Genomic DNA, 72089 nt, shown 5'->3' on the forward strand with positions numbered 1-72089 from the left:
CAGGTGAAACGAAATTCTCTGAATTCCCAAAAATCTCAGTTTCTTCACAACTGTTTAGAATAGACATATACACAAACCTTTCGCACTGCAGATCCATGGCTGATCAGTGTCAAGAAGTTAGATGGATCAGTGACCTGACTTTGTAGAAGGCCATTTTCTATGATCCTGTGTAAGTCAAAGCCAATTGCAAAAGGTATCTTTCCCCTACCTGCAGAGCAGAAACCAAAAGGAACCATGCCCAGTTTGAAACAGTCAGAAACAATTGGGTAGGTAAAGCTGATCAGGGATATCTGACTTCCAATCTTCATCTCCATTCAACCATAAGGTTCACTGGGTGGACTTGGGCAAACCTTAATCTCTCTGCTTAGGGTGTTTCCAGACTGCCACTATTTTCTGGTGGGATTCAGTCACATATGGACATATCTTAAAGATATGGTGCATGGCTCCAGACAGCATCGTAAAAAGCAGAGACATTGCCTTGCCAACAAAGGTCCGTATAGTTAAAGCTATGGTTTTCCCAGTAGTGATGTACAGAAGTGAGAGCTGGACCATAAAGGCTGATCACCGAAGAATTGATGCATTTGAATTATGGTGCTGGAGGAGACTCTTGAGAGTCCCATGGACTGCAAGAAGATCAAACGCATCCATTCTTAAGGAAATCAGCCCTGAATGCTCACTGGAAGGACAGATCGTGAAGCTGAGGCTCCAATACTTTGGCCACCTCATGAGAAGAGAAGACTCCTTGGAAAAGACCCTGATGCTGGGAAAGATGGAGGGCACAAGGAGAAGGGGACGACAGAGCACGAGATGGTTGGACAGTGTTCTCGAAGCTACCAGCATGAGTTTGACCAAACTGTGGGAGACAGTGGAAGACAGGAGTGCCTGGCGTGCTCTGGTCCATGGGGTCATGAAGAGTCGGACAGGAGTAAACGACTAAACAACAACAACAACAAATGGGCAGATTTGGGTGTCATGATGATAATGGCTTAGGAGGTCTTGCATAATAAATCTGATAAGGAAAGTGATGGGGATATGCACCAGAAGTGTGGAAAAAACACTTGCTTTGATGCAATGTCACTTGGCCTCCCCTCAAACAAAGCAGGATGAATGCTCATTGAGCAGGTTGTCTCTGGAAGTGACCTAAAGCAACCTTGCAGTATTTGCCAATGCCATAAAATGGGATAATCCCAATTCCCCCACCCTGAACTCCTTAGAGAATGGGTTGGAAATAAATGTGACAGATACAGGAATGGAGATTGGGTCTGGCATTCAGAGTGTGTTACCAAAATAGCTACATTTGATCCCTTTGCACGTGCTCTTAAAGATATGGTGCACAGCTCCAGACACACCCAAAGCACCCTACAGACTTTGGTTCATAAAATGAATGTGCAAATGCACCCGCAGTTACTCCTCCTTTGCAGACTTCCACCATACTCATATACATAACTCTCACCTGATCTTAAAAGGCTCGGTGCCAAGCAAGAAGGTATCTCCCTCCATCTTTTGGCTTGTTATCCTGGACACCTCGCTAAGTACACAAAACAGAAAGCAAGCTGGGAAAGCACGCAGAGCATTGGCATGTAGATGTCGACACCCAGCAACAATATGCCTATAAAACATATTGCCTGGTGCTTTTGTGGCAGCAACCACCAGCCTGGCACAGAGTCAAAGCATATGGTTTGGGTTGAAGCAAAGCCTTGTGTTCTGTTCCGTTGCAGGCCATCAACTGCTGGGGACAAGACTGTGCCGTTTTTAAAGCCCTTCGTTCTACCTTAATAGCTGGTAGAGTTTCAGTTCATTTGGTTTTCAACTCATTGCTAGGACTACCAGACAACAGCAAAACATGGACACGGGGGGGGTGTGTTAAGACAATAAAGGTGTTTTTTGGCTCCATGAAAGCACAGGGTACGCAGAATCATGGCCTCCAAGCATAAAGCCTCACTTTGTTCATTGCTTTCCACTTGTATAAGGGAAGGCAAGCCTGACGTGTTTGGTATGAAACGGAGGCTTGATGTGCTTCTGCTTTAGAAAAAAGCATTACTCCTCAGCATGCTCCTTGAGCACAGAAGGAGCCGGCCCAAGACATTTTGCTGCCTGAGGCAAAGGGCAAGATGGTGCCAGCCTTCATGTTCAGAAGACGAAGGGACCGAGAGCTGACTCAAGCTTCAAGGCTGGCAAGAGGATAGCAGTATTCACCAGCACACCTGAGGGATACTGGGTAGTTTAGGGGGTGCAGGGCAATCTACCTGGCACACCCAATTCTGCCCTCCAGCAGAGAGGAACAGTCAAGGTGTTGCTGCTGCTGCCACCCCTCAGCAAATGAAGCCTGAGGCAGCTGCCTCCCTCTGTCCAACGGTCACGTCAGCCCTGACCAGAAATGCATTACCTTCCTCACTCTTGACTACACCAGGTCTTTCTGCCAGACGTGGTATTGAGGCACGGAGTTCAACTTTCAATTTTTTAAAGCAATCATCTTGCTTTATTTACCTAGTCATCTCTCTAAACACCACGCTTCCTGTAAGGTGCTTCCTGTGGCATAAATAGCTTTCCCCTTTATCCTGTGAGGTACAGTAGGCTGAAAGATAGTAGTGACCCTTAAATATCACCCAATATCTCAGATGTGTGTTTGTGTGTGCTTTATATATATATATTTGCTTCTTCAGGTTTGCTCCCTGCCCTGGTTATGTGTCCAAAGGCTGGGTTTTTCCTCATATATGAGGTACCACATTGCCTTAGAACTGATATAAATGAAAACTTAAAAATAGAACTTCACTGAAGATCCTGCAACCATAATATTTAATAAGTACACAAGGTAGAGAGACCAAATATGTCTAGGTCCATTTAAAATTGAACAAGTTACAATATGCAGAATACGAAACCACCAATATCATTTTAAACCTTTGGCTGGATATTTTTGTGGTTTAGTTCCCACCCCACACCAAACCACATGTATACTCTGATTACTGCTTTAGCAGCGCCCTCTAGTGCCCTGCTATGACCTGCTATAGTTTACACAAGGGTTTTAATGTTAACAGCAGCAGGTGTGCACCTTAAGGGCTTGGAGCGTTTCATTATTAAGGTGGTTTTGAAAGCTGAACCTAAATTGGTGAAGGTAAATGCCTAGGGGGGTGAGGAATATGTAGACTCAATCCTTGCAATTGCTAGAACAAAGCTGAGGCTGGTTCTTTTTAAATTTTAATGTTAAAACTTTTAATTCTTTTAAATAAAACTAACCAGTTTTGTTTGTTTGTTTGTTTCTTAAGTCTAAAGATTGCTATCATATTCTGCCTAACTCCTTTGTAAGTGCACAGGAACAACATTGCTGTAATTTAGATCAGACTTCCCAGCTCAGTGCTTGGCAAGTTTACTTGGAAGCAATGTCCTTTATGTTCAATGGAGATTATTTCCAGTCAGTGTGCATAGGATCACATCCGATATGGAAGTAATGGAATCTATTGGTAGGTCACTACGTAATCTGAAGTATTTCTGATTCCCAACCACTTAACAATGGCAACAAATACCATTCCATACACCCTGCCCAAAGAAAATAGTGTTGCACTCCAGCCCATTCTCTGAGCAGTGCGAGATTCCAGGGGTTCCAGGCACTTTCCCAGGATTTATGTTTCCTTTTGGAAATGAGGCACAGCAGAGACTGTGGTGTCTTTATGATCTATGATTTATTTAGACATGCAGTGGTACCTCGGGTTAAGTACTTAATTTGTTCCGGAGGTCCGTTCTTAACCTGAAACTGTTCTTAACCTGAAGCACCACTTTAGCTAATGGGGCCTCCTGTTGCTGCTGTGCCACCGGAGCACGATTTCTGTTCTTATCCTGAAGCAAAGTTCTTAACCTGAAGCACTATTTCTGGGTTAGCGGAGTCTGTAACCTGAAGTGGATGTAACCCGAGGTACCACTGTATATACAACCTGAGCCTGAGATGGAGGGGCTCGCAGCATTAACACCCCACTTGTTTCTCCCGTAGCCACAGACTTGGATTCAAGCAGAAATCAGTTCTGACTCTCTCTTTACCTTCACAGCCTGCAGCTTCTTCCTCTAGGTCACATCACAGCAAACTCTGCTCTCCAACTCAGGCTTTGTCCTTCTAGCTATCTAAGATCTGGAGGAGGGGCACCACCCCTTTGGCATCTGACACAGAGCCCCCTTCCTTTTGTTCTCTTAATGACCCATCATGCAGGCAGTAACATCAGGAAGCTTGCCTGGCTTGAATAGCTTGCTAGGATTAAATTCATAAGAATATATTGCTGCAATAAAGACACCTTGGGGAAAAGGTATTGAAGGACTGTGAATTCCATTTAGTTCTAGCACTCAGACAAACTCTTGGGCTCAGAATTCTTTAATTTTAGATGTATCTCTTTTGCAGTTTGCTCCAGTTGGAGGATCCTGGGAGTTCTTTTTGTTGTTGTTTAGTCATTTAGTCATGTCCGACTCTTCGTGACCCCATGGACCAGAGCACGCCAGGCACTCCTATCTTCCACTGCCTCCCACAGTTTGGTCAAACTGGGAGTTCTAATACTGTATAAAAACAACATGAATCCCTCAAGCCTCCCCTCCTTTTGGCTCTAACTGTGTGTGTACTCTACTGACCAAAGCCTGGCTGCAGGCAGGGTTTTTCCAAAAGTAGTTTTGAAAGTAGAGTTTTCAAAAGAGTAACTATATTTAGCTTCTAGGCGTCATGAATCCCAGAATATGCATCTCCAAAGAGCACCAAATTTCATTAAGAAGCAATAAATCTTTAAATGACTTTTCTTTTGTTATGTCGATGCCCAACAGTTTCTCTAAATTCTTTTACTTCTGCTTCCACTGTTTGTGTATCTGAACTTGCCAAATATAGGTTTATTTTTCTCAAGGGGCTTCATGGTCCACTAAGTTCACCTTTTAAAGTCACCCAGGTAGGATTTATGAGCATAACTACATTTTGCAGGGAGGGGAAAGTGCTGTCACACTGGATCAACAAGGCCTAGGGACAACCTGTGGGTAACCTGTGGCCCTCCAAAAGTGGTCGGACTCCAATTCCCATCAGCCCCTGCCAGCATGGCCAAAGGTTGTTGGACCACAACAAAATCTGAATGGCCCACCCTCAAAACTACAGGAAGCAAGAGCTTTATAACAGAGGGAAAGAGCAGGGACATTGCTAGGGAAGGACCAACACTACCCAAAAATAAAATAAAATTACAGACCAAGTAATACAACGGAAACTTTGTGTGATGCATTTCGTGAGCAGTGTTATGGTAATGTATTTACCTTATCCCTAACTCAAATAGTAATAACGTAATTCTCTTTTCTTCTTCTTCCAGGTGTGAAAGAGTGTCATTCAATGACTGTTTACTCAGAAAACAACATTACCACATCCCAAGACATACAAAGCCAGGGATGAGGGAACAGCAATGCTCTCTTTCGTAAGTGAAATTTATGTTAAACCATACCACCATAAATTTACCTTGTACAGATTAAGGCAGTGGGTAGGTATAATACCAGTCTTCAAATATCTGGGTGGCTGTCATGGAGAAGATCGAGCAGACTTGTCCTCTGTTATTTGAGAAACTACATCATAGACGTGGATTGCGACTAATGTCACGTGTACACGGTTTCGAAAACGAGCAGTGGGAGCACTCTGGAGCCAGAATAAATGCAATGTGTGCATAGCCTTCGTTGTTGCCCTGCCAGTAAACCTCTAAGTTGCTCTCTGGCACTCTTACATCCTTAAGCCAAAGTACATACTCAGGATCACTTTCCAGAGATTACATAATTTGTGTATTTTTTGCAAAGTGCCTTTGATCCTACCCCCTTTAAAGATGAATTAAGCAACGTAAAGAAAAGAAAACCATCAACCAGATGGGCAGAGTAACATATTTATTTATTTATTGAAATATATATATTTAGTACGTTCTGTAGTACTGGGATACACGTTTTAGAATACTGCCATAAATAGTACTGCTGAAATTATATCATGAGATCACCATCATGTGCTGTAGTGGTAAGAATAGTAGTCAGAATCTTGTGTGTGTGTGTGTGCGCGCGCGTGCACACACACACACACACACACACACACACACACACACACTTTTATGTAAGGCACTGTAATTTGCCAGCAGGAGCAAAGTAGTAGAGTTTTAAAGTCAGCGTGAGCCAAATGGGTTTCCTTAAGGCAGTCAGATTGCAACTCCCATTATTCCCATCTGTTACCCAGGATGGCTGGGGGTCATGGGAGTTATAGTCTGAAGCATCTGGAAATTTCAGGCTTTGTTGGAAGGGTTTTTTGTTTTTTGTATGTATCCAGAACACCTCAGAAAATATTTAGCTGATATTTTGGGTGGTATGCTCCTTGGAGTAGACACACTAAAATTCACAGATCTAACTTGGTCACGTTCATTAATTTCAGTGGGTCTGCTTTTAATAAAACTTAGTTGAATACCACCAGTTATTTGGATCATATTTTTGCTTCTGTCCGAGATCAGCTCATCTTACTGGAGTCCAACCAGGCACAGAGATCAAAGTGCAGGCAAAATTATGGCACAAAGCAAAGGGAGATCCAGTCAGGAGCCAGTGCAAGAATGAACAAAAAAGCAGGGCAAAGATCAGGCACACACTCAGCTGTTTTATGCTAGGAAAGCCAGGCCATTCTCTTTCAGATCACCAACTGGGTGCCAAGATGCACCAGTTGCCCACCTAAGTATACATTTTCTAAGCAGACCTCTGGTTCTTCACCAATTCTGTTTCTTCCTCAGCTTTAGGGAGATAGGAGGTTAGGAGAGGAAGTGGTGGAAACCTGGATCTGCAAAGGGGTGCAGAAACTGATCAAAGCCGCCCTGCCCCGAATGAGGTGTCTGAATGACAAGGTGAGTTGGACTGCTAAACAGGTTATTCAGGTGTGTCAAGGCTGTCAGTTTGGTCCCAGTCTGAATCCTCTGGGTCTTAACATCTTCCTAATATATTGAGCTGCTATAAAGGCTTGAGCATGTGGGTATATATTGTTATCTGTTAATATTACTTGATTTAATTCATAACAAAATAACTTATTTAGTCTGCATCATGTGAAACAGAGCCAGTGAAATGTTGTAAGTACATTCTAGTCTTAAATATTTCATTTATTTTAGTGTTTTCTTCACACACTTTGCGTAAAGTACTTCATGCTGGCAGCTCAAGTCACATTTTACATCCATGTCAAACCTGACCCACTTTGCTGCTATGCATCTCACAGTTAGTTTTGCAATGTGATCTCTTTAGGGGTATAATATTAGATGTGTTAGATGGTGGGGAGTCGCTTGTCAAAGCAATATGCCAAGATTCCACTCAAGGGCTACTGACTGGAAGAGCTGGGGAAGCATCTTCAGCTAAAGAAACTGCAAGCAGTAACAACACATTATACCTCAGTTTATGAACTTAATCCGTTCCGGAAGTCCGTTCTTAAACTGAAACCATTCTTAAACCAAGACTCGCTTTCCCTAATGAGGCCTCCTGCCGCTGGTGCCCTTCCACCATTCGGATTCCGTTCTTAGACCGAGGTGAAATTCGCAAACTGGACACTACTTCTGGATTTGCGGAGTTCGTAAACCGAATAGTTCATAAACAGGGCTGTTCGTAAACCAAGGTACCACTGCATCTGTAAGTTGCTTTGAGTCCCATCAAGGGGAAAGACCAGGTATAAATAAATATCTAATCATAATAATAAATGCAGAACGAAAAACTACTACTTTAGGATAACTTGCATTAACGTAAACTAGTTGTTATACAGCAGTGCTTACAAGGATACATCTCGATCTCTTGCCATAATCTACCTTTCAGGGTTGTTGTGAGCCTCAAATGCTACGCTGAATTCTTCTGGGGTGAGAAGAATACAACTGTAACCTGAGAGCGTAGAAAGAATTATGGATCAGGGTAGCACCATTGCAACACAATTCACAAAATCTTACATTGTTCATTGGGCCTGTCCAGTTTGTGACCTGCAAAGGCAGACACAATCCACCATCCATGTGGTGGGCATTTGACAGCTCTCTGAGTTTTTGCAGTCCCATGGAGGCAGCAAAATCCACCATACATGGCTCATAGGCCGGGTCTAGCTTAATAGGCCTCAAATTTTATAGGCCTGTACTATATGAGAGAGTTGTTGTTAAAATGAACTAAGCAAATAGTAAAAAGGTAAAGGTACCCCTGCCCGTACGGGCCAGTCTTGACAGACTCTAGGGTTGTGCGCTCATCTCACTCTAGAGGCCGGGAGCCAGCGCTGTCCGCAGACACTTCCGGGTCACGTGGCCAGCGTGACGAAGCTACTCTGGTGAGCCAGAGCCGCACGCGGAAACACTGTTTACCTTCCCGCTAGTGAGTGGTCCCTATTTATCTACTTGCACCCGAGGGTGCTTTTGAACTGCTAGGTTGGCAGGCACTGGGACCAAGCAACAGGAGCGCACCCCGCCGCAGGGATTCGAACCACCGACCATACGATCGGCAAGTCCTAGGCGCTGAGGTTTTACCCACAGCGCCACCTGCGTCCCACAAGCAAATAGTAGTTCCCATGAAATACTTATTTAGATGCTGCAAGATGAATAAAGTCCTCCAGAACCGTGAAGGAAGTATGAAGAGATTCCTTCAAATCTTGATGTCTAAGAAATCTTCGAAGAGTATCTAAAGCAGTAAGGGCCTCCTTCTTTGATGGCAAAGGGTGTTTACATCCTGGAAAGTCATCACCTTCATCTTTCTCATAAGTTCCACTTGAAGTGCATTTTTTAGCCTGTGATATTTCAGTATTAGGAGGCATTTCACAATTTATCAAGTCATCATTGAAAGCTACATATTCCTCCAAAGACAAGCCTTTTGGAAACTCAACTCCTGCTGCCGATGCATATACAGCCAAATCAAAATTAATTTCCATTTCTGTGTCCTCATCAATGTTTTCCCCAGTTTGTGATCTAAAACCTTCTTTGCTATGACTTTTAACAACTGTCCCTGGAGATACAGCCCTCCAACATCGGTATAACATGTCAATGGCATCAAGCAAAGTCAGCGTGAATTCCTTGCCACTTTCAACACAGTCTACAAATCTCTTGAGAAGAAGGCACCGGTATTTTACTTTCAGGCTCTTGGTGATATTTTGTTTCACAGCTGTAAATCTGGAGGGTGAGCAAGAAGGGAAGGATACAAGTCTGATAGACTTCAAATTCCTTACCTCTGGGTGAAAAGGGAAAGAGTCCACAAAAAAAATGATGTGACGCTTCTGCATTTGAAATCTCTTGTCAAGTTTGCTCACCCACTGATCAAACAGCTCTGAAGTCATCTGTGCCATAGTAGTTGACTGATATTCCACAGGCAGTGAACTGACACCCTGAAAGCAGCAGGGAGTTTTGTTCTTTCCTATAACAAGCAATGGAAGTTTTTCTGAAGCATCCATATTTACGCCAACCACTACAGTTATTTTTTCTTTGCCTAATTTTCCCAGGGAGCATGTTTCTCCTTTAAATGTAAAAGTAGAACTAGGTAACATCTGATAAAACAATCCTGTCTCCTTCATGTTAAATATATCATTTGGCTGATAAACCTTTAAATAGTAAGACAGAATATTTTGATGCCAAGCAGTTGCTGTATCCTCTGTAGTGGTAGCAGTAGTGGTACGAGTAGTACGAGCAGTAGCTACAACCGGCTGAGATCTGAATGCCAGTCCATACCTTGCTTTAAAACGATCTAGCCAGCCATTGCTGCATTTAAAATCATTATGTCCAAGTTTCTGTGCAAAATCATTAGCTTGGAAGCGTAGCATCGGCCCATTCACTGGTATATTTGAACACTGAGCCATTCTGTACCACTTCACCAGTGCCTCTTCCAGATCTGTATGAAATGCAGTCCTTAACCTTTTTCTTTTAGGGTCAAATTGCCACGATTCAAAGGCTTCTAAAACTTTCTCTTTGTTCTTCATGATGGAGGACAAGGAGTTTTTCTTTATACCGTATCTTTCTGCAATGTCTATCTTCTTCTTGCCACTTTCTATTGCAGCTATTATACTAATTTTGTCCTGGATTGATAAGCTTTTCTTCTTCCTTACTGCAGGCAGAAGTGAGGGAGCATCTGAAGACTCCGCCATGGTACAACCCCCAAACTCCCTCAGAGGCTCAAATGCATCTAGAGACATTCGTTCTGTCACCTCGCTATCCTCAAGTGCTTTAATTAGATTGGCTTTCAAATGAGTACCCTGATCTCATGGTATAAACGTCACTGTGTTAATAAATAAACGTCACAGAGTAGCAATGCCATGGGTATATTCTTGTATATCACAAGCACACAGCTAAGGAATGAGCACAAACAAGCCCTTCTGGTATCTTTGCCCAATAAGAATATTTTCCATAACTTCTCTAGACTGAGTTTCAAACATGTGGACTAATGAACTGAGTACTTTGCAACTAGGAATCTTCTTATCTCACATCAAAATAAAGTGTGAAACGTAACTACAGTTGTACTATATGTAAAACTTGTCAGTACTGCTGCTTTAATTTGAGAGATCTGCTGACAGATGTGTCTATTTGTTGCAGTAGCTGTTTTAACATGGATCTTTGGCGCCCCACTCTATGCCTGGCACAGGGTTAGGGAACCTTATTTCAGCTCAAGGGCTGCTGTCTATTCTGAGCAGTCTTCTGGGGCCACAGGCCAGTGGGGGGTGAAGTCTGAGGCAAAAGTGAGCAGAGCAACTAACCAGAAGGCTAGTTTCTCCATATACTCATGCTTTCCTCTCTCTTCTACAATGTCAGAGTTCAAGGGCACATTCTAGCAGGGCAAAACACTCAAGGAGGGTGTTGAGTAGGCCTGGTGAGGGGTGTGGCCTGTGGAGAGTCCTGGGGGCCAAACAGAGAACCCTGTAGGGCCAAATTTGGCACAAGGTTCACCACTTGTGCTCTAAAAGTAGAATCAAGTCCTATCAAGCATTCCACATGGAGATCTGATGGGAGAATGCACTCAGCTGAACATGCTTTGAAATTTTATTCAGGCCTTTACGCTGAATGCAGAAAAGTCAGGAGTGATCACAGGGAAAGAGCCTGTAATGGGTGAAGTGTGGAGGCTTGGCAGGTGGCTTAGTCTAAATCCTACACTCACTCAGCCATTGTTTCTACCATTGCCATCAATGTAACTTTACTCCCAAAAAAAGGAATACAGCACATTATTCCACTTCCTCTCACATCAATAGAGAGCCCAGGTGACTGCCCCTCCCAACCTATTCCAGCCACAATATAGACTTTGATTCCAACTCACATTCTTCACTGAACTCTATTTAGCCATGATATTCTCCATGCAATCAACAGTACATGAAGAAAGAGCAGAGCCATGTGTGCTAGCCCTGTCATTGCAGCATGTGTGCCAGGCTTGCCCCCACACTGTCTACAAATTAGGTGCGTATCTCCTAAGCAGAGACCACCGAATAGAACTAGTGTATGCAGACTTACTTTTTCTCCACATGTTAATTACATGCAGCCCTGGCACACTAGCTGAGGACCTCACTGCAGCTCAACTCAGCTATGCCACCACTCACTGTCCTCACTGCTACCCCCCTCTCCCCTGGTGGTGTCTTAGCAGCGGGTGGCACTGCTGCTTTTTATTGGAAGCCATGCTTAGGTCCCATCTATGGTGGCTGCCCACCATCTTAATTTACCCAGAACACAATGATCTATGCGATCCAAAGATGGTGGTTACCACAGATGGCAATCAAGGTCAGTCCTATTCTAAAGTGGCACCACTGCCCTTCCGAAGGTTAGATGCCACATTGGCAGCTCAGCAGGGAAGGTGGGTTGGGCTGTTGATTCCATGGTGGTGGCAGAAGAGGGGGTGAGGAACGCAGCTATATTAAGGGTGGTGTGTGTGTGTGTGTGTTATCAGGTGTGGTGGAGGCCCGTCGGCAGCACCTGAAGTCTCGTGTACAGTGGAACCTCGGGTTATGTACCGTCCTCCTTATGAACGCTTCTGGCAACGAGCTCTGCTAACCCGGAAGTAGGTGTTCCGGGTAGCAAACTTTGCCCTGGGGTGTGAGCGGAAGTCGTGCGGCAGTGGGAGGCCCTATTAGCAAAAGCGCACCTCAGGTTAAGAACGGTTTTGGGTTAAGAATAGACCTCCACAACAAATTAAGTTCGTAAACGGAGGTACCACCTCTGGATGCCAACGGGATCTGTTCCGGAGCCCCGTTTGCATCCAGAAGCGAACACAACCCACATCTGCGGGTTGCAATTTGCCGCTTCTTTGCATGCGCATGATGTCATTTTTATCGTCTGCGCATGCGCGGTCGGCGAAACCTGGAAGTAATGCGCTCCGTTACTTCTGGGTCACCACAGCGCGCAACCCGAAAATACTTATCCCAAAGCTACTTCAACCGGAGGTATGACTGTATTTCCGTTTGCCACTTAGCACAATCCCACCTCTCGTAGGAATCGCAGAACTGCAGAGTTGGGAGGGAACCTGAGAGTCATCAATGCCCTGCAATGCAGGAATCTCAACTAAAGCATCCATGACAGACAGCCATCCCACCTCTGCTTAAAAACCTCCAAGGGAGGCCCACCACCTTCCAAAGGAGCCTTTTCCACTGTCAAACAGCTCTTGCCGTCAGAAAGGTCTTCCTGATGTTTAGTTGGAATCTCAACGCCTGAAGGCAACCCTGTTTAGGGAAGTTCCCGGGTGAAACAAGGCTCTTCCTTGTTTTTGCAGCAGGCAATTGAATGCACCTCTGGGAGGGCGGGAAAGGAAAAACTACACACAGCACACCCTTCGCTTTCCGTTCCCACTGGCGAGCTGCAATTCGAAGCGGAGGAGCCTTAAAGAGCACGGCACCCTATTCTACTTCTGCGCATTGGTTGCCCTACACAACCAGAGGAGCTCCTCCTTTTTTCCGCTAGGTCTGCAGCCGCGGCCCGCTTGTCGCAGGCGAGAAGCGAGAGGGGGGGAGACCGGTCGCAAAACGACAGGCCCGGATGCTGTTGCCATGGTGACAGCAACGTGGAAGCGGCCCCTTCGCTGCTGCCACCGCCTAGAGCGGCCCCTTCGGAAGGTTACAGAGCAGCAAGCGGACGCTCTACTTCCGGCCAGGCAGTTCCGGTTGGTGCAGCCGTTCAGGGAGGGAAGCAGGGCGGGGAGGGGGGGTAGGGAGAGAGAGAGAGAGAGAGAGAGGCTGAAGTAACCGGCGCCCGTTTCCTCGCGAGCCCTTTCCGTTTAAGCTGCTCGGCCGTGTTTCCGTGGCTTTTGCGGGGGGAGCAGCTGGAAGCAGCCGAGCTTGAAGGCAAGTGAGGGAGGGAGGAGGAGGAGGAGAAGAAGGGTGTGGTGGGTGGCTGCTGTGGGCGGGGGTGACGAAGAGATGAGCGCCGTGTCCCCCCCCCCAAAAAAACCCCTCCCCTCAGACAGGACCGATGCGGAGCCCTCAGCGCCTCCCTCGCCGAAGCCCTTCTCGTTCCGTCGCCGCCTCTCCCGTTACTCCGCTCCTTCCTCCTCGCCCGCGGCGCCAGGCCGGTGTTCTTGGCCTCCTCCTCCTCCTGCTGCGGCCCCGGAGCTTCAGCCGGGGCCTAGGCCACGTATGAGGGAAGGGCGCGTCCCCCCACATTTCGCTCTTTCCCGGAAGAGACCGTTTCCTATCCTCCGCAGCCTGCCCGGCAGGCAGTGGCTCAACAGGTGTTGCTTTATTTTTATTTTTATTTTTAAAAATGTCACGGCACGGAGGTATAGGACGATGCGGGAAGATTAGTCCTTCGCCTGTTAGGTAACAAATCCGCTTGGGAGGCCTGTCGGGAAGGGGATCCTGGTGCGCACTCAGGGTTCCTGGTCTTTATCTCCTGGAGGGTGGGGCAAAGGGCAGGTGTAAAGCTGATGTGTTTGTGCCCAGGAGGAAGTACTTGTGCTCAACGGAGAAATACAAAGCTGCTCATGGAAAAACGCCCTTTTTGGTTTTCTTCCCTTTCTCACTTTATTTAGCCTTTAAAACACACACACAAAATCTTTAGGTTCCTTGGTGCTCACACCCTTGACTTCCAAAAGTGAAGTTGCTGCTGCTTTGTTTTTGCTCAGGGGTTGTATTCTGGCCATGCACTCTGCGTTCTGCCCTGCTTCCCCAGAATCCATGACTCCCAGCCATTTGGATGAGTTATAGATGAAAGGTTTGGGGCTATGTTCACACAAAGGTGGTTTTCTTCGTTGTGAAATGGAACTCGTAGTTCAGTACTGTCTGGGATTTAAAACTTGAATAGTTATGTCTTCTTATGAAGAAATTTAATATTGGATCAGTTCTTAAAAATTGTTAGGGTGGAAGTGACTTCTCTAAAGTCAGTAGGTGTAGCTGATGGTCAAGCTAGGAAATAGTCATCCATAGGAAACAGCCATGGAATGGTTTTTGCAGGTACATTCAGAATACAGTGAGATGCACAAATGTGGCTGCTGCTTAGTTGAATAATGTACTTGGGTCTCCTCTTGCACTTCTTATACCACAGTATTCATCTTGCAGAGTACACTACTTTGTGTGTATTGTACCAACACTTTCTGGAATTGTGGCTTTTCTGGTTTTATAGATGACTAGAACTTGGAGGATTTGCCCAAGAATGTCCTCCCCCACCTGCCCCATGCATGCTTCTCCTTTCAGTTTTATGTGGAGGTCATAGCTTATTGTTCCTTAAGACAGCTTTATTGTACAGTAGGATATGTTTTCCTGTGTCTTTAGAGGCAAACATTTTAAACACAAGGCTAATCACAAAAGCATGCACCTAATTATGTGTTGTATTTCTGCTTTAACTCCATGATGTTTGCTGTACAGTATATATATATTTGTAAGTTCTTACAGTTTTATGCTTAATAACATGCTACAAGGAGCAGCAGTTGCCACCAGTGTTTTTCTTTAAAATCTTAGGTAACTTTTTGGAAAGCCCCCAAAGCAACACACAATATTAAAATAAGCTTATAAAAAGAAAGAGAAAAGGCAGAAACAACAGAACCAAATAAAGCCTATATTTGAGACCCAGGTGTAACTTTTAAAAATAAATAAAAACTAGGCAGCTAGTGTAAAAAGGAAGTAATGTCATATATATATATATATATATATATATAGTCTACCTTCTGCCATTATGATATTGTTTTATTGAAGGAAATTGTTGGGGGTTTTACAGCATGCATATATTATGGGATCATAATGAATCATAATATGACATAGTTCTGAGATTTCTGGTAAAAGAACTGGAATATTTTTAGATTGCTTAATTGTGATTCCAGGTCCACAAATTGTGATTCGGCTTGGTAGGTAGTGAGACTTTTATTTGTTCCTGTGCCAAGATCAGGGGTCAGCAAACTTTTTCAGCAGGGGACCGGTACACTGTCCTTCAGACCTTGTAGAGGGCCAGGCTATATTTTGAAAAAAATATATATGAATGAATTCCTGTGCCCCACAAATAACCCAGAGATGCATTTTAAATAAAAGCACACATTCTACTCATGTAGAAGCACGCTGATTCCCGGACCGCCCACTGGCCAGATTTAGAAGGCGATTGGGCCTGATCCGGCCCCCGGGCCTTAGTTTGCCTATCCATGCATTAGGTGTTCTCCTTTTACACCCACTGACAGGGAAAGGGGAGTTTTACAGGGAAGTTATGGGAAGAGGAATACAGCAAATCCTAATCCAACCTAAGATAAGATACTCAGGTGCTTCTTTAAGACACTGAACAGATGAGACTTGACTGCTACATTGAGTTTCAGCATAACCTAAATGAAAACTTGGATGTGGCAGGCTGCATGAACTGTTTGATGGGTGGTACAACATGGCCAAGTCACCGCTTCATGTATGCTCACCCGCAAAATCCTGTTTCTGTCTACCTACTCATATTACATCCCACAAGTGGCAGACTTTGGGTTTTCAAATTTCAGAGGTGCCCTGTGCAACGCCAAAATTCAGCACCCCCTTTCCTCTTGCCTTCCATTCTAAGTCATTGTTGTGGTTTCCCCTGTGGCACCTTCTCGGCTTGGCACCCAGCGCAGGTGAACCAATCACACTCCCTTAAATCCGCCTCTGACGACACCAGTTAGATGCAGGCTGGTCCTAACTGTGAAAGAAATGCTTTAAAAAAATGTACTTGCATAGTGGAACTTACTGGAAGCCTTCCCTGCACGTTTAATTTTCTGTTTACCACTACTGTATTTGTGGGTTCTTGGCAGGTTAGAAAGGCATCATGTAAAACCACACTGTTAAACATACTAATTTGCAGTGAACTTTGCTTAACTTCCTCAGTCCTAGGAAGCACAGCGATTAATGGTAACTACTTCCACTTGTTGAAAATTCTCTCCATTTTCTCTATTGTGATTGACACAGTGTCATTCATTATGAAGTGAAAGAGTTTGTTTAATATTAGATTAATATTCAAGTTGATAATGTCCCCTTTACACATAAAATAAAGGTCTTTGACAAGACCTGATTTTTATTGTATTATGTTTTTTAAAAAAGTTCAGTGTATATTTTCTGAATTGATGGAAGAAGAGAGAGAAAGGGGCAGTGGGTTTAAAGAGGGCTAGAATGGTAAGACCATATGGTCAGAGTCTTCAACATCACCAGCAAAGAGTAAGAGCTGAATATGGGGTGAAACAGTGTGGGCTTTCCAGCAGCCTGCATATCTGAAAAGAAAGGGGACTAGTGTTGTTCCTTGAGATTCAAATATTTAACATTTATATGTTTTTTTCAAGTTTCTGAAGTGCTTCAAGTGCATATCTGCTAATTCTATTGTGCCAATATTAACTTCTTTTTTAGCAGGTGAGCTTATATACTTAAAATGGCATTTAAAAGTTGTTAAAGGTTTGAAAAGTTTTAAGTGCTGCCTTTTGGCTATGATAAAGTAGCAAGATGTACATCAGTGTAATGTAATCCATGTGATTCAGTTTCACTATCTTACGTTCAGTGTGTTCTTGTATGCTAGGTAATGTAGCCATGTGATGGAAATACTTTTAATTAGATACAGTATAAATAAAACATTCTAAATTGGTTATAGTGTTGAAATGATGATTCCTGCAGTGGACAGGTCCATTGCTTTTAGTGGGTCTACTCTTGAGTATAGCTAAGGTTGGAATCCTAACCTCACATGCCTGAATGTAAGCCACATTGAATTCAGTGAACTTACTTCAAAAAAGACTTGGCTAGGATTGGAGCCTTAGTTGGATAGTGCCTTTAGACGCTCTAGGTCTCTTGAGTTTAGTTGTAAATAGGCACTGAAGGCATCAGCAGTCAGTCTTCCTGTTCCCCTCTATAACCTTCCTACAGAGTGTTTGCTCAGCATTCAGTTTCGGCAGGGAAATAGGAAAACCTAGGTTTAGGGGAGGGTTTGTAATCAGGAAAAGTGGGAGCATACATATAGTAAATAAGAAAGTATAGTATGCAGCATAGTCTGCTGCAACTCTCAAAAGATTATTCTTGTTTATGGATTTAATCGTTCTGGAACAGGAGCTTTATGTGTGAGGAGGATTGTAAATTGCAGCATAAAGGAAAACTTTTTTCTTTCTTTTCCACCTTCCCGTAACTCTTGTGCTGTATAATGCTAAAAGATTTGGATGGACTATCATCAACAAACCTGATCCATTTGCTGTATATCAGAGTGGTAGAGATGAAGACTATGTATTTTTAAAGGAGATGACCTGATTCATATCTCGTAGGCTTAAATTATGAATTGGAACATAATTTTGCAGTACAGTTCCTGGTTCAAAATGTACCAGCATGTGTTTAGGGTAGAAAGTTTAGGAATATGTACATTGAGATAAAATTCATACTTAAATATGAATATTTGTATGGACTTCTTTTTAAAACCAGATTAATGTTGAGATAGGACTGACCATACTTAAGAGTAAATGCATGTAAAATTGACCCAGGTGACAAGTGGACTGATATATCCATCATTAAAATTCGGGGGCTGGGGGAGGTTTCTGGAGAGGGAAAGAAAAATAGTACTAGTTCTGCTCCTCCTTCACCTGAAACCTCCCTGTATAGTTTGGAGAAGAGCCTTATTTTAACCTCATGACAATCTTCTCTTTGACCTTAATCCCCCTAATTAATCCCAATTATAGAACATTGAGAGCTGTTACAAGCTCACCCAGAACAATTTCCCTTTTTATCTAATAACACTCAACATTCTGTATCTCAGCTGCCTTCGGTATTCTGTAGGTCCTGGAAATTAAGGATTAGGTTCTTCTGGGGGCTTCCCCCCTTACAACTAAAAACATTTCTGCAAACCTAAAAAAGTCCCTTGTTATGAAGAAAGTACTGTCCACTTTTTGGATTTCCCTGTTTCAGTTCCAAACTGATAGTCATGAGGCTATGTAGGTTTGATTGGCGTGTGACCGCTGACGTGTATGCAGATTTTGGCCCCGGAAAGGGAGCAGGGGCAGGGTTAGGGTTAAATGTGCATAAGTTGTAAATTACCTGTATCTAAAATATTGTTGTGGATATCTAATACTGAAAAAGGTTCTCAGGTGCTGGTATACAGCATTGTGACCTTGAGTTTATTGTGTTAGTGTCAGCATTTTGATCTATAAAGGTAAAGGTACCCCTGCCCGTACGGGCCAGTCTTGACAGACTCTAGGGTTGTGCGCCCATCTCACTCAAGAGGCCGGGGGCCAGCGCTGTCCGCAGACACTTCCGGGTCACGTGGCCAGCGTGACATCGCTGCTCGGGCGAGCCAGAGCCGCACACGGAAACGCCGTTTACCTTCCCGCTTGTAAGCGGTCCCTATTTATCTACTTGCACCCGGGGGTGCTTTCGAACTGCTAGGTTGGCAGGCGCTGGGACCGAACAACGGGAGCGCACCCCGCCGCGGGGACTCGAACCGCCGACCTTTCGATCGGCAAGCCCTAGGTGCTGAGGCTTTTACCCACAGCGCCACCCGCGTCCCGATTTTGATCTATAGGTAGAACTAATAGTTATTTGTTTTTAGATTGCTTGGGAAAATTTGTATTTTTTTAATTAGTAGTTCTAGTTTAGCTGAGGGAGCCCTTAACTATTCTCTTGTTGTTCTGTCCCTTGTGTTATGAAAGAGAGTAAAAGTAATTTACATTTCATGATAACATTTGCTAGTGAATGAAAAGTGTACTAATTTGGATACATATAGTCAGAAAGGTTTGTAAATATTTTGAAGGAACTTCCTTAAAGCACATAATTTAGTTACTTGGAAGAACTCAATGCATGCTCAACTTATTTCACTTTCAGGTATGTCAGAAAACAGCAAGAATCCAGAAACTGTTGATGAACTTCACCAGGCTCCAGAAGAACTCCAGTCTGACTCTGAGGTGACTGGGTGATACAAGTGGTTGTAGCTATTTAAAATCAACCAATCCACTAACAGGCTCAGACTGGGGAGAAAATTGAACCAATCTCTTTTAATTGTTCTTGATTATAACAGAATATTATTTGTCAAATTCAAAACATGATTAACTGAAAACAAATTAATTTTTACATTTGATTTTGTATTGCCCCATTAAACACCAAAGTATTCTGTCAGAGCATAGGAACAATAAGGATTTTATAGATAACCTTGCAAGTGTTCTTGTCCCTTAGCTTCATTTTTGTCCCCACAGGTTTTTTGGTGGTTGGGCCCACCTGGTGCTTTTTCAGGAAAGATATACATGACAGACCTCTGTGAACCTATTGATCCACATTCTTGTGTGTTTATAGAGAAATAATTAATAATAAGATAGAATCACAGATGCTAGATGGTTTGATAAGTCATCACTATGCCCTGGTACATAAAATCTCATAATAACCCCCCACTGCTGTTCTTTGGCAAGATCTAGCTGAAAAGCTTTTAATTGGCCAGGTAGAAGACAGGGGAGATAACATACCCATCTCCGGTATTTGCACCCTCATAATATGGATCTTTGGCTACCACTTATTTTGAGATTGAAAACGTTGCCTAGTCTCATCCTGAATTTGAGAGACTATTACAGTTTCAGCTTTTGTTGTAAGGGCACAGCTTCCCCTTTTCGGGTAAGGAGCTTATTTGGTGCTTGAGTAACTTCTTGCAAAGTGTCCTATTAAGATGTGGAACACAAGAAAATGGCTGAATCCTGCTCTTAAGTCTGTCCTTGAACAGCTACAACTGGTGCAAAATGCTCCAGGCCACTTTCAGGTGATTATATCCCGTTGTTGCTAGTCAGTTGTGCTAGTTGTATCTTAGGATAAGGGCAGAGCCTTGTTGGTTGTGTCCCTGGTACTATGGCAAGCTCTGCATAGTGCAGTCCACCAGAGCTTACACCTGCAACTTTTAGAACAGTTGTGGGAAGTTCTGTTTTTCTATAAGGGGCCATACTCCCACTTGGTGCTGATCTCTTGGCAGCTGCATGTCAGTAGTGGGCAGGGACATTCTCTTTCTGGAATGACTCGATCAAGAGAAACACAAACATCAGGCAAAGGTGGCTGCGCCCAACAGAGTCTCTAATGAATTGCTTTTTAACTTGTAAACTGCTTCACATGATGGTTGACTGCGAATGTTGGAGGAAAAGTCTGTACATTGTAAAGAACCCTGTGAGTAGTGGCTACTCAGTGTTGGGAGTAGAGGCTTGGCTTTGTTTTATCCCGAAATGCAGCTTGTCCCCATAGGAAGGAAGTGTCATTCATTTAGGTGGGGAAAATGGACATCACCAGGGCAGTGGCAAAGCATGTCTCTGGTGAGTGCCCAAGGTAAGAAGGGAGAGAAGTCTGCCTGGCTGAATGTGGAGCACAAAAATCTTCCATGCTGCTTTCACTCTAGCAGGGGTCGGGTCCATCAAAGCATGACATTATGCATGGTCAGCCAATGAGCTTCATGACTGAGTGGGGATTCAAATTCTGGATTCCTTGGTCCTAAAGGGACTTGCTAACCACTACACTACATAAGTGTGTTTGGGATTGAAGCCAGTTCCATTGGACTCAGTGGGGCTTACTTTTGAATAGACATGTACTGGCTGTAAATGAAGGATGATGATGATGATGATGATGATGATAAATTTGTATACTGCCCCATACCTGCATGTCTCAGGGCAGTTCACAGGATAAAATCACAATATCAAAATACAAGAAAGCCCCCTTTCCACCCAGTAAAGTGAGATGTGATAGGAAGGGTAGGACACTCATTCCTTCTTCCAGAAGTTCACTCAGCTTCCCTGCTCACTGCTGAGGAAGATAAACCTTTTCCTCTGCATCCACCTCAGAAACTACCAAAGCAGGGGCAGAGCAATCTGTCTTCCTTAAGCTCACCTGGCATCCCTCACAGACAGCACGTGTGTTGCAGACCAGATTAAAAGTATGTGGAGGGGGATGAGGAGACTGCAGGCTACATAGGAATGTGCCATGGGTAAGTTTTTATGTTGAGTCAGACTTCAGTACAGTTTGGTGGTGTCTCCCTTTGGCTTTGAGAAAGCAGGGAACACAACCCTAAATAAGCAAGACTTGTGATATAAAAGTATTTAAAATAATCATAGCTGGTTAAATTTTGACCTGACTGATGTGATTTTGGGCATTTTGTGTCTAGGCTTCTTAAATTTTAGAACATGGTGCTATTGCGCTGAATTGTATAGCTGTAGGCTCAAAGGCTACTCGTGCCTCCAGAGTCATATAATGCATTGTAGATTTTATAGTGTGTACTAAAGTTTTATGAAGTGTCTTTTAATTTGTATTGAGAAACTTTTTATTGGTTTTTTTGTTTTTTGTTTTTGCATAGAGCAACGCTTTTGATTACATCATAACAAAAGTATTACACCTACGGAAAGTGATGCAATAATACCTTATTTCCTAGCATGAACATAGGATTGCATGTTGCTGGCAGGTGGATTTTATTCAGGAGACATACATGTCAGTGTTTGTAAAAAGCAAAAAAAAAGAAGGAAAGGGTTCTGACCTCCCTTTGCTCTTCAGCCTGTTCCTCAGACCCTTGTCGGCACAAAAAGAGTCCACAGGAATATCCTTGCAGAGTTTTATTAAAAGTCTTTGTGCAAAACACACACCAGCACGCACCAACCAACCAACCAACCAACCCAAACACCAGCCACAGCCCAAACTAACATTTCTCACTTATATATATAACTTGGTGCAGATCGCTGAGTCATGCTGACCCAGCTTTATTCGCATTAAAGAAACAGCGGCCATTTTAGCCGTGACACCCCTTCTGTTTCTTAAATGCGAAAATCCCCCACAGAAACAATACATTACAACAATACAACAATACATTATATACATAAACCCAGTTTTGTCATCAATTCATTATGGCATGTTGCTGGCAAAGGCTTGGTAAACAAATCAGCAATATTATCTTGTGACTGACAATACTCCAGTTTGATTACCCCATTCTGTACACAATCTCTCACATTCGCATGACGGATAGCAATATGTTTTGATGCGGATTTCATTATTTCCGAGCCTGCTAATGCAATGCATGATTGGCTATCTTCATACACTTGGATAGGCAAATCTACTTTACAATCTAGATCTTTTAGTATCTGTATAAACCATATGATTTCATTGCATGCTAGCGACAGGCTCCCATATTCTGCCTCACAGGATGAGGTCGCAACAAATCCTTGTTTCTTTGACCTCCATCCAATTATGGAATTGGCAAACATCATGACCATTCCACTTGTAGATTTTCTAGTAGCTACACAGCTTCCCCAGTCCGCATCAACAAATACTTCTAGTTTTTCATCTTGTGTACTAGATATCTTTAAACATACATTTAATGTCCCCTTTAGATATCTGATAAGCCTTTTCAAAGCACACCAATCGGCAGTACTGGGTTTAGATACACGTTGGCTCAGAACATTTGTAGCACATGCAATGTCTGGCCTTGACCACTGGCTTAAATACAACAGGGATCCTATTTTTGAGTGATACAACTCAGGCTGATCAAATTCATCACACAGTGTCTTTGGGAAATCTGGTGTCATGGGAGTCTGAACTGGCTTGCAGTTTTCCATGCCAAACTGCTCTATCAAATGAAGAATTTTCTCTTTCTGGCTCAATAGGAAGCTTCCATCTGCTTCCTGCCTTACTTCTACTCCCAAGTAATTGCTTACAGGCCCTAAGGCTTTAAGCTTAAACCTCTTTTCTAGCTGACTTGTGAGCTTCTGGATCTCATCTGTGGAACTCCCTGCCACAAGCAAATCATCAACAAAGACTAAGAGCATTAGATATTTGTTGCCTGTCCCCTTGGTGTACAGGCATGGATCAGCCACACTCCTTTTAAAACCAAGTTTTACAAGGGCTTCATTTAAACACTGGTTCCAACACCTTCCACTTTGTTTGAGACCGTAAACAGCCTTTCTCAAACGCCAGACTGCACTATTCTCCTTTTCAAACCCAGGGGGTTGTGTCATTAGCACTTCATGGTCTAAATTTGCATGCAGATATGCAGCATCAACATCAAAATGGTGCACTGCTAGTTGTCTTACAGCAGCAATGGAAAGCATTAAACGAAAAGTTTCACTCTTTACCGTAGGAGAAAACACTTCATCATAACTCTCCCCTTTAATCTGAGTGAACCCTCTGGCTACTAATCTGGCTCGAAAACGTGGTTCCCCAGATGCAAGGGTTTTCCTTTTATAAACCCACTTGCATGACACCACTCTGCCACCAGGTGGCGGCATTATGACCTCAAACACTTTGTTACGTTTAAAAGAGTCCATTTCTTCTTTCATAGCTTGTTCCCACAAAGCACGTTCCCCAGGGGGTAAGTCTAAGACTTCATTATAACTTTGTGGTTCCACGCAACTCACATTGCATACTCTCACTCCTCCTAGGGTCAAACGCTGAGGAGGTACACCCTTGTTTGAACGCTGGGAGCGTCTAGGCACAACTACTTCTTCTTCCCCCCTTATCTCTGGCTCTTCTTCCTCTTCCTCTAGAGAAGAAGTATTATCTATTGCCACATCTTTTGGGGAAATCTGTGCCTCCTCCTCATTCTGCTCCTGTGTTGCCAATGGCTGAGAAGAAGCCTCTTCTCTTACTTGCAGGGGCAGTAGGCAATCAGGGTTGGCATGGATCGCAGTCCATCTGTCCTGGTCAGCGAAGTCTGCGCTTCGTGACAGAACCACGCGTCCTGGGCGTAGATTGAAACGCCACCCTTTGCCATAGGACTGGTATCCCACAAACCGCAGTTTCTGCGCTCTAGCGCCCCCTTTCTGACGCTGAGCTTTGGGAATGTTTACATGTGCCCAAGAACCCCAATTATGGAGCATTGTCCACTCTGGTTCTTTCCCAAACAACACACGATATGGAATATCTTTTATAGAACTAGACCAGGTTCTATTAATCAAAAAGTTTGCGGTCAGAAAAGCCTCGCCCCACAGCCTATGGTTGTGGCCCAATCCTGCATCCACTAGCAGGCAGTCCTTTACTGACTGTATCACAGCCCCACGTCTTTCACACAGACCATTTTCAGCAGGGCTATAAGGGTTAGTCAAACGGTGAGTGATCCCCTTACGTCGCAACCATGCCCCAAATTGTTTGTTCAGAAATTCTCCGCCCCTATCTGTTTGCAGCTGCACAACAGGCCGAGCGAAGAGCTTTTCAGCTTGGGCAACCCATTCTCTGAATGTGGGGAAACACTCAGATTTCTGCTTTAACAAAAACAGCCAACTAAAACGTGATTTGTCATCTATTACCAGAAAAGCATATCTGGCGCCCCCTTCAGTCTTCTGTGGAAAAGGGCCTATCACGTCACAATGGACAAGTTCTAAAACCTCTTTAGATACTCTGTCGCTTTTAGAAGCCACAGGCTTCCTCTTAGATTTGGCCATTTTACATACATTGCAATCTAGGAAACAGTTACAGCTATTTACTTTTAGGTTCTTGCACACCTTTTGCATTTCTGAAAGCACACGGAAATTGGCATGACCCAGTTTTCTGTGCAGTTGATGTACACACCCCTTATGAACTGGCAAATTATCCTGAACCACCTGGGCTGCTTTAACAGGCTTGTCCTGCATTACATATAACCCATTTTCCAACTTTGCATGGCCACATACCTGAGTTCCATTCTTTATCAGACAGCCATCCTGCGTGAACTTAACACTATACCCTGCATTAATCAAACAGCTTACAGACAGCAAACAATAGTCCAAACTGCTGACAAACAGAATCTCTGGTAGAGTAGTGTTCAAGCACTGCAGGAAACATGTTCCCTGGCCATCAATCTTGCTTCTACGAACATCAGCAAGATAAATTGAGTCTTTTCCATCAGTTGGCTTCTCCAGGGTCTTAAAGTACTCCCGACTATTGCAGATAACCCTGCTGCTGCCAGAGTCCAGCAACCATGTTCCCCGAGGTATCTTTCTCTCCTCCCGAGAAAATGCAGACACAAACTGAGCAGAACGTGTGTTCTTCTTCCCTGAAGAGAACCCCTTCTGCTTACGTTTCTGCGTCGATTGCTGTCTCTGCTCCACGTCATCTCCTGGAAGTCTTGCCCTGCATTGACGTTGGAGATGCCCGGGTTGGTTGCATCTATAACACCTCCTCACCGCCATGGCCAAGTCCAAACCTTGGCGTTGCTCCATTGGCAGATTCTGCTGCTGGCCTCCTCGGCTGTAACTCCTCCGCTCTTGGAGTTCAGCCTGTTTATCTGACCTTCTTTCTGCTTCTTCAGTCAATCTGCCAACCACATACTCAAGGGTCAGATCTCGGGGACGCATACTCTCCATGCTGTTAATTACGGGCAACCAGCTTTCAGGCAAACTTGAAAGGATAATGTAGGTTTGGTCAGTCTCATCATAATGCTTACCTCTCTGCTGTAGTTGAAGAAACAGAGATTTCAGCGTTTGAAGATGAGTTGCCAAACTCTCACCTTCTTTCATAACAGTCCTGAACAGCCTTCTGGTCAGAGAAATGATAGTTCCAGCAGTTTCTCTGACATGCATTGCCCTTAATAAATTCCAGCACTCAAACGCTGTGCTGGCATTTGCTACATGCAATAACTGAGAGTTGCTCAAACACAGCATAATTTGGGCACGGGCCCTTTCATCCAGCCGTTTTTTCTCAGCAGAGTCCCGTCTCAAAACCTCAGTTTCAACACAGTCCCATAGTCCATCTCTCCTTAACAACTGCTGCATTTTAATTGACCAACTCAGCCAGTTGCTCTCTGAGAGAAGTTCAAAAGGGATGCTTCCCCCAATATTTACAACTTGGGAAGACTGGAAATCTGCCATCTCTGCTGGTGCTTGCTGAGCCCCTTCTGTGGGGCCTCCAGCAATCTCTCCTGACTCTCTCTTTAGAGTCCAACTGGATGGTCCTGGCTGGCACTCACCGGCTTCTAGCTGCTGCCTCTGTTGACCCTCAGGTCCCGCCTGGCTCTGCAACTGGTGTAGCCGCTCTGTGAGTCACCTACTGTGGTCTTCTAGCAGTTCAAACTGTTCCAGTAGCCGACGCTGAGTGCTTTCCTGATCCTCAGATCCTAGCCGCTCCAGCGTCGCTGCAGACAGTTACAGCTTGCCACCAACTGCTCCAACGCACGGCCACTGGCTTCATATGCCACCAGGACTCACCAGCTCCTTGCTGAAATGCTGTTAGTCGTTTTGCACTCTGCACATGCTCAGAAACACTGGGCCCATAACCTGTCAGTGTTTGTAAAAAGCAAAAAAAAGAAGGAAAGGGTTCTGACCTCCCTTTGCTCTTCAGCCTGGTCCTCAGACCCTTGTCGGCACAAAAAGAGTCCACAGGAATATCCTTGCAGAGTTTTATTAAAAGTCTTTGTGCAAAACACACACCAGCACGCACCAACCAACCAACCAACCCAAACACCAGCCACAGCCCAAACTAACATTTCTCACTTATATATATAACTTGGTGCAGACCGCTGAGTCATGCTGACCCAGCTTTATTCGCATTAAAGAAACAGCGGCCATTTTAGCCGTGACAATACATGATCAAAGAGAGAAGTGCATAACTGATAGCCTTCTTTCTACAATCTGTCTACTGGCAGAAAACAGAAAATATTTGTTTATATATTGCATTTATATCCCAACCTTTCTGTGGGCAGGATTCCTGCCTTGCAGGGGGTTGGACTGGATGATCCTTGGGATTCCTTCCAGCTCTACAATTCTGTGATTCTCTAAGGAGCTCAAGGTGGCGTACATGGTTCTCCCTTCTGTCTGTTCTATCATTACAACAATCTTGTGAATTAGATTAGGCTGAGAGACTATTACTTACCCAAGGTCACGCAGAGAGCTTCATAGCCAACTGGGTATATGAAACCAACCGCAGTAGGTAAGGATTTTGCTAGCATATATTATGAAATCATGGTTCAGCATCAAGTGAACAGACTAGTAGAAGCCACAAAGAGGAGTGCCTTGGGAACTATTAAGCAGCATACATCAAACCATAGTTTGGTTAAAACTATGGTTTAATATGACGTGCAAACCATGCCATTGCTTTAAGAACTGAATGCTACATTTGATTGATGTGACCTGATCTGTGGCAAGGCAGGTCTGCTTGAATGACTATTACAATATGTCATAAATTGTAATTTACAGTTTACCCTTACCAGGCTTAACTAATACAGCTAGTGTCTTAGCACTTTCAGCACTGGTCACTCTGCATGATGTACTCTGTGGTGACTTGATTGGTTCAGGCTTTTACCACATAGTCATGTGGACTCTTCGTTAGGTCCTTCCACAATCTAACAAAACCCAGAAGATGCAGAGAGATACTCTAGCCCATGGGGCATATGCCGTTTTGCAAAGATGAGCTAAAGTTACAGATAATAGCTATGTAGTGTTTTCATATTACCGTATTTTTCGCTCCATAAGATGCACATTTTTCCTCCTAAAAAGTAAGGGGAAATGTGTGTGCGTCTTATGGAGCGAATGGGACTGCGCAGAGAGGGAGAGCTGCGCAGCGCCCCAGCGAAGCAGGAGGAGGAACTGAAGGGGCACCATTCCTCCTCCCGTTTCACAGGAGAGGCACTGCGCAGAGAGGGAGAGGGTTGTTTATTAAATAGTTTAGTACAACATTTGATTCAGAATATTTTTTATCTTGTTTTCCTCCTCTAAAAACTTACGGTCAGGTGTGTCTTACAGAGCGAAAAATACGGTAGCTTACACATGTGCATTAGTCTTTTGATTTGCTTTCAGTACCTTATAAAAACAGATGCCATAGTTACATGAGTTTTGACTAATAAAATTGCAGGTGTTGTGTGAAAGAGGAAACAGTTTGCCCGTAAACTACTTATTCAGCTGTTTACAATATCAAAATTGTACATCTGCTGAGATTAAATATATAACCTATTATAATACTCCAGTGTTAATGTGGGAACACCATGGGAGGTAAGTGAACAGCCGTTGGTTGGCCTTAGTCTTATGTACACTTCTATAGAGAAGCTGGGGAAACTAGAGTTTTACCTGGCACTGTGACAATCGGGTGCTTGATCAGATGCACTCATCAGCCTTACGGGCATTAATATTTGAGGCTGCACAACAAGAGGCAGATGACTCACATGCGGTGCAGTTCTCTTAAGTCCTTCTGTGAGCATCTTTTGATAACTGAAAAGGGTTGCCATGTACCAAAGTAAATATAAATATTATGCTGTTTGGTAATGTTAAGTGACAGGAATATCTAATGTACTGTGACTAGGAGGCAGAAGTTACTATGTGGGCCATCAATTGTTTTTATGTGCGTCTAGCACTGGGGTGGGAGCAGACTGACCTGAACAAAGGGTACTTGATCTACTACTTGCTTTTTGTTTAGGAGACTGAATAATTTAACAAGCTATGTTTCATAGTATCATTGTGTTGGGATCTGCAAATATCCTCTTTGTGGTTCAGTGAAATATGGTAGTTTAGCGAAATAGGTAAACATTTAATATTAATATCATTTTATAACACTCAACATATTTCTCTTCAAACTATAGGAGTGTTCAATGGCTGAAGAATCTCCAAAAAATTCAGCAGCAGAGATTTCTGTGACAAGTAATGGAGAACTTGAAGATACACATGAGCACAACTATAACAGGGTATGAGGCATAATTAAGCAGTTTAACAATATGTATAATAGCAATGGTTTTTAGTGTTTGAGTTTAATATATTTTCTCAGCTAGTGGCTTAATATTTTTCATGGGGAGTGTTACTTTTTGAATGATGAATTTGCACATATTTAGATCAGCTCAAAATGGGGTTTTTCTATTGTTAGTTTTTTTAAAAAAACTTTTTGCTTTTAAAATTATTTTTGCTTTAAAAAACAGAATTCGTGGTACTGTAAGTTGCCTAGTGGCATTTTGCATTGGGCAACACATATTAATATTAATAAATAATGATGATGATAAAAGTATAGTGTAAATTAAATCTCTGAGCATTATACTAATAATCAAATTAGATTAATGCATGGAGCAAGCAAATTATAGGGTGAAAGTATTGCCTAGATTAATCTAATGTTCTCCTGCTTGGAGAAGGCTTGCTAGCCTTTTGTCTAGAGATGAATATAGGTTTTATCCTTTCAAATCGCAAGATATGTTGCAAATAACTCTATAGAAGTAATAAAACATAGAAGAGTAAGATGCTGTAATGTTTTAATTTCTTGCAGTTAAAGTTATTTGTAGATTTCATTTAATATTTTCTAGAGTATAATTTGTTTTGATTGTTGGGAATAAGGAAAGTCCAATATCCAGGTGAATAAATAAGAGAATCTGAGAACGTATTAGACTGCTAGACTATTCAGGTTATTCTCTCCTTGTTGACTCCAACTTTAGTTGTATTTTGAAACATTAGCTTTCTGGGACTTGAAATATACTTCATTTCTATCAAGTTGTGGTGACCAGGAATTTTGCTTGGGTAGGTAGGGCTTGTTAATACAGGCAGGATGAGAATATGTGCCTTCAAGTACATGAGGCACAAGGCTTCCCAACCTCAAGCCACAAAGGGATGGGGAGGAGAGCAAGAGCTATATGCTTCAGCCACCACCCACCCACAAACACCTCCCTTCCAGCACCAGACTCACGGGACCAGTATGTTTTGCAAGCAGAGTAGGAATGTGCTGCCACCTCCCTCCAGCACCCGTTGATTATGATTGCTATTTGAAATAGCATTCCATTGATACTAACTGATGCGATCATGATGCCGTGTCAGTTTGAACTTGAGGATTCTGTCTTAACTGCTTTGTGAATCAGACAATTAATGTAGCTGCAGTGATTTGAGAGAACAGGAGGAAAAGAATATCTAAGTATTGCTTTCTTTGCTGAGAGTGATAGGGGAGGTGTGGGAGCAAGTGGTGGTGGGGTGACTGTAAATGGCAGGATAGCAGAGTGTTGCGGTAGTCCTAGATGTCTGCTCAGAAGTAAGCCCCCATTGACTTCACTCCCATGTAAGTGAGTATGGAGTTGCAGCCTGAATTCTGAAGGTTTGTTATTGATGGGAAGGATGAAAAAAGGTTCGTCTAGGTGGCTATGGAGAGGCTGGTCAAAGTAATAAGTGATGAAAATCAGTGCTGAGGGTGTAGAAATCTTTTGCATATGTGTCCTTGTTTTGCATGCTTTCTTTGAAGCTAATTATTTTTAACTTTCTTAGAATGTTTTCTGTGTTACTCCTTTTTGCAAAGAGCACCTTTTTCTGGCTGCAGGAGACCTACAAATATGGTGTGTGTTGGTTATTAGGGCTTATCTTCTGGATATGTAAAAGTATCATGCTCCCATTAAAATTATCCATAAGCAGGCTAGCAACTTTTGTTGGCTTATTTACAAGGCTGACATTGTTAAGTGAAATATTCTTGCCGAGTAGGGATTGCTATTGTAAAATAAACACTGCATGAATAAAATGAAATTGTAACATACTTTTGTGTCCACTAGGGGCTGCTCTGGTATAGGCTGTGTGGTTTGAGGGATAACCTCTTTCAGACTTGAAAAAGTCTTACGTTTTATACCTGGCTGGTTGGCTGTGCCCATAAAATGTTTGTAGAATCATCTGCTGCCTCTGTAAAAGTAGGAGAGCGCTTTCAACAACTATTGAGGGAGATCAGATCTATTAATTTTCAGAGGGGAAGGAACGTACCAATATGAGAGGATGTGGCAGGGCGTTTTCCAGTTTATTTAAAGATTTTATAAAGCCTTGCTGCCACTTCATGTCAGTGGAGCTGCAATTTGCAGCCTAGCAGTGTTGCAATATGCTGCTACAGAATGGATCTATGGAAAAAATGGGGGCAGCCTTTCCCATTGTGTCATTCTGTGTAGGACAGGGGTCAGCAGACGGCCCACTGTCCCTCAGACCTTGTGGAGGGCCAGACTATTTTTTTTGGGGGGGGGACGACGAATTCCTATGCCCCACAAATAACCCAGAGATGCATTTTAAATAAAAGCACACATTCTACTCATGTAAAAACACCAGGCAGGCCCCTAAAATAACCCAGAGATGCATTTTAAATAAAAGGACACATTCTACTCATGTAAAAACACGCTGATTCCCGGACCATCCGAAGACGATTGGGCCATATCCGGCCCCCGGGCCTTAGTTTGCCTACCCGTGGTGTGGGATGTTACAATGCTGCTGTTGCTGCTGTTACTTAAAACGGCGCCAAGGCTTTTGATTGAAGGAAATCATTATTGCCTGTCCCTTGCATAGCGAAAGTAATAGAAATTAATTGCTGCAAACTTGTATTAAAAGATCAGCTCAGTTCAGAGCTGATGAGATTAAGGTATTTAATTATGTAGACAGTTTATTGGAAAACAATAGCTCTTACCATCAGAAAGTTTTTCCTGATGTTTTAGTCGGAATCCTCTTATCACTTTGTTAAACTGGAAGCTACAAAATGCTTTCAAAATCTGTTCTTGAGTAATGCTGAATAGGCGACGTTGTCACATTAATTGCTGGAGTTCAAGTGGAAGAAAGTATATGCACCCTTGAGTTCATTACTGGTAGCCCATTCAATGGAGTGGCTGGCTGGCAGGTCCCTCTTAACTACTCTTTAGGACAGGAAACCCAGCAGACTAAATTATTCTGCAGGACACACAAGTAAAGTTACTGCCTTGTGCTGTATAAATAATGTCAGGAAATTATCTTTGTCGTTTGAATGCTTGCATCACTCATCTTTGCTCATTTGGGAGCACTTGACATATTAGCACTTCTAGGTGTGCCCCACAGAGGAGGAGAACTATTGCAGGGGGGAAGTTGGAAGGGGGTTTCATATGCCTGGTGTGTAGGGCAGACTTTCCAATAACTAATTCTGCACTGTGACCTATATATTGGGTTTTGCCCCCTTTTTAGAATTGGTTTTGGTCTATGTTACTCGTTTAGTCACTCAAGGCTTCACAGCTGCCAAAAATGCAAGTTTCTGCAGATTTTCTGACATGGGACTTTAGCTCCCAAACTCATTTTCTAAAGTTGTCAGAGCTGTAGGGCAGCACATTCCAGCATCTGACATTGACATGGGGTCCAAGGGCCCCCTGGGAGACTCCTTACCTCCCCAGAAGTCGACTTGGATCCATCAGCCCCCAAAGGAGCTGCTACATGAATCTTGTTTCCCCTTCATCAGCCCCAGTTCTTCCCTCCATATTTGTAAAAGCGTTGTTTAGAGTATAGGATGTTAATCATTGTTTTATTGATTTCTAGAGATTCAATTTCCCTTCTTTTTTGTTCTATGAGTTTAAGGAGGTTTTTTGCTCCTGTTTGTAGTGTGATGAGAGGGTCATAATTTATTGTTCTAATTTACCAATTTTTGAGGTTTGTTTTTTAAGGGATTCTCTCTCCTTTATCCAGGCTCCTCTGGTGACCACTTGCATTGTGTCCCAGAGGAGGGGGTTATTATGTTGCCCACATAATTGTCCTTAAAGTAGCTTTGGAGAGTTTTCAAGAGACTCTCTCTAGCCAGTTGGTTTGTGATTAGGACGGGGCTGAAGGACCGTGATGGGGTTGTTTGTGTTTCCTCTCCTATTTTGAGAGTAACTTCTACTGAGGTGTGCTCTATGATTTTAATGTTACCAATGTTTGTTGTTTTTACCACGGGGAACAGGCCTCGTGTGAGCTGAATTCTGTCCAGTCTGGACATTGTGCCATGGCATTCACACTGGAATGTGTGGCTGGTGTCTTCTAGGTTCTTTTCTCCCTGGATGTCATAAAGGCCTCTGTTTCTTTGAATTCTCAGTAGTTTGTAAGAGTCTCTAATTGTTTGGGGTTTCCCACTGAGGAAGGTTGCCCATGGGGTTGTAGGATGGATGTCTTTTAGGGAGGTGCCTCTCATATTTAGGTTGAGGTCATCTCCTAGGGTTGCTTCCCCTTTGGAGGAGGAGAGGAATTTGCTTAGTGTCTTTTGGATGAACTCTAGTTGTTTTGTGTTTGGGGCATTTATGGATCCATTTGTCAGTTTAGTTTCCCATCTAGTACCCCTTTAGCAAAAATGAATCTGCCTTTTAGCACTGTTGTGGCTTTAAAATTTAGGCCTCTACTGAGTACTATGACTACCCCGCAGACCTTACCTGAGCCAGGGGCCACCCATTGTTGACTGAAGCAGGGTTCACTCAGGAGTTTGCTTCCTGTATTTGTATTTCCTATAGAAAGGCAATGTATGATTTCATTGTGCTTACATACGAGGTGATGTGTTTTCTTTTGATAGGGTTTCCCAGTTCCCTCAAGTTTAGTACAGTTGCTTTTAAGCTAGCCATTTTGTATGTCTGTTATATGTGATGTTTTCCTGCCAACCCGTCTGGGTTGTCCTGTGTGTATCTCCCCTTACATTGTCTTGTCAAACCTAGAGTGTTGTGCTGACATACAATGTGGGAGAAGGGGAGTTAGGGTTAGAGATGGGCTGAATAGTGGGGGGATATGTTATAGAGGGTAGCCTATATGTAGTTATATGAGTGTTTGTTTGGGGTAGCTTGGACCATTTGGATTCCAGCCTGTTGGTCCGGTCACCCATATTAATAACAGTTAAAGCTACAGGCAGCTGAGAATAGGCATCATTCATTTTTATGTTTCTTTGTGGATTTTGGTCATTGTCAACTCTGCATTTCAAAGAGTTGCCAGTGAATTACATTAAAGTGACAAAAGGTTGGTGAGAGAGTTGTCTATAAAGCAGGTGCCCTATTCCAACCAGGCCTTGAAAAAGTTACAGAAACTATACATGTTTTTTAAAACCTTTTAAAGCATCGAGCTAAAAATTGAGATATGGGTAGGCTTTTGGCATGGTTTTTTGTGCCTATTATGGTCATTAACATTGTGGTTTTGAAACTAATGCTGACAACCTTTCTCAATAGAGGCTGGATCTCTTGATTAGAGATTAAAGCCTTAATCCCTGGTGTTTGTTCATTGCTATAAGACTTTGGCACTTAGTTGAAAACAAGAAAATGTTTCAGATGTGCCAAAAGTTGGGTGTGGTAAGGGGATGAGAGTGACTCTAGGGAGGAATATTGTACAGAGGTCCCACAGAGCAGCATACTTCTATAGAGCATTAGCAGAATGGGCAAGTAACAGAATGATTCAGAAAACCGAGATTTGTACCTGGGAATAAAGTTGAGAAAGCCACTGAAAAGCAAATCTGGTTCATATCTTTGTCAAATCTTGTTGAGGGTATTTAAGGGTATTTACCAGGCCTGAGGGGAACACCATAAGTCAGCGCTCTCTCTCTCTCTCTCTCTCTCTCTCTCTCTCTCTCTCTCTCTCTCTCCCTCCCTTTAAAAAAACTAACAAACCCCAAACCACACATAGTTTTCTTGTAGAAATAAGCATCCATACCAAAGGAAATCAGTGCCTATTCCGCCAGTCAGGGCAGTGATTGCTAGTCAACTGAAATGTAAGTTGTATTTCTGGCAAAAAAAGGGGAAATAAAAAATCCTACTTAGTTGATCAGCCTATGCAATGCTGGGAAATGTAGCAGGGTGTTAACTGTGTTTCTTAACTCTGCCATACTGCTGGGTGGCAGAATGCTACCTTTGCAACTTTCCTTATTTCTGTAAGTTATCATGTAAGTTTCTGACTTTTAATATGAAAGCAGAATACATGCAGTGAGAAGCCTGGACTCACAGACTTCTATGATTTCAGCCCTGGTGTGGACAAATTAGGATGCAGCTGTAGGATTCATTTATACAATCAAATCTCAGTTCTCGAACGGCTCTGTTTTCAAATGTTTCAGCTCCTGAATGCCAAAAACCCAGAAGTAAATGCTCCGGTTTTCGAACATTTTTCGGAACCTGAACGTCTGACGCGGCTTCCGCTTGAGTGCAAGAAGCTCTTGCAACCAATTGGAAGCCACTCCTCGGTTGTCAAACATTTCGGAAGTTGAACGGTCTCCCAAAACGAATAATGTTCAACAACTGAGGTTTGACTATATCCTCATTTTACTGTGGTGTAGTATTTCTTGAACTACTCAGCCATTATTAGTCATTATGTTGAGAAAATCTTAGCTACACTAGCATACCACAGACATGCCAATGCTATTGCTACCAGAGGTAATGGCAAACCCTGGGCTAGAGATGCTTGTCTCCTTTAATTTTCATTATTATTATTATTATTATTATTATTATTATTATTATTATTAGCTTTTCACCATGAGGTCCCAGGATTGGTCAGCACAGTGTAAAATACAACATTGAAAACAGTTTAAAACAAATTGCAATCACAACTAGAGTGGGTTCTTGTTTCACCATAATTGTTTATATTGAGGTTTGTAAATCCACTTGAAACCATTTCCTATTTTGATTAACCAACAAGTCATGAACCATAGTTTATCAGTTCAGATACTTCAGAAATCCAAAGTTAAATTTAGTTAATAGCTTGTCTAAATTGAGCCTTACGTCTTTGTCAAATGTAATGCTGCACATTGTTTGACATTATGTGCATGAACCTAGAACTCTGCACTTCCTCCTTCCCCTGACACATGGCAAGTCCCTACCTCTGATACATGTTTGTCTTGGGGTTTGTCCCAGCTTACAAACCAAGCTTGATCCTAGTCTACAGGCAAGTGCAAATTACAGTTTACTTGTATGTATAAAATTGCAAGCTATAGTTTGCTGCAAATAAGGATTGAAGAAGAAAGCAGAAGCATGTAGTCTGAAGTTTCTAAGGGTTTGTTTTGGCAACATCTAACTATAGCCTGCCATAATGTCTAAATGTAAACTTCTAAAAAACTTTTATATTTTTTTTAAGGTAAAATAGTTCCCAATTTGGGGAATGGAGGGAGTTGGGTTTTTTTTAACCATTTCAAATACCTTCTGAATTTGATGCAAATCTCTGACATTTGTGTTCATTTTGGAATTGCTCAATCAGCCCTTGCTCCCAGGTCCTCTTTCTCAAACCTTCCCATAACTGTGGGTCAGTTGCATGGAGGACTGGCAACAGTAAATACCTTAGGCTTAGGACCTGGGCATACCAGCAGTTCCCTTTGTTGTCACTGAGCAGCGGAGGAAATGTAGCTTGCTGTGTGAAAACTCAAAATCTGGGGCATCTGCTGTCCCCTCCTTAACCAGGTTAAATTGGGGGAAGAAGCAGTGGGATCCAAATTCTTGTCTAAGCCTTAATTCATGCTGTATCAGACCCAGGTTGGTTCTGAATGGAGCCCTGGGGACTTTGTGGCACTAAGTTGTGCTTGATACCACACATTTTCCTAACATGCTGTTAGGGCTAGCTCAGTTTATTGATGAGGACAATGATAATAGAAAGCCGTTTGCTAGAAACTGTTACGTTTTATTATCATCTCATAACTATATTCACCAAATTTGGCTTGTTGAGTAAACTGTTGCAAGAAGTGGCTTCTATATGTAAGGTATCCCAAACTTAAGAGATATTCTCTAAGGCAGAAATTATAAAACTCTGTCCTAAATGTCCTAAACACATTTATTTAGAATGCAGTTGCATTGAACTTGATGGAACTCGTCTCATTCTTAAGCCTTCCAAACGGCAGAGGGATACTTGAAGTCAAAGCAAAATCCTTTAGGAAAGAAATTGGATATAAGTACTATATTGACCCAATCAATGTGCATTCTAGACCACAAGTTATATTGCCCTCTCCAGTTCCTAATAGAAACCACTTTGTCTTTGTAAACCATTGGTATATAGCAGGCACATCCAACTCCCAAGAGACTGTGAACTACTCCCAGTAGAGCCAAAGTTGTTGACCTTTTTTTAGGGGGGGACGAAGCCAAAGACCTTTTTTTAGGGGGGGACGAAGCTTCTTTTAGGGAGGAATAGCAAAGCATGTTAGCTTTATTTTTTGGGGGGGGGGACGGACACCGTTCACCTATAACAACAATGTTTTCTAACTTGTTGGCAAAATACCCATTTGACACAACAAAGGAAAAGAGCAAGGGGGGGGGCGGGAACTTTCACTCCATTGTTTATCACTACTGCCGATCTATAGGGATCCCGCGGTGCACCACAGTCATCCAGGGATCGATCTACTGGTTGGACACCCCTGGCATATAGCACTTGGTTCACAAATGTAAGTGAAATGTATGATGCAGACTGCAAAGCTGTACTGTGTTAAGTCATCATAATAGAATCTCATGACACCATAAACTAGATTCTAGGCTGTCAAATGCCTTGTTATAGAGGAGCTTGATATGTTGTTATAATGCCTACAAGCTCCTTTATCTGGGATCTTTACATGGATTTCCCTTTTTATTCAAACATTTCTAAGGACTTGAAGCACTCAATACCAGCTGGACTTGGTCTGTCTGAAACCCAAATTACATCACATGGCTTTGACAGTACCAAAGAGGGAATCATTGAAGCTGGACCATTTCAAGGTAAGTAATTACTGATTAACGAAGAATATTTACTACAAATACATTAATGATAGAAAAGGGATTCTATGTAGTATTCATTGTTACTCATTTGTATGTTTTTTTAAAAAAGCACTTTGGCCGGAGAATATGTCTATTCGCAATTCATTCAATGAATTTGTACATGAAAAAACTCTGCTGAGTTCTAAAGGCTAGTTCATGGTGGTGGTGGTGGTGGTGGTGGTGGTGGTGATGGTGAGATAGATAAATGGTCAGTGTGCACAAAAGGGCTTGCCCTGTGGAGCAGCCCCCATAATGGAGCTGCCTCTGTTTCAAAGCAGCCCTAACCTGAAATGTTGATGTACAAGTTTCAGTCTAGTTTCTCCAGTATTTTCTGTACATGTAATGTGTTGATCGAATAAGGATGGATTTTCATGGTGTATGTCCCGTTTTCAGGTCCCTCGTCATTACCCATGTCACCTGTTGTATCTCCTAGCAGCGCAGCTGCTAGCAGACTGGCTGAACAAGGGAGTGATTTAATTATGCCGAAAGGTATTCAGAGGTTTAAGCAGATAACACTCTGGCTTATACAATACTAACTCCCAAGTTAGCAGATAATTCGTTATGATTCCTTTACTTGCTATTGCTAAGCATAACAGCTGCTTTTTCATGGTTCTGTCACTTGGCAAAGTAACCAGTGCATTTTTCTTTCTGTATACTATCTTTCTTTACTATTAAACATGATCAAACAAATATTATCATCAGGAGAATGATTTGAGGAATGACCTTGCTACTGCAGTTTTCTCTTGTAGTGGTAGTAGTGTTCCATTAGTTCTCCATTATAACAGGAATATATAATTTCCAAGGCTATACCATGGACTGCTTGGCTTTGATCAAGTTAGTCTAGTGTTGGTACTTTGTTCTGAAAGGGTAGAGTATTTCCCAGGTCTATTGTATAAGCCAGCCTCCCCCCTCCAGGTGCCATCCAGATGTTTTGGACACCTCCCATCATTCTTGGACATTGGCCATGCCAGCTGCGGCTGATGGCAGTTTAGCCCAAAACCCATTTAGGACATCAGTTTGGGGAAGGCTTTTGTGTGTAGGGTATTCTGCAGACATTATTTGAGGTATGATAAAGTTGAGAGTATGTGTCAGTGATCAGCACTGAAATCTCTAAATGTACCTGAGACCTTCATGTTTTAGCCTTTTAAAAATTAAATTCATGCATGGTTGGAATTGTGAACATATTTTAAAGGTTATAGAAAGCACTTGCTATCCAGTAATTGTATGAGCCACTTAGAATGAATTGATAATACTTTGGTTTACAGCAATTTAAAATCTGCTTGCTTGTGGCTCTGCTGGATCATCTGTAGAAATCAAATGAATTGATACCTTCCTAAAGTTGCTATTGGTTGTTAATGTTTAGGTCATAGCCCAAACATGTTCCTACTGGATTGTTAGCTTTCACATAGCAAACATCTCAGGTTGCAGCTTTTAGAATTGCAGGAGCTGGTGTGCTTCTTCTCAACATGCTCTATCCTGTATACTAAAATAACATCATCTGTGGGAGTCAACACCATCCTGACAGTTCATCTTTGTACTAGCAAGCTGCAATGCCACACTTTTTTTTTTAGTTAGCTATGAGTATTGCTATGAAGGAACATATCATAAAACTGGTATAGGTGAGGCATATGTTGCAATTTGGAATGTTTTCCAACAATTCTGTGCTTGTTTTTGGTGGGTGTTTGTAAAAAGAGCAGACTTTATGCACTCCCTATCTGCAGTTCAATGCCACTAAATATAGAGTGCTGATGGTAACATTTTAAAATTCACAGCCTTGCTTGCAATTCTTTTACTAACTTCTACTTATGGTTGGGTTCCACTGCTCTCTTGATTTTGAAGGTCATGGTAAAAAATCATTTCAAAATTATTGAGATGCCTAACTGAATCATTGCATGAATTTGGGATAATAATTCTGATTTGGAATATGGTGCACTGAAAAAGCCTTCTGGTTGATGAAACTGCAATGTGGCTGCTTTCTCTCTTCTACCTTGCAGTGTATTTGTAGTCATCACTAGAGTCACTTTAGAAGCACTGTGTGATTCTTCACACATATCTTCTGAGCATAAAAACATCTGAAAGGGGTGATTCATCACGTGCAAACACATGGTAGGCACATCCTAGGTTCACCACAGCTCACATGGTGGACATACGGGAAAGACATCTGCTTTAAAAAATTTGAAGCCTTCTTGAGTAATGGGGTGCTATAGAAGTAAGATGGGGTTGGAAGGAAGAGTGCCTCTTCCTTTGACAACAGTGAGCAGCACTCAAGCATGCTGTATAGGTATTTAACTGTCAGAGCTATCTATCTATCTATCTGCTGTCTGTCTGTCTGTCTGTTTGTTTGTATATTAGTTATAGGGAAGTTAATTCTGTCTGCATATCTTTTTAAAAGTGAGATGACATAGTTACTATGTCATGTAGATGTCCTCTTGTGACTTGATCTTGTTCCTCACAACTCTGAAACAAATCCCATAGAGTTCAGCAGACTGGCTTCCAGTTAAATGTGTGTAGGCTTGTAACCATAACTGCTATGCAGATATTTAAAAGAACAAGTCTTCATAAGCTTTACTGCAACACATGCCTTTAGTGAAAATACAAGATACTGCATATTTTCCACATGCTGAGAGAATTGTTAATTCATCAGTGTACTTGGACATTAGTTCATATTGTGAACAATGCAACAGCTGGCAAATGCAGTAATTAATTGAGTCTGCTTTGTAGCATTTTCTAATATCCTGTCCGTATTGGATAATTTGTCAAAGTATTTTAAAGCTTCTTAATTAAGATCTCCAAATTACTGACTATTGTAACTTAAATCCAAATACCCAAGCAATCTTGTTCTTTAAGGTTCACCATAATATTAACACAGAGATTAGTGTGCTATTCACTTCAGAATGAAGCGGGAAATGCTTTACTTTGTAGCCTTCTGTTTAAGTGGCACACTTCAGCATACCTATTTACATCTGGTTTCTAAACAGGCAATCTAAGAATGCAGCAGAAAAGTGGACCAGTTGTGCTAGCAGAGGAGGCGAAGAACCCAGCCATGGAAAAGCTGGAGCTTGTAAGAAGATGGAGCCTAAATACTTACAAGGTTTGTATATCATAGTTGCAGTTTAGATCCCACAGATGCAAGCTAAGCATTCTCTCTTGGCCTGTTGGCTAAGAGGAAGCACTGTTTCCAATGCTTCACATGTAAAAGGATTTGGCATTTTACCAGAATTAGAAGTCTTAAGAGACTGACGTGCATTTTGAAAATTTAATCTCCTTCTGCTACAGTGACCCCTTGGGATGAAGAGAGGCTTTTGGAATAGTGACATGTAATAAAGGAACCTAATTTGTTTTTCTAAAATTTACTTCTTCAAGATTATTTTGAGTACTGTGTGAACTTCTTAATAAAGTGGGCTATTAAGTAATTGCTTTGAAGTTATTTGAATTGGTCATCTCCTAACAGAACTGCTGAAATTGGCAAGAAATGCAACACGTGTGTAAGATTTACACACAATAAGATCTCTAATTTCATTGTTATGTGTGCTGCTCATTATGTAGTCGGTAGATTTTAGATTGGAAAGGAAGGGGCAGTGTGTGTTTTAATGGTGCTGTATTGTGCTTAGGGTGTATAATTTATTACGTCATTTTGCAGCATATTCCCAGTGAAATTAATATTCACACCTTTAATCTGAAATATACTGTTGTTTACTAGGACAAGACTCTGCCCTACCTATAAAGACTGCTTATACTGCTACAGCTATATATGTACTTAAAATAGAAAACAAACTATTTTTGCTTCTGAGTTATGATTTTTCTTACTAGCATAATTATACTAAAGGCAGCGGGAAGTATTCTTCCAAACCTGGGAAGGATATTTTATTTATTTACACCATTTGTATACCACTTAATATACAAAAATGTATCTTAGCGGTGTACAATAAACTAAAACAGCAGCAACAAACGTTACAAAAATACCAGGGAAACCATTCATATAGCTTACTAATAAATAAAGACTGCTATAAATTCCTTCTTCTGACACATTTCTTCCCTGAGCACCTCTCAGTCGCCTGGCTCTCACCCATGGCCCAAACAAACTCACTGATTACTCCAAAAATCTCACATCAAAGAAGGTCCGTAGAAACCGGCGACATCACCGTAGTTTCCAACTTTAGGCACCAAGGAAACGCTAGGATGCCAAACTTTTTCAGCTTAGGAAAATGTAGTATAAGTAACCATTAATGGATTTCTTCCTCATATAGCTAGTTCAAAGACACATTACATCTTTCCCATATGTATGTGCACCTCACATGGAGAAACTTAATGTGCCTGTTTATACCTATTCATAGATGAGCTCATTTATAAATGAGTGACAAAATGTGTCCATGGGCTGACTGTTACCTTGCCCTCAGCTTTGTGCACCTCACTTCTGCATGTTGACATAGCATGTTAAGGCTGATCTGCATGCATTGTTTCAACAAAGTTCAGGCTCACATGCTTAGATTCCCTCCCTCATTTTCTGATTCACAGCAATTACAGTATATAAATGCCACTTTCAGCATGGGAGTGGCTAACTGGCTATATCCGTGATCCATGACTTCCACATTGTTTTTTTCCATTTACATGTATACCTATTGAAAGTTAGAATTTCTTTCAATGCGGAATCAGGAAATTGTATTGTGTGTGAAGTGGGCCATATGGAACTTGGTAATTTTAAGCAGGGTTGTGAATTGGTTCCCTGCTCCCAGAGTCTATTATTCTGTGCTTTCATGTTTGATCTTTTTCGTTGATGGAAAATTGTAAGAATTATGATTGTTTCAAAACTTGCTGCTGTATTTGCTCTTGATCATGTTTTCTGTTTATCTGCTCACCGTTTGGCTGCCTCATCAGTTGCTGAGGACAGTATTCCTCATTAAAGTTCCTGTAACTTTTTTTAAAATGCAGTGGTTTCTTTCTTCACATTTCATTGTGGCCCTGTGCTTGGTTTACTATTCAGAATATTGGTGAGTTTCTTTGTGTGTTACAGCATATTTACTTAAGCCCACACAGAAGATTGACTAATACTAAAATCTGCTCTCTATTTTTCAGGATGAATTGAAATCTTTTTAATGAGCTTTTTCAGTCTCGAATGGCTACATAGCAGCAGTAACCCAAAATGACACTTTTACCCTTTAATCTGAAAAATACACTTGTTCTTTTTTCGCATACAGAACCAGTATGAATTGTACTAGCTTGCTCTAATTGGCTTTTCACAGAGTTAAGTGAGTGGAATACATACTACAGGGATCACAGATCTACTTTTTAGAGTTCTAGATCAACATTTGAATCACTAGTGTGGTGTACTCAGTATTTTAATATAATTTTTGGAGTCCTAAACAGGCTACGAATTGTGAAGAAAGCTTCTTGGGTGTGTTTTATTTATTTAGCAAAATATTTATACTGCCTGATTGTAAGAAAATTGTAATTTTACACTTTGTTTTGCAAACTTTGCAGTGTACTCGCCAGATTATCTCTGAGAAGCTGGGTCGAGGCTCACGAACAGTAGATTTGGAATTGGAAGCTCAAATAGAAATACTGAGGGATAACAAAAAGAAGTACGAGAATGTCCTGAAATTGGCACAAACATTGTCCACACAGCTTTTCCAGATGGTGAATACCCAAAGACAGCTGGGAGATACATTTGCAGACTTGAGTTTGAAATCATTAGAACTCCATGTAAGCATTTAATTGCAATAGAAAAATAGTAAAGTTACAGGAAAATTGGAAATGCCTCCATTTGTTTAGTCTAATTTTTAGTACGATTGCCTGATAACAGATAGCATAATTTTAAAAAAGAGAACAGCATGAATTGTTGCCTTGCATGTTAATCACTAGCTTTCTCGCTCAGTGGGGCGGGGAAGCCTTTTTTACTTATCAGGTCAGATCACCTGGTGTTACAACTATTTCAGTGGACACCATCTCCCTGCCTAGAGAAAAGAAAGGGGATGGACAACTGAAATTGCAGCTAAAATGGAGCAAAAGTATCCCTGACCAGGAAGGGAGTTCGCATTGAAATCCCCAGCAGGGTTCAACTCCTTATGCATCCTTATTTCTGCAGGGTTCAAATATGCAAGCTAGTTCCTAGGGTGGGGGGTGGGGGAACCTAGCTCATGCACTTGAGCCCCACAGGATTAAACTTGCCAGACAAGAGCCGATGTGCAGAGATTTTGGTCCTGCATTCCCTAGGGGTTGGCTGTGTAAGCAGCTGATCCAACCATGTCTCCACCTGCCCCACATCTAACATCACATGACATCAGTTGTGAAGCATGTGGGAATGGTTTTGGGAAATGGCTTCACAAGCCAAGTGGGGAGGCCTGGTAGCCCAAATCTGGCACATAGGCCGGGGTTCCCCATGCCTACTCTAGCTAATCTCTGCACATTTGTTTCAATTTTTGCAATAAGCTAATTTAGGGCAGAAACTGTACCTATTTGTGCTTAATGTTAAGCCATGGTTTCTTATACAAACCGTGAGTTATTCCACAGATGATCAGACAACAGTTTCTCCAAAACTTGCTTTGTTTTTCAGCTAGTTTTGCCTTGTGCCTTTGTAGTTTGGTGAGCATTTGGGATGCAGTAGCCCAACTAGCCAATAATGCTTGAGTGTTTGTGCATTACACTAAGCCATAGTTAAAACAAATCAAGTTCATAAGCTAAAAATAAACCATGGCTTCAGATGATGATTTGCTGGAAGTAAATGAACCATAATTAAACCACTGGGTATGATTTGCACGTATTAGCTAAGCCATGGATTAATAACGTTATCGTAGTGTTATGTACAAACAGGACACCACAATTTTTACCCATAGAAAAGCCATTCCACTTTTAAAATGATTATAGACTTGTGGCATATAGAATAAAGTTCTTACAAATGGAGAATTCAATTTTGTGAGAGAAGCTAATCAGTAAGCTAACACAGGCTATTTTAAGGCTTTGAAGTCTCTTGATTACTATGAATAGTGTCAATAATTTGGCGTTTAATAAATAATGGAAAGTTAAGCATTCAAAAACACTGTTATATTTCCAATCTCTTAACAGGAGGAATTTGGATACAATGCAGATACTCAGAAACTTCTTGCTAAAAACGGTGAAACTCTACTTGGGGCAATTAACTTTTTTATTGCTAGTGTGAACACTTTGGTGAACAAAACTATTGAGGACACGTTAATAACCGTGAAACAATATGAAAGTGCCAGGTAATGGATTATACAATATTATCTGATGCCTTCCTGAAGTATGTAGTTTTAACACATAGGCTAGTTGTTTGTTGAATTTTGAGTTTAGATATCATTAAGACATACTGTCCACAGAAACAAATTCAAATATACAGTCTGAGGCATTTTTACCCCGCTGTTTAACCCGAAAGCCCTCACCAGCTTACATGAGATCAATAGCAAACAAAGCAGTCCCTGCCCTCGGGCTTAAGACATGACATAAAAGGAAACAGGGATGTGGAGGGCAGGTGAAAACTACCCAACTGATGCACCAGTTACAAATTTATAAGTATGTCAGGAAACCATATTATGTAGCTACAGCCTTTTTCATACCTTTTCTTTCTGATCCTTTTCCACTGCTGAAGAAGCAAGCTGCTGTTCATCTTCGAAATTAATCTATTTGAGGGTGTGAGTTGATGTGGGGAACATTTCAGAGAAAGATCTGGCTATGCCATAGTTTCCAGTACTTGCTTGTAAATGACTTTATTTTTATCTTACTCATTTAATATATACCACTCTGTACTGAAGACAGTCTCTATACAGTTTACAAAATAACAATTACAATACAAGACAAGACAATGAATACTGAGAAATTACCATATAATTCACTGCCATAAAACATTTTTAAAAAAGCAGCAAAGCTACAGATTTTGAGACATCTTTATATAGAGTTCAGCCTCCCTCTTGCCAAGGCACATTCCGACTCACAAAATGAAACACTTACCCCGTTAACACATACACATCACACACACATTCTGCCTGTATTTATATAAATCATACATCACCTACTAATCATTCAGTACTACACACACATCCACCAGTACACACAATCACTCTCCCACTCAGTCACAACCGCTATCACCCGTCACCCTTCCACTCAACAAAAATGTACTGCAGAAGCACCAGGAGACAATGAAACCATTCACTGACAGAACCACATAAATGACACTACACATTGCCACCCATCCGTCACTCAGAGATTCGCTGTTCCTGATAGCAATCTGGCTCTCACCCGGATTGCTCTGTCTCACCCAAAGATGTGTTGAACTGCACACACCCCTCCCTGGTACTTCTTTCTGTCACCAAAGGGCCCTCAGACAATTAAACCCATCAAGAGGCATTCCAAAAGGCAAAACTTGAAGGAGGGGCGCTCAGCCTTGCTGGTTCTGTAGCTCTCTGAGTGGATGGCAGTCATTAGCTGGTTCCACACTTCCTCTGCAGTTCTGCTCCAAAAAAATGACTCCCAGGGCACCCAGTTGCAAAGTCGTAAAAAAGTCAGTATCTCCCTCATAGAGTGCTATAGTCTCATTGATGAGGGGAAGGGTAGAGATCAGTCAAGGGTGGAAATGCCATCCATTATTGCTTAAAAATATTCTAAAGCAAGGGTGGGAAACCTGTAGCCCACAGGCCAAGCTTGGCCTCCTAGACCTCTCTATTTGGCCTGCTGAGCCATTTCCCCTAAACCACACCCGCCATTGGAGCAGGTATCAACATGCCTACAAAGTAATAATTAGGAGCTTAAAGTTTGCTATTGATTTTTCCTCTACTGGAGAAAGGTGCGCTCCCGCCACTTGTTGGGTGCACCTTGCTCATACAGCACCAAAGGTTTGCATTGAAACGCTGTTAAAATGAAGCGTGTTCTTTGCATTTTAGCAACAGCTTCAAGGCAGACTGCTTGGTGCTATAGGAGCAGCAAAGCCCCACATACTGTGGTTCCCAAGTGCCCAACAACCAACTGGCTGTAGAGTGCTTAGGAAGTGCTGTGCAATGGACTTTCATGGGTGGGACAGCCCACCTGCCAGTCTTCAATCATAATGAAGTCAGGTGATTGACAGATGGGTTGTACTATCAAAGCTGGCCCATGTGGTTTGGTCAGATAAAGATCTGGCTCATCAAGCCAAAAAAAGTTTGCCACCCATGTTCTGTAGCTTACAGTATTGCAAAATACCCTGCATGCTCCCATGAGCATTATTGTTAAAACCTGCAATATGAATGCTATCTGATCTCCCCTGCTCATTTATAACCAATTCCTACCAGGCACAGAAAGTGGAACTATTTGTAAGAGGCTCCAGATGACAAAATAAAAGATTTTAGCTTCCCCCATATTATCATACATTTGTAATCTTTTGAAAACATCTGTTACATGTATTGGTGAGACCCAGGGTAGTGTGAGAAGAGCAATAGATTGTTGTTAAGTAAGCAGACAGACTTATTGGTTATCACTCTGTGATTACTTCGGTCCATATCATATTCCCAAATGGGAGCCTTTGTTCCCTTTTTCTGATTGCAAGAACTGATACCTGGGTTACTTGCGTGGACAGGGATGATATGTAAGCCTTTAAAATGGGGGGCAGAATTATATGTGTTTCTATTGCTCCATGCAAATATGCACAGGTCATTTTAATTCTTTCTTCTTCTCAGGATTGAATATGATGCTTATCGCACAGATCTAGAGGAGCTGAATCTTGGCCCACGAGATGCAAACACATTGCCAAAAATTGAGCAGTCGCAACAACTATTCCAAATACATAAGGAGAAATATGACAAAATGCGCAATGATGTATCAGTTAAATTGAAGTTTTTGGAGGAAAACAAGGTAAGGAACTGCATTACTTCCTAATTTGCTATATACTTGAAATTCAACTTTGCATTATCAGCTATATATTAGATCATGCAGTCTATTGAATTTGATTATTTCTGTCTCTTTTCTAAACTATTTAAACTTCTGGCAGGTAAGTCCTAGAATAGATTTGAGTAAGAGCATTAAATCAGATTCTTTTTCTATTCTTAACTCCTTTTTGTTTTTCTTGTTTGTGCGTAGCACGACACCTTAAAATTATTTCAGTGCCATATTGACAACAAGGGGTTGATAATGTACCTGACTATTCATGAGGACCCTTGGAGCCCTTGAAGACAGATAAAATCAGGGCTCAACTGATTATAAAAGTTCACCACTGTAAAGGGAGGAGTGGAACGCTAACCCTGCTGGTAATTTTGGCTGCTGAGCTACCAGTGACATGGACACAAGTTTCAACCCCTGCCACTGATCGATAGTCTAGCAGAAGTATGTAATGAACAGCCACAGCAATTAACAGTCCTGCTTTACTGCAAGGGAAAGTGTGACACATACACGCCTTCTAGAGGTGATATTAGCCCCCTCAGTTCTGAAATAGTTGTCATATTTGGTGAAATTAAAATGATTCATTGTCTGGCAAGCATAAGTTTTGCCAGCACTCTTCCCTTCCTAGAACTGCTTTTGTTTTGAGTTCTAAATTAGATTGCAAATTCATTTTTTATCTGAAGCTTGAGATGTCGTCTAACGTTGTATGCTTACTTGCTTCAGTTTTTGGAGAAAAGCTCAGAACATGAACTGAATGTTTCTCTTTCTGACATTTGTGTATTACTGGAAACCAAACTCTGTAATTTTGGGTGGTTGGTCAGTGTTTGCTGGCCAATATCATTGAGTTCCAGTTGCAGTACTACCATTAGTAGACCTCTGTTTCCTGACCAAATATGTCATTTTGGCTAAATATGTGGAATGTAACAGCTATAGCTATAGCTATTGTTGTTAACATATAAGTAGTGTCAATTGCTGTCAGAATTGGAGTACAATGAACTTCTATACAAAAAGGGACCAAGACTTTTTTTTATTCTCTATTTGACAAGTAGCTGCGTTGGGCAAAGGCAAACCTCCCAAAAGATTTATTTCATGTGTAATAGCCCACTGATTAAAAGTGCTAGTTTGAAGCAGTAGGACAACTATATAATGAGCCACTATCTGACTGGTTAATAGTTCTATTTGCACCATGTTAAGCAGCAATTTGGTATCTACCACATTGAAGGTACATATATGTACTTCTAAGACAGTTCCATATTTATACCTGTTGTGTTGGCTCCTTACAGGGAAATGAGTGGCAAAAGCTGTGTGCAAGCTGTGTCTGATGTGCGTGGGTTGAAAGGAGGGGAAGGTGGAGACTTCATCCTATGGACTGAATGCGGTTCTGTAATATTTGTCAGATAGTCAGTTCACTTGAAATGCTGCAGGTTTCCCCTTTGCATCATTTTCAGAAATTTGCTAAGGATAGTAATTTGAAGGTCAATAATTCTTATGTTGATTGTCTTTGAATTCTGTCACAATGACTTCATTAGCTATAGACACCCTAAGGGGAAGGAACTTTGGCAGCCATTCAAATGTTAAGATAAATTGATATCTTTGCTCTCTTCACAAAAAAATAAAAAGCTGTACTGACAATGTGCAGTGATAAGTGTCTGTAAGATGTCAAAAACTCTTTTGACAGTTAGTAGCGCTACCTGTTATTCTAGCCTAGTCTATGTTTGCACAGATTGCACCTTATTAAATGTAACCAACAATATCCACTCTTGTATAGATCTCTGCACATTTTGAGTAGCAGAATATTCTGAAATGTCATCCACATCTGGTGTAAATAGTTTTGCAATGACGCAATCTGTGGCAGTGATGGAAGGTCCTGCTAGGATCAGCATGCTTCTGTTTGCACACTAGTGTTTCCATAAGTGCCTCATATAGTATTTATTCACTGTGGGGAACAGCAAATTCTGGTAAGTTCCCCTTGATTTTGAGCCACATGCAGGCAAAAGTCAGAGGAATTTATGGCACCCAAATTGGGGGGGGGGCATTTTCTCTTGGAAATCACTCTTCTTGATTTTGTCTATTTGTAACCATGAAGCACTACTTATGTCTGTGGATTAGTTTTGGACATAGCAGTCCCCTCTTCCTTCTCTTCCATACACACAAGAAAAAGATATAAAATTTCTTCTGCTTTAGAGAATCTCCAGCCTGTGGGCATAGTTTGACCTGGCATGGATCCCAGTATGGCTGTTTTCCCCAAGCTACACCCTCCTGCACCACACCTGACATCATGTGGGGTTGGTAGAAATGTAGCAGCCAAGGAACAATTGGGAGCCTTAAAGTCCTTCCGGTCGTTCCTTGGCAAGGAATGCTCACTGTTGGTGCCAATCATTTGATCAGCAGTAACAGCATACAGAAAGCTAGATTTCAGGGGACAGGATTTTAGCATTCTCCCAGCTTTCCTCAGGGACATACCTGCTATTTGAGATTCAAAGCTAATGATTCAAAGTTGTGGCTAAGAAGAAGCCTTTAAATATTTGATACTGAAAGATAGAGGAATATAGGAATTTAAATAATTGCCTGAAAATAATTTTGCAGGCCTCTGGATTGTAGTGAAATCCACTTCTTCATGGGAAGATTTGAGGGAACATAATTGTTTTGCAATATCCTGTTTTTGCACTGCGTTGATCTTAGAAGGGTGTGTGGGAGCTATGGGACCTATAATTTTCTCCCTTAAGATGCTGAGTTCTATACCATACACTCCTTTAAAGCACCTGCGTCTCCAAGAAATAAATGTAAAGTGTTAAAACTTCAGGACAATGGAACTTCCAGAAGATCTGTCATCTTAAATAACTATATGTGGCATGGCACACATATCTTTTAGTTTGAGGTTACTTCAATAATTCAAAAATGCATTTAAAAGCCTTTGCTGTCTTCTAATGATGGCATTAGTAAACGATAAAGCTACAGTTATAGCAACATTCATAAAAATGTGCTCTGTCCCATACATTCTCAACAGTTCTGAACATTTTGAACACAAGCTAGTTTTATAGATGTGCATTTAGCGTTCAAATAGTAAATGAAAAAAGCATACATTGTTCCTTGTTGCCACTTCCCTTTTTATAGAAAGTATTCAGATATGATGGGTTGAATCCTATGCTTGCACTACAGAACTTTCAGTTATGCTCCTTCCCTGCACCCAAAAAAAAAAAACAGTTCTGGGGGACCTCCAACGTTTGGAATACGATTTTGGGGGCTTTTATGCTTTCTTTTACGTCAATGTTGCTCTATTGGTGTGTATGAGTATTGCTGACTATTATGGGCTGCCATTAAAAGTATTGTGAATTATAAGCGAATACATAAATCTAACTCAAAACACTTGATTTTAAAATTCTGTTTAGTCAGTAAAATACAGCAATGTCTAGGTGTGCTGTCTGAGTATTGTAATCAGATGTTCATATTATTTTAAGTGTGTCCATCCCACATAGTTCACCCACGAAGTCTGGTTTCCCAGCCTTTAGTTGTAAACACCCAAAAGACTGAATAGTAGAAGAAATGAACAATGAACAAATAGTTGCCATACAGCACTGATGCCTTTTTTCACACTGGCTTTTATTTTGATGTGTTGCAAGATTGCCACTCTATATTTTTGCTTATTAAAGGGAAGGAATATCAATTGAGATCGTATTTGTTTGCCTTGTAGCAAAAGTTGCTGCAGGGAGCCCAAGTGGTAACTGCTACAGTTAACTGATGTAGCATATTTCCAGACGTTCTGGAGCAGGCATAGGCAAACTCGTCCCTCCAGATGTTTGTGACCACAACTCCCATCATCCCTGATGTTTAGGGATGATGGGAGTTGTAGTCCCAAAACATCAGGAGGGACGAATTTGCCTATGCCTGTTCTGGAGGGATAGTCATGTTTAGCAAAACTATTGTAGCAAAACTAAAAAAAGACTTGTAACACTTCAAAAACTAACAAATTTATTATGGCATAAGTTGTGGATCAGATTCATGGAAGTTTTTGTCCTAAGCTAGAAGATGTGTGGGGAGAGAGAGAGAGGGAGAGAGAGAAGTAGGTAGGTAGTTCTGGAGGAAACAAAAGTCAATTTTGCAGAGGTGACATAATAACAGAAAAGGATAATAGTACTGCTAAATTTTAAGAATATCCACGGATCAAAATTGAGTATGTATGTGAAAAGATGAAGCAGACGCCTCTCTTATAGGAGTCCACAACTTTTATTTTACTAGTCTCCTTCAGGGGTTTCCATCCATTCAGTCATCTGCAGCATTTGTTCCGCTCTTCTGGACATATCTGATAGAAATTCATTCTTACTGTTTTCACCTGAATGGTGTCCATTGTCCCTCCTGGACACTTAGATTGGAATATTGGCTGAAGTGTTTTTCAGCAATGTCCTGTGAAGAAAGTGGCAGTCCATTCCCCTTTTTTGTTATTTATAATTAAAAACCACTCATCTGTATGTAGCATCATTTGAATTATGTGCTTTGTGCTGTTGTCATTTTGAAGAATGTCTGCAGATGTAGAATGTTTGGCCTACCTCCTGATGATGGTAGCTTGTTGGAAGATACTTGACATAATCCAGGGTGTGCTGTGGCTTAAGAATGTAGGATTTTTTAAATTCTGAAGCTCCAAAATTTTGGGGTACTCTCTTTGCTTCCATACACTGCACTCTTGTTTTCTTCTCATATCAACAGCTACTGATTCCACATCTGCACAGCTTTTTAACTGTGAAGAATGTTGGAAAACTATTTGTTTGTTCTTAAAACTGGAACACCTTGGGGTTAACCTCTGATCATCTTTGATATTCAATTACATGCCTTTTCATCTTTAACTTTATCCTTGTCCACAGGTGAAAGTATTGCACAATCAGCTTGTTCTGTTCCACAATGCCATTGCAGCATACTTTGCGGGGAATCAAAAACAGCTTGAACAGACTCTTAAACTATTCCATATCAAATTGAAAACGCCTGGAGTAGATGCTCCATCCTGGCTTGAAGATCAGCAATAGGACCACAGCATGAAGATCCCTTGATCAACCAAGAATATTGTACACCTAATGAGAATCAATGAATTTGTATAAGGAGGACTGTTTGTAATGATACTTGCACAAGCAGCTTTAATTTCCCCCTTGATAATAATTACTATAATAGTTTGGGAGGGTGGATGGATGTAACCAAATGTAACTTGCCATTTCAGAAACAGATCTTTTTTGTATTTGAGGGTGGATGGTTTTCTGTAGTAGGGAAATATAGATTTGCACTGACAAAGATGTTCGTGATCTCCGGTAATTGTGGTGGCTAGATGAGAATTTTTTCAAAGGGAGATGCTCATGGTTTGTATCAACCTCAGATATTTTATATAAATGTATTAAGCTTCTCTAAAGATTCTTTTTTCATGTAAATGTGTTAAAAGAATAAATGTTTTACAGAGTAATAATATAAGGAAGGCCTTCAAGCAACATCCACAAAATATCAGTGGCTGGCTGATACGTGGAATTGCAGCAAATAGCTTTTTTAAAAAATGTTGGATCATTCAATTTTGTGGTTCAGAAACACTAAATATAGAATTGCCCTCTTGGTCTGAAGCTTTGAAAACACATTTTAGCATTGTAAAGATGAACTGTTGGAGAAGCAGACCATAGCCCTACTTCTTTAATATTTAAATGTCTATTAAAAAAAATACCTTTACTTGCCTTAAATTCAGAAGTGCCTTTTGCAACACACTTTGTACACAGTGTACATAATCTGTAAGAAACCCTCTTTGGATTGATGACTTTTTAAAGAGACAGTCTGAGGCCAGTCTGGGTTGTGTGTGCTTCTGTTGAACGGCAGACCATGTCATATGACTAATATGACTGATTGTTTCTTTTCTCAATCAATAGTGTAACCTTTATTAAACATACATTTCTGTTCTCTTATAGCCTTTTAAAATTCACTGTTATGGAGCATCCTCAATTGCACATTATCCACTGCTTTTTGTGTTTATATAAATGAAGTAAAAATAACTTAACACAGTTTATATGGATTGTACAATTATGTATTATATGTTGAAATGATTCAGTTGCTTCTTTAAATGGTTTAGTTTAAGTCTTAATGTAATGTGTGTATCAAGTACATTTTAAATCATTCCTTATTACATTCTTGTCTGTTCAATGACTTTTTGCAATTGGATTTTTTCTCTTGCAATAACTTTACCAAGTTACCATTCCTCAGAATGTGCCTCCATTGTTAACTTTGTTTTCATACTAAAGGTGTTTGCTGCAGTCTGTTTCCTTTATTTCATGGGATTTGTGGATTAACGTTTGCACAAACCTTTTTCTTCCAGCTAAGCCTTGGGGATACTTTTATTAGCCATAGCCCTACAAACAAGATATGATTAGCTGCCTTTCTGACTGGAACTTTTCCCCTCCAATGGCTTTTTTCCTCCACTGCTAGAAAGGGAAGCAAATGTTCTTGAGGAAGCAGGGCTATAGCAGAAATGTACTCTTCTTCACCCTCTTTGTTCACATTCCTTCAAACAGCATGTTCTGTTGCTTTGTCTTGTGTGGACTTACAGCTGGAACGTTGGAGATGTGACAAAAACCTATCAGGGTAGGCAAGGTGAGTCTGTGGTACCAAAAAAACCACAAATCCTCTGAATAGAAGTGGTATTCATGTGTTTTCATGTATTATAATGTTTTTAAATGTTGACAGCTAAGTTAACAATCATCCTGGCTTTTGTACTAGTTGGCTAGAAATTTGCTTGACATATAAACAAAAACTTTCTAAACTGTCTCTTCCCTGTTTACATCCTCATGGCCACAGCTCTGTGAAATGGCTAACTCTCAAGATGACAATATAGCAAGCATAGCAAAACTTGTTTGTCAGCTGGGTAGATTTAGTTGTCTCCCCCTAATTCTTCAGTCTTTCCTATGACAGTTCTTTCTTTTTTAAGTACCTAGCCCCATTTATCATTTTATACTTTCCTCCAGCCGTAGGCTGTGCTGCTGGAATCCTTCATAAGTTTCAACTTCGCGTGTGACATCTCCATGCAGTAAAATGGCTAAACGGAGGCTGGGTGCTGCCTTGAGCTTTCAAACTTCCTCCTTTAAAATTTATCTGGCATTTTCACAAAGCAACTATTGGCCAAGTTTACATCTTTTGTGCTCAGTCTGATAATAACTGACTTCACAGAAACCCTGAGTTTGTTCCTAGAGTTCTGTTTTTACTTGTCACTGTCGTTTTCCTTCTCTATTTGCATTTCTCACTTCTTATGGAGCTGTGTGACATGGTGAATTTCTGTATATCAGTTTGAGAAATTGTCTGGAGGTACAGGCCATGAAATATTTATCAAAGAATTTCAAATTCTGCACTGAAGAATTTGAAATCATCGCACAAGGAAAATCATAAAATCTTTTGCAAAATAATCTACATATACAAATAGGTGTAAATTGAATGGGGTACTTTGTATTATGCAATCTACATATTTTTTTCCAGTGCTGCAGGTTGTCATACTGCCATACTGGTGTCAGAAGCATAGATGAGTAGTAACTGAAATAGAAATCAGGATCACTTTTGTCTCAGGGAGTTGGACTAGATGACCCTTGGAGTTCCTTCTTACTTTTTAGTTCTATGACTATGAACAGTAAGGCACAATGCAATCCCACTATAAATGCACTAGATTCCACCACTTTTCTAGTGCAAGCTTAAGTGCTTCTATGAAGGGTGCACTAGTAAACATTGCAGTGTCTAAGCTCTTAGTTGTAAGGATAGTTCTTTATGACTAGATCAAAGACACGGACTAGATCAAATCCAACTTGATGTGGACACAATAAAATGGAACATTCCAATGGATGCTTAGTGCTTTGATTTTAAAAAATAATAATAATCAAGGTTTGTAAGATACTATAGGGACTTGGATATCTTAGAAAGCTGGGATCAGGGAAGTGGGTGTTTTTGGAGGGGAGGAATTTTTTGAACTTTGTTAGGAGCATTGGCTTCTCTCCACTGAAAGGAAATAAACACAGATAAATGAATCCAAACCTGGAGTACCAGTGGCCTACTGTGGAGGTCCCTGCTCTACCCACCGAATGCATGAACAGGAGAAGCTACTACCAGTGGTAGTCAATGTACCATATTTCACTGCATAATAGTTGCACTACCACCCCTAAAAGCTGTCCCCAGAGCATTCCCCACGTAATAGCCGCAGCGGCGAAAATGCCTTGCCGGTGGGACATTAGTTTTGCCTAACAGCATTTGCCCGCTTTTGTAATTGAAATTGCTCTTAGCACAGCTGTTTCCCAGCCTCTTCCTGTTCCTACCTGTGGAACTTGCCTGTTGGCTGAGCCGGCCCTCAACCCACGGAGGATGAGGCAGCCTCGTGCGAGGAGCGAAAGCAGCAGCTGAGGAGGCCTCACCCGAGAGGAGTATGGAGATGGAGGAGAAATGTGGTGGCAAGGTCCTGGCCAGTGGCATGTGGCTTGGGCCCGTGGATATGCCCAGCAATTGTAAACTGCCTGCTCTAGAGGGGTGTGCGCCTAAGGCCCCTTGCAGTGGGCCTACTTCTCCATGGGGGGCTTGCAGGGCGGGGTTAAGAGACCAGGCTAAGCTATGCATTTACTGTATTTCACCACATAATGGTTTCCACCGCATAAGCCGCACCCCTCTTTTTTGAAAATAAAAAGCATTAAAAATGTAACTTATGGGTGAAATATGATAACCCTGGAATGAAGGAATATGGAACTGATCTAGCCAAGGAGCCACTGGACCCTAAGGTGTTCGTATCTATTGACAAATCTTGTGAGGCGTCTGAGCCACGCCTGTTTGCTGCGCCAGCCTGGAGGTGGTGCAGCAAATGTATTCTTTCCGCGCCCCACCTTCTACTCTGGCTGCCACAAATGGTGGAACACCAGATGCTGCAGTGATTCCCATCACTCACTACTTCCCTCCAGGAGTTGAGATTGTGCTCTTTATCTCATTGTTAAGGAAATTAAGAGGAGATAGTGAAGGATTTCACAACCACTCATTATACACTAGGAGTGTCCCATGTACCAAATAAGATGCAGGAGTTAAATACAAAATTCCTCACATGAATCTTGAAATAGGTTACTGACATGCTCTCTGTTGTTGCATAGATAGGCACATTTTGAGGTTCAGACGGCACATATTATCCAAAACTACTAAGTAATTCATGACTGAGCTGGATTGGTATTACAGTTAAACCGTGAACAATTAAACTGTCCTTGGTAGAGTGGCATACTGTTACCATTTTTGTTGCAGCTACTGTTGTTGGTGGGAGTTTGCTGTCTGCATAAATGATAAAGGGAGGCCTTCGTGTATATGTCATCCTCAGAGCTTGGTCCTCTCAAAACAATGTCGTAAGTGTGCAGAAGGACAGAACGTTTCCTACGAAGAATTGTGCACTGTGGGGGCAGCTGGCCACTGCCCATAACACAAACTCACAAACCCAAGTGGAAATTTTCCTCTGGGCTGTGAATATTCATAATGATGACTAGTAGAAATTACATAATCATTATTAGCATTACCATCCCTGACGCAATTCCAGTATGTGAACAAATAGGTCTACTTTCTCTAATTTCAACCGTAAGCTTGTATTTTCTTAGAAGGTGTATTACATTTTTGAGTGTGGCCTCTTGAGTGCTGTATTACTGTGCAAACTCCTTAAAGGTATCTGGAGGTAGTCCTTGGTCTGGATAATTAATGATATCAGTTGTGGGATTTAATTGTGAAATATACATTATCTACCATTGTTAAGTGCTTTAAGATTTCATTTGATCACAATGGGAGCGATTAAAGCACTTACGGTAATTGATTTTAATGCAGTAAGACATAAGTGTTTAGCTTTGGTTAGATTGTTTTCCTTAGGTTGTTTTCTCAATATGTCAGGAACAATTTCCTCTCCTAAAGGGAACCCCCTTTTTTGCAGAAAGCATGACAGAGTAAATAAGGATGGCCCCTCTCCCTGCTTTTGGCGGGACAGTAAGAATGTTTTGCTGTTGTAATATCATTTCTGCTTACAGTGCATTGATTTCAGCTTCTATGGTGTGTCTCTGTAAATGCACAAAATCCAGCAAACCTAGACACTAAACACTGGATTGGGAATGCTGGCCTGGAATCACTCAGATAGCACAAGTTCATGCAATTAACAGCAGGGTCGATTTCTGCTTTGACTTGGAGTGGGTTGCAAAGCATTGACATGAGTCTAGTAAAAATCAACAAAGGTGATGCCCCCTTAGCTGTAGTTGTTAATTATTAAGGAGACTTACTATAACAATAGTAACATTAAAAAACACAAAAACAAAAAAACCCAGCCAGTACAAAGCAGGGCTGTGTGAACCCTACAGAAGCGCATTCTGATTTAAAATAATTAAGAGTTACTTATATATATAGGTGGTGATGCTTGTGTGAGAATCTGAACTTTTAAAGGGTTTTTGCATAAGCCTGATGGCAAGCCTTCACCTTAAGCAGCCTCTGCCATCACTGATTGTGTTTTTTCTTTCTTTCTGGGTTTCAAAACACTGACTTCTCTCTTCTACTCACTATGTGCTGCTCCTGTGTGAACTGTCTAAGCTTCTCCCCTAGCATACCCTGGCCTCCCAGATACTCTGGGAATTTGTCAGAAATTATTAGGATTTAGTGACTTGGGGGAAGGGCATTCAGTAACAGGCTCATTTTCTAAGAGATGGTGACTGGAAGAAGCCAAAATACTTGCAAAAATTGAGTTGTTCCCTTCATTCTCCTTCAACATTAATAACCCTCTCTACTGAGTGTAAGCAGACATCCATGCACACTCTATTAATGCATTCAAACCAACAAAACTTCTAGTTCTCGGAACTGTGTTTACACTTCTGGTTAGATGGTTTAACTACATGGTTCATTCTAAAAAGAGAGAGCACTGCAGAAAGGAAAGAAGCATTTACAGAACCATGTAATGTTCAGTACACAAGCGTGGTAGAGACGTTGGGGAGCTTGGAGACATGGGTTCAAATGCCCACTCAGCCAGGATTGACTCACTGGGTCAGTCATTGTCTCTCAGCCCAACCTATTCCTCAAGGTTGTGATGAGGCAAGGATAAAATGGGGAGATGGAAATCCTGTGCACCATTTTACACCTCCTTGGAGGAAAGGCAGACTGTAAATGTAATAATAATGAATAATGAATATTTATTACTTTGATGTACAGGTAAAAAATGCATGCATATCAACTTTTTCTATACTGTACATCAGTTTCCCTGTAGCCCAATTTTCTACCGACACACAATAAGCCTCATTAAAGATGGAATATAACTAATAATAAATAATAACAACAGTACCCAGACAGACTTAGAAAATATGTAAAAATAATAAAAATACATTAAGCTAAAACCAGGGGAAAAACACTTCTCAGAGTGCTCACAGTCAGATTATTCACAAGCTCACAAGCACCTGCAGACACCAATAAAAAGGTGCTTCATAAGCAATATCCAGAGCTGAAACAGAGAAGACGCCTAATGCGACTCTACAAGCAGGCAGTCCCATGAGGAGGGTGTGACACTGGAGAAGGCAGTCTTCAAGAAAGCAAATACAGTCACACACACAAAAAGTCGCGAAGAGGGCAGATGTAAACGTGCATTAGGTATGAATACTCCCATTAACAACCTACTTGTATCACCTCCTAATGCCCAAGATTCTTCACAAGACAGCAGTTGGTGATACACTACAATCCCATACATGCCTACTTGGAAGTAAGTCTCACTTCCAGTGTGGTGTAGTGGTTAAGAGCAGTAGACTCGTAATCTGGGGAACCGGGTTTGCTTCCCCTCTCCTCCACATACAGCTGCTGGGTGACCTTGGGCCAGTCACACTTCTCTGAAGTCTCTCAACCCCACTCACCTCACAGAGTATTTGTTGTGGGGGAGGAAGGGAAAGGAGAATGTTAGCCGCTTTGAGACTCCTTAGGGTAGTGATAAAGCGGGATATCAAATCCAAACTCCTCTTCTTCACTGAGTTTGAAGGGGTTTGCTCCTAGGCAACCGAAAAAGGCTCCCCAAATGGCTTGCAAAAATCATTCCTAAGACAGAGCCTGTCCTCAAGCTTGCAGTCTAAAACTTCTGTGCTTTATGGCTCATTCATCTTTTCTGAATATACATGTTTCTGTGGTCTGGTATACCTCCCAGTTCCAGGGAGGGTGAAGGCAAAAAGCTTGTCTTGCTGAAGCCATGGGGAGTACATATTTTGTTAGCACCGGTGGCTGGGAACTACAGAAGGGATGCGTGCTCCTGTGCTCTGGCCCTGTTTGTGGGTTTTCCATAGGGGGCATCTGGTTGACCCCTGTGAGAACAGGCTGCTGGACTAGATTGCCATTGGCTGATCCAACAGAGCTCTTCTTTTCTTAATTCTGATGTGCGTATAAATGTTGTCTATTCCACATGCAAGAACCTATATAGCAGCCTTTGCCAAAGATGATGATAAATTGACAATAAGGTTAGTGAGGGCTGTTGTCTAGGGTACTGCTGCATACTAGGGGTTAGGGCTGGGAGAACTCAGGAAGGAGTATTCATGATAAGATGTACACAGGATCTACAGTTCTGCTGCATGTGCCTGCAGATCCAGTGGTCATGTGATATAGTTACCAGGCCACATGGAAGGTCTTGTTCTAAGTCCTGAACAACTCAAGACCAGGTTGCCTGAAAGACTGCCCACTCCTGTAGAAAACCTGTATGATCGCTACTTGTGACACCTCACCTTACAGGATATTTAAAGGGTAGTGACCCAGGGGTATTGCCCCTGTGTTATGGAATTTCCACATCTTCTGCCATGTGAGGTAGTTTCAGGTACCTTGTAAAGACTTGGTCCAGGCTTTCTCTACCCCTGATTTATGTATCAGAATCCCAGTGAATTCCTATTTTATTTGCTGTTATGCTGCTGTCCTATTGGCTTTTGGTTGTATTTTTTACATTTTAATGATATTGTTCTGATATTGCACACCGCTTAGAGATTTTAAATATATAAAGTGGTTTATAAATGCTAGCTTGTCTTCCAAGACGGGCTTCCTGGATCTGGCCTTAGTCAAAGAAGGCTATCTGCACTTGAACTGGCAATAAAGTCTGCATCTACAGAAAGGCTTATACCTCTCCTGCTGTTCCCTATGCACAACACTGAGTGTGTTCATTTAGGGGGGAAGAGAGAAGAGCATCTCTGTACTGGGGGCCAATGTGTATTAAGGTATTTGCATATAGATCTTCACATCTGAAGAAGTGTGCACGCACATGAAAGCTCATACCAATAACAAACTTAGTTGCTCTCTAAGGTGCTACTGGAAGGAATTTTTACATATTATCAGTTCTTAAATACTTCTCAATCTGCAAACTGCCTTATTAATGGTCTCAACAATTTGACAGCTTGTTTTGCAAATGTGAAACTGAGATGGAGCGACTGATTTGCATAAGGTGACCCGGTGAGGCTGGAGGACAGAGCTGTGGTTTTACATTACCCATGTGTGTTGGATCCAAATATGCACTGCCCATGGCAGCTATATTTATATCAGCTTCTTCAAATACTGTAAAACATTTGAGTTTTAATCTTAAATGCTCCTGAGTCATAGATGTGCTTTCTCCCCAGAGATAAGAATCTTTTCTTGGGGGGGGGCATATATATCTGACTGCAGGCAAAATGGCACTGTCAGCAGGCTCGGGGGAATCCCAAGGTTTTAGAAGTACAAGAACAACAGCAACAAAAAAATAGGAGTGGAAAACCTTAAACATGGAGCAACCTGATGTTTGGTGGCCATGGAACGCTGTCTCTGTATGGGAATGGGGGAACTGAAAAACTAAGGGAGATAGACTGTGCAATACAGTACAGTGATACCTCTGGTTAAGTACTTAATTCGTTCTGGAGGTCCATTCTTAACCTGAAACTGTTCTTAACCTGAAGCAGCACTTTAGCTAATGGGGCCTCCCGCTGCCGCTGCACCACCGCTGCACAATTTCTGTTCTCATCCTGAAGCAAAGTTCTTAACCCGAGGTATTATTTCTGGGTTAGCGGAGTCTGTAAACTGAAGCGTATGTAACCTGAGGTACCACTGTATCTGTGAAGAAGGCATGGGTAGAATCCTGTACAGGAATTCTCCACTCTGCAACGTTTTGTTGCAGGTCCCGCTCATTTTCTGATTTTTTTGTATTCGTGTTTGGTAATAAAAGCAATACAGTGGTACGTCAGTTTAGGAACAGCCCTGTTTACGAACTATTCCATTTACGAACTCCGCAAAACTGGAAGTAGTGTCCCGGTTTGCGAACTTTACCTCAGTCTAAGAATGGAATCTAAACGGTGGAAGGGCACCAGTGGCAGAAGGCATCATTAGGAAAAGCGTGCCTCAGTTTAAGAACAGTTTCGGTTTAAGAACAGTCTTCCAGAACGGATTAAGTTTGCAAACTGAGGTGCCACTGTAAAACCAAGTTATTTTTTTCTTATTTAAGCCTGTCCCAATTTTCTCCTGTGTTTTTTTTCCTATATACTTCCAGCATAAATGTAATGTTTTGTGAAATACTTGCCCCCAAAACCAGTTCACATCTCTTGATGTGCATGCAGGGTTTCTGCATGCATAAGAGCCGCAACCTTCACGTTGCACCAAGGTACAATTCCACCTAAATAGCTAAAAAGGGAGAAGGCATATATTTTTGGGCAGGTGTGTAGGAAGTGCACACTGCAGACTCTCAAAGTCACAATACTGTGATCAGGGTGACTGCTTATAAAGGTGAGCATGCTTTGTTTACAAAGGTGGACCTGGCAGCAGGTGCTCCCCTCCCATTGTGAATCCGGTGTAACATGTTTTGGTACTACCTCCAGCATTAATTTGTGTCCCAGCCTTGCCTATCCACACAAATAGGCTGGGTCTGCTGAACCTAGGAATCCTCACTACTGACACTGCAGGGATATGGAATTGAAAATGAAATGGGAAACAATATTTAACTGAAAGCAAGAATGGAAGCTGCAGTGGCTTCAGCTTGAGAAACACAGTTCTTTTTCTCTCTCGTGTGTATGTGAGCTACTGTGCGAGATCTTTTACATATTCAAAGTACTAAAACCATAGGCTTTTTGGAGTGGAGTGTGGTGGAGTGGTTAAGAGCAGTGGACTCCTAATCTGGTGAACCGGGTTCGTGTCCCTGCTCCTCCACATGCAGCTGCTGGGTGACCTTGGGCTAGTCACACTTCTGTGAAGTCTCTCAGCCCCACTCACCTCACAGAGTGTTTGTTGTGAGGGAGGAAGGGAAAGAAAAATGTTAGCCACTTTGAGACTCCTTTGGGTAGTGATAAAGCAGGATATCAAATCCAAACTCCTCCTCCTCCTCCTCTTCTTCTTCTTCTTCTAGCAAATGCAAGGGATTTGAGCAAGGGGTGTAAAGGTAAAGGGACCCCTGACCATTAGGTCCAGTTGTGACCAACTCTGGGGTTGCGGCGCTCATCTTGCTTTATTGGCCGAGGGAGCCAGTGTACAGCTTCCGGGTCATGTGGCCAGCATGACTACGCTGCTTTTGGCAAACCAGAGTGGCAGACGGAAACGCCGTTTACCTACCTTCCCACCGGAGCGGTACCTATTTATCTACTTGCACTTTGACATGCTTTCAAACTGCTAGGTTGGCAGGAGCAGGGACTGAGCAATGGGAGCTCACCCCGTCACGGGGATTCGAACCGCCGACCTTCTGATCGGCAAGTCCTAGGCTCTGTGGTTTAACCCACAGCGCCAACCGGGTCAAAAAGAATTAGTGAGAAGTGGTACTTGGCATAGCGTTTCAACTGAGGTTTGATAGTGGAAAGAGTAAATGTGAAAACATGACGGCATCTCAAGTGGCTCTGTTTAACTGGATCCAATGTGGTGTGTGGGTGTCCCTGTGGCATTTCATTCATTCACTCCATACTATTTTATAGGGACGTTTTAATGTTTGATCATTTTATTTTGCTTTTATATTTGTTGGAAGCCGCCCGGAGTGGCTGTAGCAACCCAGTCAGCTGGGCAAGGTACAAAAAATAAATTAGTAGTAGTAGAATGGCCACCCAACCTCTTAGATCACTCTGTTTTCCCCTCCTAGGCCCTTGGTCACTCTGCTTTATGTTCAGGAGCATACCTGAACATATCGAGAAGCAAACTAGGGCAAAGGAAGAAGTGGAAGAGAGTGATCTCTTTGAACTTCCTCCTTCAGCACTTTTCAAGGGGGAAGGGACAGGTAAGCATTCTTGGCACCTCATGGCAGTGGGTGGGTACACATAATGAAGTACGAATGGATTCAGGTTGTAGTAGCTGTGTGTGTGTGTGTGTAATCTGATTCAGATCAGACATACTGAAATCAATAGACAAAGTCAATTTTTTCTGTGGATCTACTCTGAGTATGACCATCAAATGATTGGGAATAATAATGAAATGCATCATTTGAGCCTGGACAGAAGTTGTGGAAATTATCTATCCTTGAGTTTCTTCAGGAGATGGGATAATAAGCATCTTCGGGGAATGACTGTAGTGGGAAATTTCATCCCTGGAGAGAGTTTGACACTGACTATCAAGGTCCCTTTTCAGTTGTCCAATATGATACATATATTCATATTCATATGTGAGTAGCCTATAGATTTCTAAGGGATTGCTTTTATGTAATTGTCAGGCTGGTTGAGCACAGTGTGGAATGTCAGGAATGCATGCTAATTGCAATTTAAATTGTTATTCAACTACCAAGCAACCAGGTACCCACAGACATAATTAATTTCCTTTACATTGTGTAATACATTTTTATCCCTCTGCGTTTGCTTCATATTATACAACAAAAATATTACACAGTCACAGATCTGGTAGAAGTTTCTTATTTGCCATCCACCACCCATCTCCTTTAGATTCAAATTCCTCCTATTTTAGCCTTCTGTTTCTTTTCCTGTGGAGCTATATACAAGGTGATCCACTCATATCCCCTTTCAAATACCGCCCCCCCCCTGTACCTGTTTTGGGCATAACTTCTGAGGATCACCTAGCCCAACCTCCTGCAATGGAGGAATCTCAGCTAAAGCATCCATGACAGATGGCCATCCAACCTCTGCGTGGAAACCTCAAAGGAAGGCGAGTCCCTTCCCTTCTAACTGCTCTGTCAGAAAGTTCTTTCTGATGTTTAGCCAAAATCTTTTTTCTTGTAACATTAATCCATTGGTTTAGGACTGGTTGTAGCTTGCAGCTTACACAGTGAAACCCTAGCTCTGTCTACACCGAACGTAGAGTGAATTCAGTGGGGCTATCTCCTACATAAGGGGGGGGGGGTTAGGATTGCGGTCTTTCTGTACAAAGCCAAGAATCCAATCCTTTGCTCCACACACTGTTCCCTCTGGCCTCGCCCTCCACTAGGATGCAGTCCCTGAAACGTTGCAGAAGATGGAATGCAGTGCCCAGCTGAAAAAAGATGCCCCCATGGATTTCAGTGACTTTTCGCATGTAAGTGGACTCCTCTCCAGTCAATCTGTGCTGAATCCCATTTTCAGTTTGCATTACTGAAATCCAGCAAAAAAGGACTGCAGTGAAGGGAATAAATGCAGAACAGGAGATACCATAGCTTTACCTTACACATTCTAATTGCTCTTCAAAACTGTACAGAAACTCTCAAAAGTGTGGCTCAAGACATTTTACTCTCCAATGTAGACTACATTCTTGGCTACGGAAGCCAATTAGTCTGAAAGTTGAATCCTACTTCAATGGGATAGCACTCTCTACCATGTCACACCTGACGCAACATACTAATGGCGGCCATCTAAGGTGTTTGCAAAAGGCGGTTTTAGGGTAGTGCGACCGGTTCGGCTGCACTGGGTGCCACTCTACAGAGGGTGCCACAACAATACTGTAGAATGGAGTGCAAGAAGCAGGGGGCTCTGAATTGTAGCGTTGCACAGGACACCATTGGTGGTTGCTTCACTCTGCCATGCAGCAGCAAAAAGGTTGTGTGCAGACAATGGGCCTGGCTTCTTTCGTTCTGTTCTCTTTACCAATCACTGCCCTATAGAGACTGTTGTGACCCCAGCTTTGCTCCAGAACTTTCCCCCTGTACTTTCCCGCCTCAATGGCCCTTGTACACGTGGTCTACTCAGAAGCAAGCCCCATGGAGCTCAATAGGACCCCCACTCCCAAATCAGGATCTGTAAGGGTCTGCTGAGTCCAGTGGGGACCTACTCCTCCCCAGTGTAGGATCTGTGAGCCCCATTGAGTTCAATGGGAGGTCCTCTCCTTATAAAACGCCCAGCTCGCATCCGGGGCACCACCGGCTTGCCTCTCAACTTTGGCCATTCATTCCCACGAGAGCCTGGTCGAACCGAGAGGCTGGGAGGAGGAATCAGAGAACCTATATAGACAGAGTGTCCCCAGCACCAGCAGGAGCAGCGACTGCGTCTTGCGGCTCGACTTGGAGAACAGGCTGCTGGCGTTACCTGAAACAGCCCCGCCTAACGCCGCGCCTGCGCGGTGCCGCCTCTCTCCTCCGCCCGGGTCCGGGCCGCAGTGAGAGCGAAGGGAGGAGGCAGAGCAGGCGAGGCGGCGGCGGCGCAGCAGCTCTCTCTTCGCAAGAGTTGGACAGGCAGCGAGAGCGAGTCCGGCGTCCGCGAAGGAGCCCCGGGTGGCCGAGGGCAGCGCGCACACAGCCGGGGGGCCGGGTAAGTGGAGGCAGCAGCAGCAACCTTCCCGTCTGGGAAGGCGACGCGTAGACGGGTCGTGGGGGGGGGCGGCAGTGGCTCTTTCCAGGGACAGGCTCTCGAGCCCCGTGCGGCTAAGCGGGGGCTTCCCACGCCCGCCCCGCATCCCTTGGCTTCATAGGGGTGCCTCGGTGCGCATCTTCCATGGGACCACGGAGCTGCTTTCCTCGAAATTGCTCTCCCGCCCCGCGCCACATCCTGGGCACTGCAATCTAGTAATCCGATCTGTAGGTGTCCGGGGGGGAATTAAAATCCGGGCACGGGCCCTTGGACGAGGGAGGACCCGGCTTTTTTTGAGGTCCTCTAGAATAACAGAAGCCGTGAAACCTCCCCTCCCCACGGCCCATTTAAGACCGATTCATCACTGAGCCCCGGCAGAGACTCCTGTAATTATGATTCGACGGCGGCAGGCGGGCTCTCCGGGGATCCTCGGCGCCCCCCGGGTGAATCTCCTTCCCGGATTTCTCCTCGCTCGCTCGGGGTCTGCTAGGTCCTTCTCGAGGGCAGCAGCAACGTTTGCTGGCGTTACGAGGCGGCGATCTGCGGCTTTCCTCCCGCCGGGTAGCGCGACTCGGCTGGCGAGCGTGAAAGGGGAGGGGAGGCTGAGCAGCCCTCGCAAGGGCAGAGGGAGCGCAGCAGCAGCAGCAGCAGCAGCATCGGCTCTCCGGGCGCTGCAAGATCATTTTCTTTCTGCTGAAGTTGGAAGTCTGTAGCTGCTTCTCCCCCGCTCCAATTAGTGTGAGGTGGAAGCGAAATAGGGAGGGAAGGAAGAAACCTCTCTCTCTCCCTCCCCCGCCGCGCCCTCCACACTTTTAGAACGCGCCGCGTATTGGTGACCCTTTGATTCCGGCCGCCTCTTATCTCCTCAGGGCGGACCTAAGGCTGCCAAACGCGATGCTCTTATTGCCCTTTTCCTGGGAACCATCAAGTTGGGCGCGGGGTGAGGCCGGGAGAGCGAGACGGCGCACGTGAGAGGACTTGGCCGGCTGGCGGCGAGAGTTGGCGGTGGGAAGCCGCCGCTGGGGTCCTTTCCCGGGGAGTCGCCCTCCGCTCTGTCTCCCCCCCGCCCGGCCAGCCTCGCGCGCTTCCCTCGGGCTGTGAGGGGAGGAAAACGGCGGAGATCTGATTACAAAGCGCCGAGGCCACCTTGGAGCAGCCGCCGCCGCCGCCTCCCGCCAGGCGCTGCTGCCGCAAGGTGCCTGAGGAGCTGGTGTGGGGAGGGGGGGCGACGAGGAGGACGCCCCCCCCCGGGGAGCGCGCGGGGAAAACAATAGGGCTGCGGAGAGGGCGGGCGAGGGGAGGCGAGCTTTCTCTCACCCCCCGTCGAGGAAGGGGTGTGAGGAGAGGAGGAAGCCGCGGGGAAAGGAGCTAGTGTGGGAACTCCTGAGCCGGCGTGAGGCGGAGGTCTGGGGACGGGGCAGCGGGGGGATTCGGGGCGTCCGCCGCCTGGGCTGCTCTGGCGGCGGCCGAGGTCTCTTCGCCGCCGCGGCTCCCGAGGGGGCCCCCATCTGCTCTCTGCTGCCGCCTCGCCCCGCCCGAAGAGAACAGGGGCTCTTCGCCAACTTGGTCTCTCGTGGCGGTGGGCTGGTTATTTTTAATTGGCCTGTTCTGTCTTTCTTTCTACCCCCCTCCAGGATCCGCCCCGAAACAAAACAAGCAATTAAATAATAATAATAATAATAATAATAATAATAATAATAATAATAATAATGTTGGGGAGGGTGATGATGGGGGAAGGGGCGTTTTACACTTTTGTTGCCGTTCATCTGAAAGGGGGGGGGGAGCAGAGAGAAGAGCCTGTCTCGGTTTTTTGTTGTTTAAATCACACCACACTCCCTATAAAACACTGGCTAACAATGGAGTTTCCAATTTCAAGTGTTGCATCCAGGCAACGATTGTTAACCAAACCAGGACCGGGGCAAACGTAGGTGAACCTTTTTCTTAATGATCAACTAGTAGTCGCATTTTCATGCCCAGCCCCTCTTGGGTGGTCTTGGGTGGACAAGACAATTCTACTCTTCCGAGTTCATGCCCCCTCCACTTTTGCTTTTTATTAGCACGGAGGAGGTGCCTTTTAGCTTGTGAAGTGCAGGTTGCAAGTAGGCAAAAGAGAAATTAAAATTGTTTTTTCAGATATTTAAGGGTGGGGTGTATTTTTTTCTGTTGCAAAAACATGCTTTTTTACAACCTCCAGTAGCCTTAAATTGCATGTTGTGCTGCTAGCCAGAGGGACATTTGGGTTAATTGCTTGAGCTGGGACTATAACATTTCTTTTGGCCTGATTTATACAAAGTGTGTTGCTTTTAAGAGAACTCTCTTTTATTCCAGAAGGTATCTTAAGGTTGATTCAAGGTGCTGAAACCCCATCCTTTTAGTGGCTCACTAGTGGTAGCCCCAAATAACACCAGTGTGTCATTATATCTCAGTATCCTCTTTAAAGAGAATTGTACATAGGCTTCTGGGGAGGATATTCTCTCCAACTTTGCAAATTCAATTTTGCAAAGCAACATTTGAAAAGAGGGTGCTCTGAGGTTACAGGTGCCTGCCAGTAGATGCCAGAAACAAAATCACCAATAACATTCACACATCCCTTTGCTTTCAGTAGTTGTGCTACCAGAAGTAATGTTCACCTGGTTAGTGCAATATTGTGGTTTTCAGTAACAACAAACTGAAAACTGCCAGCAATGGATTTGCCTCTGAGCAATGGGGTATTATGTAAATTGCTGGCAAGGAACAACTAGCATTAGCACTGCATGGAAAGATTCCTTTCCATGGAAATAACATGGACTTTGTTTCCAGTTTAAATGTATAGGATTGGGCTATATCTTTTATTATGCTAAGCAAAACAGGCTTGTGTTTGTTTCTTTTTGGGAATGAGTAGGATTTCAAGTGCCATTCATTGAGCTCCTGCTAATGCATAACAGTAGTTGCTGCAGTATCTGTGGTTAGTTGCTCTCTTTACCAATTTTGTATGAATGATGATATGTTACATTGGAGAACTGAGTCGATTGAAAGGTTGTTCTATATGTGGAACTTTAGGCATCACAGTTCTGATATGTAAGCAGGTATTTTGAAGTCTATTCTGCACTCATTGCTTGTGGCAGGATCTCTGCCTCCTATGCTCACTTTATATTGAATACAGCTGAATATTGCTGTAGACCTTTTATTTTATTTTACAGATATTTTAATGTTAGCCCATTTGTTTGGAAGAATAGAAACAAATGGTGAAAAGGCAAATGTAGCTTATTTCTGGAGCAATCCCAATTTGTCTATGGATCCCTGGTGCTAATTACTATCAGACAGATCCAGACGAATGAACTATTTGTAATTCGTTGCCTAAACCTGGTGATGGTCTACTTGCTTTAGATGTAGACTGGAATGCTGTTCTCTCCCATTAGTCTTGTCTCTATGAAATAATAAAGTATAAATTGGTCTTACATATTCTAAGCAGCACCATTCCATTGCACAGTTGTCTTCTTCCTTTAGCACTTTTGGCATAATGTACTCAAAGGGATCTTTGCTGTGCACACAACATACATTTAAAGCAAATATTTTCCTTCAAAGAATGCAGGAAACCGTCGTGTGTGTCCCAAAGCCACAGTTTCCAGGTTCCTCTGGGGAAAGTCATGTGCTTTAAATGTATGGATAGCTCAGTTGGTTAGAGTATGGTGCTGATAATGCCAAGGTTGCAGGTTCGATCCCCGGCTGCATATTCCTGCATTTCAGGGGGTTGGATTAGATGATCCTCCGGGTCCCTTCCAACTCTACAATTCTATGACTCTGTGATTCCACTCAGCCTTGCGTGTCACTTTTGCAGCAAGGTGTTCAAGTTCCCCTGGTGTGGTACCATCAGTACAGAGGTCCTTGGCCCCACTAAGGAGGATGAGGATGAGCAGAGAGGCTCTCCAAACATAGCAGAGCTAGCACACCACGGTTTTGAAGCGTGTGAAGTGATACACGTTACCAACTGAAAGGTGCCCCCTTCCTCTCCAGAGTTTAGAATTACCTAACTGTGCCATTGTGCATCATCTTTTACATTGCAAAGCAGCTCTGAGTATCTTTTTTGTGCAGAACACAGGTGTGTATATGCTACGTATGTTGGCGCTGTGAGAGCGAGCCTTGGGTATGCACATCCCCCTCCTGGCCGCCCAGCACTCACTCACACCCTTTAATGTAAAGCAGGGCCCTATGTGAGGCTCACTACCGCACCCCACCTGTGTAACCTGAACACCTGGGTTGTATGGGAACCAACCCTAAGACCTCTTGGAATTGAAACGCCAGTTCCTTTCAGACTGGTTGTTCAGGCTGTTATCCCACATGCAGCAAAGTGTGTGGCAATAGCTTCCAGTTTTCTTCTCGTACTTGCTTACAGGGTAGGAGACACCTGCTGAAGCAAATTGAGCAATAGTTTTCCAGGCTGCTGTGTAGTTTGATAAGTCTCGTTTTCCTGAATCGCTGGGGACTGTATGGTGAATTTGCCTTAAGGTAGACCTTGGGTAAAACAAGAGCATCAAAATAAAACCATATAATTCCTTCTCCAATTGTTGGGTTTCCGTGCTGTGCCACAATGAAGTACACCCTTGCCTAAAGCAGATACAACTGACACAACAGTGTGCGTGCATGTTTGTGTGTATATATACACACATACACACACACACCCTGCAATAAACAAAAATTGGGTGTTTTATCTAAAGCGAACCTTCAGCAAGACTAAGAAACGTGCCTGTAACAAACCTGAATTGAACTGAAATATGATACTTCAAATATCGTTCTGGAAGCAAAATTATTGGGTTGTACTGTTTTAATATTAAATTTTGTTCTCTGAAACATTTTATCAGGAGAAGCCTACCCAAATCTAAAATTGGCTACAGAATCTGGAATTGAAATACCAAAGTCAGATTTTCATCTGTGTCTGCTTAAATTCATTTTTATTATAAACTCTAGGTTTCCTTGAACATTCTGGCATTAGGTGGATTTGACAACTGGCCAGCTCAGTCGGTTAGAGCATGGTGCTGATGACACCAAGGTCGCAGGTTTGATCCCCATATGGGGCAGCTGCATATTCCTGCATTGCAGGGGGTTGGACTAGATGACCCTTGGGGTCCCTTCCAATTCTACAATCCTATTATTCCTATCCTATTCCAAAAAAAGCTGGGGTGGGTCAGAGATGTAAATGTGTCAAAGCAGCTTACAGTAAAAATAAAACCTATATTGGTGTCAATCTTAAAATAGAATAGGTTATGTCTTCTAGTCTTCTCCTCTGAGGGTGGTCACACAATACCTGAGGAAAAAGAAAGTAACATGTGAAATAGTGTTAGGCGTGTGATCATAGCAAATCCATATGTATGGGAGCTACTACCATTTGCTGTGCTTCTTGTCTGAATGGTGTGTCTTTGGTGAGGGAGATGGTGAAGCCTATCTGTGGATATCTTGCATGTGTGATTTCACTACTACCTTTACATTTCGAAAAACCTGGCAATTCTCTAGTTTTGCCAAGAAAAAAGGCTGGAATACTGCAGAAAGAACTTACTGCAAATTGTGCACGGTGCCCAAATAACCACTGAAAGCTCATGGTATGTAGATATCTTCTTTCGCACCTTGCTGTTTATTTCTTTTTCTCCCCCCCCCCGCCCTTGAATTAAACTCAGAGACACTCTTTTCGTTCTTCCTTGCAAGGAGGTGTATCTATTTCCTCCACCAGCTCCCAGAACAATGGTATGTTACTCTTGGGAGTACCTGGTTGCTAACCACTTTTTTTGGGCACCTCTTCCGTTCCTTGCCAGGACTCAGGGATGGTAACAGGATTTATCTGGCCAATCGGAGTAATTTTGGGATTCGTGCTGCC

The 72089-nt window shown here is 42.6% G+C and overlaps 2 protein-coding genes and 1 long non-coding RNA gene across 5 annotated transcripts; 1 reads left to right on the forward strand and 2 right to left on the reverse strand.

Moving 5' to 3' along the window:
- Positions 1 to 8506: 8506 nt before the first annotated feature.
- Positions 8507 to 13072, reverse strand: TIGD4 (tigger transposable element derived 4). The gene is made up of 2 exons (XM_082237691.1): positions 12528 to 13072; positions 8507 to 10221 (listed from the first exon to the last, which is right to left on the reverse strand). The coding sequence occupies exon 2, from the start codon at positions 10136 to 10138 to the stop codon at positions 8540 to 8542; it is 1599 nt and encodes a 532-aa protein (XP_082093817.1). The 5' UTR covers positions 10139 to 10221; positions 12528 to 13072; the 3' UTR covers positions 8507 to 8539.
- A 28-nt stretch (positions 13073 to 13100) lies between these two features.
- On the forward strand, positions 13101 to 53824 carry ARFIP1 (ARF interacting protein 1). 3 transcript variants are annotated; one of them, XM_082237726.1, is made up of 10 exons: positions 13115 to 13258; positions 19193 to 19272; positions 28854 to 28955; positions 37553 to 37661; positions 38094 to 38189; positions 40679 to 40791; positions 43179 to 43400; positions 44760 to 44917; positions 47357 to 47531; positions 52412 to 53824. In XM_082237726.1, the coding sequence occupies exons 2-10, from the start codon at positions 19195 to 19197 to the stop codon at positions 52568 to 52570; spliced, it is 1212 nt and encodes a 403-aa protein (XP_082093852.1). In that variant the 5' UTR covers positions 13115 to 13258; positions 19193 to 19194; the 3' UTR covers positions 52571 to 53824. The 3 variants fall into 3 exon arrangements, with proteins under 3 accessions (XP_082093853.1, XP_082093852.1, XP_082093854.1); XM_082237727.1 differs by lacking the exon at positions 19193 to 19272 and having other exon boundaries at positions 13101 to 13258; XM_082237728.1 differs by lacking the exon at positions 38094 to 38189 and having other exon boundaries at positions 13116 to 13258.
- LOC309540734 lies at positions 36733 to 37546 on the reverse strand. The gene is made up of 2 exons (XR_014223441.1): positions 37154 to 37546; positions 36733 to 36844 (listed from the first exon to the last, which is right to left on the reverse strand). It is a non-coding gene; the product is annotated as an uncharacterized lncRNA (long non-coding RNA).
- Positions 53825 to 72089: the final 18265 nt, after the last annotated feature.

Source organism: Podarcis vaucheri (assembly GCF_965113315.1).
Source record: "Podarcis vaucheri genome assembly, chromosome: 9".
Lineage (NCBI taxonomy): Eukaryota > Metazoa > Chordata > Lepidosauria > Squamata > Lacertidae > Podarcis > Podarcis vaucheri.

Excerpts from the sequence above, each read along its gene's own strand:
- TIGD4 (XM_082237691.1), bottom strand. The coding sequence starts at position 10,138 with ATGTCTCTAGATGCATTTGAGCCTCTGAGGGAGTTTGGGGGTTGTACC.
- ARFIP1 (XM_082237726.1), top strand. The coding sequence starts at position 19,195 with ATGTCAGAAAACAGCAAGAATCCAGAAACTGTTGATGAACTTCACCAG. Across the intron at positions 19,273-28,853 it reads AACTCCAGTCTGACTCTGAG|GAGTGTTCAATGGCTGAAGA; the intron begins GTGACTGGGTGA and ends TTCAAACTATAG. Across the intron at positions 44,918-47,356 it reads AAACAATATGAAAGTGCCAG|GATTGAATATGATGCTTATC; the intron begins GTAATGGATTAT and ends TCTTCTTCTCAG.